General features: G+C 37.3%; 4 protein-coding genes and 2 long non-coding RNA genes across 11 annotated transcripts; 4 read left to right on the top strand and 2 right to left on the bottom strand.

Moving 5' to 3' along the window:
- Nucleotides 1-26,897: 26,897 nt before the first annotated feature.
- Nucleotides 26,898-35,450, bottom strand: LOC112187342 (probable LRR receptor-like serine/threonine-protein kinase At5g10290). 3 transcript variants are annotated; one of them, XM_040514555.1, is made up of 14 exons: nt 35,292-35,450; nt 35,001-35,150; nt 33,990-34,126; nt 33,458-33,590; nt 33,249-33,320; nt 31,687-31,830; nt 31,506-31,577; nt 31,258-31,323; nt 31,018-31,088; nt 30,782-30,922; nt 29,728-30,069; nt 28,968-29,362; nt 27,877-28,192; nt 26,898-27,432 (listed from the first exon to the last, which is right to left on the bottom strand). In XM_040514555.1, the coding sequence occupies exons 3-13, from the start codon at nt 34,072-34,074 to the stop codon at nt 27,878-27,880; spliced, it is 1,836 nt and encodes a 611-aa protein (XP_040370489.1). In that variant the 5' UTR covers nt 34,075-34,126; nt 35,001-35,150; nt 35,292-35,450; the 3' UTR covers nt 26,898-27,432; nt 27,877. The 3 variants fall into 3 exon arrangements, with proteins under 3 accessions (XP_040370489.1, XP_024181863.1, XP_024181864.1); XM_024326095.2 differs by having other exon boundaries at nt 26,907-27,423; XM_024326096.2 differs by lacking the exon at nt 35,292-35,450 and having other exon boundaries at nt 26,907-27,423; nt 35,001-35,251.
- A 14,183-nt stretch (nt 35,451-49,633) lies between these two features.
- On the top strand, nt 49,634-53,740 carry LOC112189916 (calmodulin-binding transcription activator 2). 3 transcript variants are annotated; one of them, XM_024329296.2, is made up of 5 exons: nt 49,635-49,958; nt 50,508-50,623; nt 51,648-51,736; nt 51,997-52,039; nt 53,469-53,740. In XM_024329296.2, the coding sequence occupies exons 1-5, from the start codon at nt 49,934-49,936 to the stop codon at nt 53,616-53,618; spliced, it is 423 nt and encodes a 140-aa protein (XP_024185064.1). In that variant the 5' UTR covers nt 49,635-49,933; the 3' UTR covers nt 53,619-53,740. The 3 variants fall into 3 exon arrangements, with proteins under 3 accessions (XP_024185065.2, XP_024185064.1, XP_040371161.1); XM_040515227.1 differs by lacking the exon at nt 53,469-53,740 and adding an exon at nt 53,048-53,385; XM_024329297.2 differs by lacking the exon at nt 53,469-53,740 and having other exon boundaries at nt 49,634-49,958; nt 51,997-53,039.
- Nucleotides 53,741-56,584: 2,844 nt separating this feature from the next.
- LOC112183980 lies at nt 56,585-58,243 on the bottom strand. Its single transcript, XM_024322297.2, has 2 exons — nt 57,899-58,243; nt 56,585-57,334 (listed from the first exon to the last, which is right to left on the bottom strand). The coding sequence occupies exon 2, from the start codon at nt 57,176-57,178 to the stop codon at nt 56,585-56,587; it is 594 nt and encodes a 197-aa protein (XP_024178065.1). The 5' UTR covers nt 57,179-57,334; nt 57,899-58,243.
- A 1,217-nt stretch (nt 58,244-59,460) lies between these two features.
- LOC112183390 lies at nt 59,461-62,229 on the top strand. Its single transcript, XR_002929873.2, has 3 exons — nt 59,461-60,023; nt 60,537-60,645; nt 61,675-62,229. It is a non-coding gene; the product is annotated as an uncharacterized LOC112183390 (long non-coding RNA).
- A 1,107-nt stretch (nt 62,230-63,336) lies between these two features.
- Nucleotides 63,337-68,476, top strand: LOC112183389 (pentatricopeptide repeat-containing protein At4g39952, mitochondrial). Of its 2 annotated transcripts, none has more exons than XM_040515223.1 (2): nt 63,337-65,892; nt 67,908-68,476. In XM_040515223.1, the coding sequence occupies exon 1, from the start codon at nt 63,394-63,396 to the stop codon at nt 65,725-65,727; it is 2,334 nt and encodes a 777-aa protein (XP_040371157.1). In that variant the 5' UTR covers nt 63,337-63,393; the 3' UTR covers nt 65,728-65,892; nt 67,908-68,476. The 2 variants fall into 2 exon arrangements, with proteins under 2 accessions (XP_040371157.1, XP_024177522.1); XM_024321754.2 differs by lacking the exon at nt 67,908-68,476 and adding an exon at nt 66,488-66,817.
- Nucleotides 68,477-68,935: 459 nt separating this feature from the next.
- On the top strand, nt 68,936-69,608 carry LOC121051818. The gene is made up of 3 exons (XR_005807101.1): nt 68,936-69,069; nt 69,158-69,302; nt 69,387-69,608. It is a non-coding gene; the product is annotated as an uncharacterized LOC121051818 (long non-coding RNA).
- Nucleotides 69,609-71,782: the final 2,174 nt, after the last annotated feature.

Raw genomic sequence — 71,782 nt, 5'->3', positions numbered from 1 at the left:
ATAAATCACAATGTGTGAAATCAGCCTCTATTATAAACAAAAGATGGCATGGTTTTAATGGTTGTCGAGTCAAGTCGAGTATCAATGTGCATGTCCAAATTTAAGCCGTTGAATACAATTTATCAAGTACGTACAAGGTCTGGTAAAGCTGGACGGGTGCTCATCAAGCTCAAGCTTGAGCTCATATTTGCTCTACTTGTTTGTGAAACGAACTCAACTTTAAGAGAGGATCGAGTATTTCAAAGCTTAAGTTTAGCTCGGCTTTCTTACAAATTTAATACTTTGTTTGAGGTCAGCTGGTTAATTTTACGTACTATCCAAGCTCAACTGAATACAAGTTGAACTGTCATATAGGTGGATTTATGGAGCTTGAAGAAAAATAACAATCCTTCTCTACTCCATCAATACACCCACCTGAATCTGCTACTAATTAAACCCTTTTACCAAAAAAAAAAAAAACTGCTACTAAACGCTAAATTTATCTTCTTTCCAACTATTAATTAGGAAGTAAAGGTGATTTATTCTAAACCCAAGCTAGTTCACGTGAAGGGGAAAGAAAGTTTTAATAATAGCTAAATACATTTTGAGAGTATTATAAGCATGCATGATGAGTCGCTCGTCACCGATTGATAGGTATAAATTTAGCGAGATTCTAAATGGTAAAAATAAATTTTAGTCCTTCTGTTTTTATCAAGTTTCAAATTTAAGTATGCGATTGTAGTTGATCATCATATCTCATTTCCTTCATGTTATTAATATTCTTCTTTAATTTTACTATATTTCATCAATTTCGCCATATATTCAAGATTTCATAAGATTGGGTTACTCATCTTTCTCTTGAAGCTTATCATTTTTACAAATGCTAAATTGCACGTAGGACTCATGTGCAATTTTTTTCCCTTTCTTTTCGCTTAATTTCATCTTCTTAAATTTTTGACATTTCCTTACTAAGATAAGAAAGAAGAAATTCAGAAAAATACAAAATACAAAATGAATTTGGTCGCAGTTTGATTTTCCTTGTCCAAACAAGGGTAGTAATGGCCAAAAGCTGGATCACTTTTGATTGATCAACTGAAGTACTTTTACCAATCCTTAACCAATTCTCAACGATAACATGTGAACACTGAGATTTCTTACATATAGCAGGACGTACTATGACATTTCTGGTCACGGGAATTTCAAGAACACTGAGAATGCATATGGATGGTTTATGACATATGCAGTGACAGAAGCATCATCTTTCTTCCCCATTGATTTTTGAGCATGAAGTACCCGTGCCTTTTCTAGTACTAATGCATATATAAATGTTGTGCATTAATATCTTCTTCAAATTAATCACTTGCAGAAAGAGAAAAAAAAAAAAAAAATCCTAGTAAGAATACTTGAGAAAAAAAATGTCGGTTGAAGCTTATGCAATGGCAGGGATGGATTATGCGAAGTCCGGGATTGATCTAGAAGAGTTGGAGAATGGTGCTTGGAAAGAGCCTCCATATCTTCTAAGCGAGCAAAGCTTAAGCTATGGAGTTCAGATTCAGAACAATACAGGTAGTAAAGCAGACACTACGATGGCGGACAAAGAAGAAGAGATGAAAGCAAGGATGCGGGCATGGGCAAAGGCTGTTGCTTCCATGAATGAGATTGTATGTCTTTCAAGGAATTGTTCATCAAAAAATGTAATCAGATAATGTTGTAGGCTAGCTTGTAGCATGAGAGTTTTATGGAGTAAAATACTCCAGTAAAGTTTGAATGGATCGTTTCGGTACGAATTGTACAGTAATTAAATATTCCAATGAGTCTTACCCAAGTAAATGCAGTACGCGCAAGAAGTATTACAAGAGCTGCATGTGAAATCATAGCAATCAATAGTTGGCTATTTCGGCACCGAGTTTATGATGTGTCTGTTACATAAAGATCGGAGCTCAAAAGCTTTAGTTGATCTGATGAGGCATGAAGATTGCAAACCGTGCTAAGATCTTAGGACGGAATAAGTTTTATACCATGCCATGGGTATACATTGCAGAATATATTACCTTCGATAAAAAAGACAAAATTCAATGCCATGAACCTCACAAACTAAATACTTTGAAGCTGAGCACGTGAAATTACATCATTGATAATTGGAATAACTTCGAAAAATTTAAAATCAACAAGCTGCATTGTTCAGCTCGATGAAGAAGCCAAAGAAGGAGATGTCCACTTCAAGTTTAGATGGCGCCTATGCTTGATTTTGGGAACATGAGTGTCTTGGTATTCACAAGACTAAACGGACGTTAAAGCAAAAGTTTCATCAGCTCCATCACAAGGCTATTGCATCATGATTCATGACTTTGCTAGTTTGCTCATTACATGCATGATCACCAAATCACAAAATTCTCTAGTGCTATCAAACGACTTTAAATAGAACAACGTTGGGAAGAAAAGTGAATACAAGTTATGCGTACTCACTAGAACTTTGCCTCTTAATTTCCAAGAAATTATTAAATAATCATATATTCTACTTCCCTATTTGAAAAATAACAGATATCGAATTCTGAATTTCAAATTTGAACGTTCTATTATGTGAACTTTAGGTCATCATCAAAAGCACAATTAACTTTGAACTTTGAGTCTACAAATTACGCTTTTTATTAAGTTAAATTAATTTAATAGCTTGATTCGACGTTTCACACATTCATTTTTCCGCCAGCTCGATTCTGACCTCAAATCCGATTGAATTGTCTTATGTAGTGCTATATTTCTATATGAAGATCATGGCTTTTAGCTCCAAAATAGAGGAATCCCTTGAGGGCCGGCCGGGTATATATCTATGTGATACCTGACCTCTCTTTTCTCTTTCTTATTTTTAAGTTTGTCATAACCTATTTACAAAGTTCATCTTTATATTTCCGAATCTAATCCAGGTTAAAATGTTACCCGCCAATCATTCATTTTGAAAGGATGGAAAAATTTCGATGCATGTGTGCATGTTGTTGTGCAACTGATAAACATGTCAATACACCTATATGAATGCATGTCCATAACTCCAACTCCCCAAATCATTCTGCCATCCTCAATTTCAACTTCCCAAATCTTCCTCCCAACAATTTCACCTCTCCCTTTCAACTACCATCAATTTTTGATAGGACAAGGAGTGAATTCTAATTATCGTAGGATGAAAATCATAATGTTTTCTTCACTAATTTGATGGAGAGATTGATGAAATGTAAGCAGAATTAATCAACACAACAGTTGAATTACTTGAGCTGATATTCCCAGAGTGCAACTGGAGAATAAGGAGGTTAGGAATCACTACATTAAAAAGGCGAAGCGAATTAAAAACCGGTTAGTATCTTCTACATGTTGTGATTAAAAACAAGGGAAAATGATCATTTACCCGATTTTAGGCTAAAAATTGCCCACTTGCTCCACCAACTGTTTTTAACCCCATTTACCCAAAACACTCTAAGGGATTATTTCCCCTTTACCCAATTAATTCTTTTTTCTTTTTTTTTGAGACTTTTTTGCCCTCTCCTTCTTTCTCACTTAGAGAGAGAAGTCACCTTCCACCTTGCTGTGCTCCGGTGACCAGTGGCCGGCGCGGTCTCCGGTGACCGGACTCCGGACTCCGGCGAACGGTGACCGGATTCCGGGAACCGGTAACCGAAATCCGGCGACCGATGACTGGATCCGGAATCCGGATATTATTGCCCCCCAGTAATCATATTACTGCCCCCCAGTAATCATATTATTGCCTCCCAAAAATCATATTATTGCCATCCAGTGAATTGTATGAACTCCCAAAACCAAAATGAATACACTACAGGAACAATTGATCAATTTATAATCATATTACTGCCCTCCAGTAATCATATTATTGCCCCCAAATACAAAGTCCAATGTTTCTACTGCCTCCCAATAGACCACCAAAAATGCACCTTTTTGTAGGATTCACAAATAATTTGACTTTAATACACAGAAAACAACAGGTAACTTATCAAAACACCACACTATAGTGATCCCTGTCCCTCATATCAAAGTCTACTGGGGGCCAATAATGTGTCTACTGCCCCCCAGTAGACCATCAAACAAACCCCACAGTTACATTGCAATTCCTTCCTCATTCCCAGGGTTCACAATGTACAAAAAAAAAAAAAAAAAGTGATATGGGCACCCAAAAATTGCTCTGGGCACCCAAGAGTGTGAAGCCGGCCCCTCCTCCTCCTCCGCCGGTTCCTTGTAATTGAAACTCAGAATCCGATCCAAACCCACATCGGTCAACCTTCACTTGGCCGAGCTTGCAGAGACAAATTCACCTTGTCCTTCCCCTACCTAGCATGCGGTTTCAGCAGAGCCATCCTCGACGATGGAGCCAAGGGAGAAGAGAGAAGACGATGACGGCAGTACTGCTCACCAATCTGATCTGAGAGAGAGAAGTGAAGGATCTGCTCCCTAATCTGACCGGAAACAACTTAACGACGACGACAGGGTTCATCGGCGGACACCGAGGATCTGGGCCTTCTGCGTGAGGGAGGCGGAGAAAGAGAGAGAGTTTCTCGTGATCGTGGAGGAGCTGGTTTCGAGTTCGATGAGTCGCCCAATAACCGTCAAGGCCTCATCGCCGACCCGGAAAACACCTGGTCTGTTTCGGTCTTCATCGACACCTCCTCCGGCAACCCAGAAGCACTCGGTCGGCGCCTCCTCCAGTTGCCTCTGCTTCTGGAAATATTACGCAGTGCTGGAGTCGAGAGAGAGAGAGAGAGAGAGAGAGAGAGAGAGAGAGAGAGAGAGAGAGAGAGAGAGAGAGAGAGTTTGGGAAGGAGAGAGAGACTGAGAGGAGAAGGATGGGTTTTAATTTAATTAATAGGGGCTAAAATGTCAATAGATGTTAGATTGGGTGAATGAGGTTAAAAAACTCTTGCTGGAGTAAGTGGACAATTTTTAGTCTAAAATTGGGTAAGTGGTCACGGCCCCTAAAAACAAAAGACTAAGTATGTCTTTATACATTTTTGAATATTTATTCTTATATAATTTTCACATATTGTTGTAAGATGGATATGAAGGTGCTCATTATGCATCCTTTAATGCATTCACGTGAGATGAGGATAAGTGTGATATGTGGTATTACACAGCTCTACCCGAATCATTATATTATCCTCAAACTCCAACTCCCCAAATCATCCTCCACACAATTTCACTACTCCGCTCCCCCCTTTCAACGTTTGATATATGAGGAGTGAGTTTGAATTATGGGAGGATGAACGTGTCGTCCTCCCACATCACTTGTACAATTATGGCGGCGAGAGATGTATTGTCTAATTTCTTATTTCGTTTTAAGAATTAATATTGTGACAGTATGCATCCGCCATAATGTTTTCTTCACTGATTTCATGGAGAGATTGATGGAATGTAACACTGAAGTAAAATCAATCGACAGAACAGTAGAGTTACTTCTAACAAGATTAGGAATCACTACATTTGATACCAGTTCAGCAGAATGAAATAAAACTGAAACCCCTTTCCAAGCCAACACCCTAGGATACAGAGAACTCACCACCTATAGTGTTTGCCAAAGGATTCTAGTAACAAACTCACCACTCGATGGACTTATCCAACGAGATACTGAGTAGGAGAAAAACTTCTCAAGGAAACTCTTTAACTGATTGATTCCCCCAAAAACTCCCTTCTACAGTACACAAGAGTCCTAAATATAAATGGACTCTTGGAACAACCTTCCAAGCATAGGTTACTCTTCTCAAACTATTAATTAAGGAGAACTGGTAAACGCTAGATGGAAAACTAAAAGACTCCTAGAAGCAAGCAAAAGAAACCAACAACAAAAGACAAGCTAATCAATTCTCCACTATCCAATTCCAGCTCAAACGGACTAGAAGACTATGGTTTAGGGCCTTCAACTTGAGTGATTAATTCAATATTTTGTTTAATTGTGATTTTATTTAATATAAGTTTTCTTAATTCTTAAAAACACATGAAATTTATTTTATATCCAACAAGGAAATCCATGTCAACAGAAATTCCAAAAAACTGATGATATGGCATGTGCCATGTCATTTGGTAAGTAATTTTGGTACAAAGTTTTGGAATCCCTAGCACTACTCTTTTTTTTTAGAATGGGAACTTTTATTGAACAACTCAAAGAAGAATTACAAACCGGAAATTAAAGTTGCAGAGCTATCTCCACACCAGCCATCCTTTCTACCACTACTAGTTACGGGACCATCATCGTCGATGACTTGCATGAACCAAGAAGGCCCAACCCCTAACCAACAAATCCGCCCTTCAACCCGGGCTACATGTTGAGCAACCATATGAGCTGCCCTATTCACCTCTCTAGGACTAAACACAATCCTTGCATGTTGGAATCTCACCAACAACCTTTGGACTTCCCAAGCAACAACCCCATCCGCTGACATACACTCTTCCTCCCTAGAAAGCATATTCACTACCTCCAGACAATCACACTCTACCACCAGAGCTAACCAGCCCTTCTCCAAAGCAAACTCCAGGCCTATTTTAATTGCAAATAACTCTGCTGTACGGGGAGGAATATTAAAACTCAAATGCCTCCCCACCGCACCAACAAAACAACCTCTATTATCTCTGAACACAACCCCAGCGCCCACCTGAGCCCCTCCAGGAAAAACCGACCCATCATAATTCATTTTAATTATACCTGGAGAGGGAGGGGACCAAGGACTGCCACATCGTTGAACTGCTCCAACACGTGTGACTCCACTTGTCACATTCATAGCTTCCACCGCAAGAATGCTTTGCCAAACCGCCACTGCCATTTCATATAATACATTACTGGGCTTTGCATGCTCCCCATGCAACAACGCATTACATTCTTTCCAGTTGATCCACAAAATTATAATAAATAGCCTTAACTCATCTGCCTCCAAGACGTTCACCACATGCTATAGTAAAGAGAAAAATGTAGGCGACTGACCAGGATGCAACTTAGCATAAAACCCCGCCCTCTCAAGCACTGCAACACAATCACCACAACTCCAGGTTGCGTGCGAGGGCGTTTCCTCACCTTGTTGACATTGCTGACAAACCGCGTCCTTCGTAATCCTACGTCTGAACAAGGACGCCTTACATGGCACAAAACCCAAAGAACAGCGCCAGAGGAAGTGCAGCCTCTTTGGAGGCAGTTTAAGCTTCCATTGATGTCTCCAGTACTCCACCACCTCAGGAGCAGCTTCCCCTAATCTCTCCCTTTCCCGATCAAGTTTTGAAGCCAACCAATACCCACTCTTCGCTGAATACTTCCCACTCCGATTAAAGTGCCATATCAACTTGTCCGGAGCTGTAGTAGAGACAATTGGAATTTGCACCACAGCATCTCTCTCTCGATCATCACACACAAGCTCCATCATTTCATCGTTCCATACACCCCCGTTAGTAACTAGATCAGCTACTCTTAATTCAGAGTCAACCCCATACTTCAAACCAATTCTAAAGCTCTCTAACGAAGGGACCCAAGGATCCTGAAAAACCTGAACTGTTTCACCATTACCAATCCTCCACCTCAGACCCTGCTACAATAGCTCTCGACCCCAAACAAAAGACCTCCATAGTAAAGAAGAATTAGCCCCAGTAGCAGCTTCAAGAAAAGAGCCTCTGGAAAAATAGCGTGCCTTGAGCATTCGAGCCACAAGAGAGTTTGGGGAAGTCAAGAGTCTCCACCCTTGTTTTGCAAGTAAGGCCTGATTGAATAACTGCAAGTCTCTAAAACCCAAACCCCCTTCCCTTTTAGGAATACAAAGCTCATTCCACTGTCTCCAGTGAATCCCTCTACCACCCGGTTTACCCCACCAAAATCTTGCTATACAACGGTTAATACTCTCACAAGTACCCACCGTCTCCAACTATTATATATCCTCCCCAAGGATGCCCATAATCCTATTAGATCTCTCACGTTGCTTGGCATACTGATGAAAGAATTTAGAGTTACGGTCACCGTGTTTGAACCAGTCCACTCTAGATCACTGCCTCCACATAATCTCATCCTTCTCTAAAATTTTGTCCAATATAATCTCCACCTCCCTAGCACTACTCTAATGTAAAGAACATGCAAAAAGGAAAAAAAAAAAATTAGGCGTTTTTGAGGTATGGAACTGAGAACAGCCGCAGCAAGACTAGGGTTAGGATTAGTGGCTGCACTTTCAAGGCAGAAATTGATGAGAAGGTCCAGTACTTTAGCAGCAGCAGATATATGTGAGAAGAAAAGCATGAAATCAGAATCAGAAATGGAATTGGAATTGAATAAAGAGAAGATTCTATACTTATGTTTCTTTGAGTCGAGTCGATGCGGTGCGGTTGTATACCTGAATCAAGTAATTCGCCCCATCAGATTGAGCCATGTTATTAGTAATGATGATGCTGATGATATTGCCGTGGAGTTGCGCGAGGCAGCTTATAAATGGTCCAAGGTTAATTTATGGTATTCTAATTACAGTCGCTTTGGCTCTAAAATTCTTGTCTCCGGCGGCTGTAGAAGGCCCCCGCCAGACGTTGTGGGTCCCGCTATTAACCGTACAGATATTTATTGGTTTGACACGACCCAGGGGAAATTCAAGGTTTCCTCCCCAACGAAAACCAAAATCAAGAGCTTCTCAACAGCTAATTAAACAATGCGTGCTGTTGGGGGAGCTGAACCGCAAACTCTATTGCATCGACAACGACCCTTTAGCATGACTCCTCCCTCTCAGCCTTTTCAGGTATTGGACCCCGAAAATGACCTCAAGTGGCGATCACTGGAAGCGCCTCCCTTTATCCTCGGCAGAGAGTCGGAGGACTTCACTGCGTGTTTTTTGGAGGGGAGCAACAAAATCTTAGGTTAGGTGCGGCATCAGCCCGAAGTGTTTTGCTTTGATGACACCAAGCCTGAAAATGGATGGATAGAGTCACCTTCTTGTCTGGGAAACAGCCTTCCCTTTCTTGACTATGGGCCTTTCTTCGTCCGCCACCATCATCCCAATCTTGGTGCTTTCAACCTAATGTTTAACTATGATCCTGATGATGCACCTCTCCTTGTATCCACCTTTTTCATGCCAAACAACTGTGATTCTTTCCATCCTAACAACAAACCTCTTCAGCTGCCAGAATTGTGCTATGAATTTCGAGGGGATGAGTATGATGACACCTTCTCTACCGATTTTTAATTTGTCCATCTCGGAGCTCAAAAAGTCTACCTTGTTTTGCACAAATTCTTCTCCCCATCAACTAGGAAGGCTCAATGTGGAAACATGGGGAGTCTTCTTCTCATAACATTTGAATATGACATTATTAGTAATACTACTGTCGATTCCAAATCCACCTTGGAGATCCAGACCCGATTGCTCGGGACCCACCGCCGTCGATACTTTACCAGGCAGCTGCGTAAACCAGATGATACATGGACCAACACAGCATACCTGACTGGTGCATTTATGATCTAACCATCTGTAAGTTTTGTTTATCAATTACTAGATTTTCTTTCATTTCCGGCTTTACTTCCATGCTCATCATTTATTTGCATAATATAAATAAATAGTCTAACATGCTGGCCAATACAAAGAATTTTGTTCCATGACTAGGAGATTGTCTATATGTCTATTGCTAAAGTAACAGTACACAACTTAAGTTATTGAATATTGGCTTTATTATATTGGTGGACAAAATCCAATTTGAATGGCCCATGGTGATCACATGAGCAAGGCACCCCTAGGTTAATTAGGAGAGGACATATATATAAATATATATATATATATGTATGTCTAGATTAATTAGGTTATATACATATATGCCGCCAGTATTGCAGTTAGAGAGAGAGTTAACTAGGTATTGGTGTATTGGGATTTTGGGTAGAGAGTTTATCATCAAACTCTAATTGTATTCTCTCCAATTGATTATAGTGGAATTTCTCGCCGGCTCCGAAAGTGGACGTAGCTCAAGCACATTGATTGAGTAAACCACTATAAATTCTATGTGTTCTTGTGTTTACTTTCTTTTTCGTTGATTGGTTGCTCATCTAGTTCCATATCAATATTGTGTTTGTTACGCTTCCGCACAACAAACTGGCATCAGAGCTCTGGTTCTGAATTGGGAGTTGATTCATTGATTGGAAATCATGGTTGACGAGAAAAAGAAAGGGACTGAGTCTTCAGGTTCTTTGCGTTGGTCGACTTCCAGGCCATCAATTGGTAATGCCAAATTTGAAGTTGAAAAGTTTAATGGCACCAACAATTTTGGCATGTGGCAGTGTGAGATGATGGATGTCTTGTGTCAACAAGAATTGGATATAGCTCTGGAAGATAAACCTGCAGATATAGATGATGTGGAGTGGGCGAGAATTAACAATTGGGCTTGTGGTTCTATCAGAATGTGCCTTGCTAAAGATCAGAAATTCTTTGTCATGAAAGAAACTTCTGCAAAAGAGTTGTGGAAGAAATTAGAAGACCAATATATGATCAAGAGTGCTGAAAATAGATTTCACCTGAAGAGGCGGCTTTTCCGATTTAATTATTGACAAGGTGTTTCTGTTTCTGAGCACATCAATGATTTCAATAAGATACTTGCAGATTTGGCTAATTTGGATGTGCAAATTAGTGATGAGGATAAAGCTTTGTGTTTGCTAAATTCTCTTCCTGACGAGTATGAGCATTTGATTACAACTTTGTTGCATGGAAAGAATGATGTGAAATTTGATGATGTGTGTAATTCATTGATAAATAATGAGTGCTGAAAGAAAGAGAAGCAGCTTCAAAATGTGTCAGGTGAAGCACTTGTAGCAAGGGGCAAATCTGATGAGAGAAAACCTACTAGAAAAAGAGGTAAATCTCGTTCCAAGTTAAGAAGTAAATTTCATGCAAAAGATGAGTGTGCTTTTTGTCGCACAAAGGTCATTGGAAGAAAGATTGTCCTAAGTTGAAGAACAAAGACAAGAAGGGTTCTGAAGTGAATGTTGTAAGAGATGATGATGATGACGACTTTGATTTTGCTTTGAGTTGTTCATCAGCTTTTGAAGATTTTGAAGAAGATGAGATTGAGTTTGCTTTGGCTAATTCATCTGCAGTTGGTTATTTTGACAAGTGGATTATGGATTCAGGTTGTTCACATCATATGTGTCCTAATAGGGAATGGTTCTCTACTTTCAAGGAGTTGAATGGTGGAGTAGTTTTGATGGGAGACAACAGTCCTTGCAGAACAAGAGGGATTGGTACAATTCGTCTCAAGATGCTTGATGGAGTAGTCAGAGAATTAACTAATGTCCGGTATCTTCCAAATTTGAAGAAAAATCTTATCTCTTTGGGAACTTTAGAATCAAAAGGGCACATAATTACATTGAAAAGTGGAGTTGCTAAAGTTGTCTCTGGTTCACTTGTGATGATGAGAGGTGAAAGATTTAGAAATTTGTATTTTCTACAAGGGAGCACAGTGACAGGTGAAACAGCGATATCTGAGACTACAGATGATGATGATGCAGACAATACAAAATTATGGCATATGCGTCTTGGACATGCATGAGAAAGCAATGCAGGGATTAGTGAAGCAAGGTCTATTGAAAGGTGCAAAGACAGGAAAATTAGAATTTTGTGAACATTGTGTCTTGGGTAAACAGACTAGAGTTAAATTTGGCACCGCAGTTCATCAGACTAAAAGTACTCTAGATTATGTTCACACTGATGTATGGGACCTACCAAAAATGCATCTTTGGGAGGTAAACATTATTATGTCTCTTTTGTTGATGACTTCTCTAGAAGAGTATGGGTGTACACCATGAAGCATAAGGATGAAGTCTTAGATATATTTGTGAAGTGGAAGAAGATGATTGAGACTCAGACCGGTCGAAAAATTAAGAGGCTCAGGTCAGATAATGGTGGTGAATACAAATCTGATCCGTTCTTGAAACTATGTCAAGATGAGGGAATTGTGAGACACTTCATAGTTAGAGAGACACCACAACAGAATGGGGTGGCAGAGCGCATGAATCGGACTTTATTGGAGAAAATTCGATGTATATTGTCTAATGCTGGATTAGGCAAAGAATTTTGGGCTGAGGCAGTTGTGTATGCAAGCCATCTCATTAATAAGTTCCCTACTACTGCACTTGAGGGAAAAACTCCCATGGAGGTATGGTCTGGTAAACCTGCTACTGATTATCATTATTTACATATTTTTGGTTGTCCTGCTTATTTTCATGTCAGGGAAAGCAAGCTTGATCCAAGGGCCAAGAAAGCTATATTCTTGGGATTTAATGAGGGTGTTAAGGGATTTAAGCTTTGGTGTTCAGATGTGAAAAAAGTTGTTGTAAGCAGAGATGTAACTTTTGATGAGGCTATTATGGTTGATTAGAACAAGCAGAAAAATTCTGAAGAGCAGAGAATGACCGTAGAGAGTTTGCAGCAGGTGGAGTTAAAGAAAAAAATTGTTGAAACTCCAATTGATCTAGTGAGTCCTAATGTTGATTCAGATGATTTAAATATTGAGGACATGAGTATTGAAGTAGAGGCTCCAACCCAAGAGCCTACACAGCAAGATGGACCAATTGCAACTACAAAGGGAAAAATGAATGCTCAAAAGCCAGCTTGGCTTAATGATATGGTGACTTATGCACTTCTAGTTACTGAAGAAGAAATTCCTACTACTTATGAAGAAGTTGTCATACATGCAGATTGTGTAGAGTGGGAAAAAGCTATGGGTGAGGAGATGAAGTCTTTTCACAAGAATAAAACATGGGAGTTGGTTCAGTTACCACATGGGAAGAGAGCAATTGGTTGCAAGTGGGTGTTTGCTAAAAAGGAAGGATCACAGTATAAGGCTAGATTGGTAGCTAAAGGCTACGCACAAAAAGAAGGAATTGACTACAATGAGGTATTTTCTCCTGTTGTTAAGCATTCTTCTATTCGTATTTTATTGGCCTTGGTTGCACAGTTTGATCTTAAGTTAGCACAGCTTGATGTAAAAACTGCTTTCTTACATGGTGAATTAAAAGAAGAGATATATATATGACTCAGCCAGAAGGGTTTAAAATTGCTGGCAAAGAAAATTGGGTCTGCAAACTGCATAAATCATTATATACACTACTACAAAAACATGATTTAAGGACATTGAAACCGTGTCCTTAAATACATACGAGGACTCTTAAAAAAAGAGTCCTCTATCCGGGAGTCATCATAAGTCCGAAACAAGGACACTGGAAATGTGTCCTCTTTTCTATATGAGGACACAGTTTGTGTGTCCTTAAAGCTCTAAACATGGTGTCCTTGAATCCATAAGAGGACACCTAAATTGCATCCTCATATCATCTAATGTGTCCTCTTTTCTATACTAGGACACACAAATTGTGTCCTAGAAGCTCTGAAAATAGTGTCTTTAAATCCATTAGAGGACATAGAAAATGCATCCTCATACTATAAAATTTGTGTCCTCTTTTTCCTACAAGGACACGAAACTTTTGTCCTAACAAATAAAAGTGTGTCCTTAAATCTAGAACACAAGGCATAAAACAAGCCTTTATATTATCATTCAGTGTCCTTGTTTTCCCTACAAGGACAATAAAATATGTCCCATCTCAATACAGTCATCTGATCTCAACTAGCACATAAACTGTATCAATCAGAATATAGAGAACATCCAATCAATATCCATGATGCAAAACAAGTGAAACACAGATACACAAGTCCATCTGATTTAAGGAGAAAGATCCAAAATGTATTAGAACTACTGCTCTGATCAATTTGATTCAAAGATGGTACACTTTCCCAGAGAGTAGGCTTACTACTTGATATATTACTTCAAAATACCAAAATAAAGAAATCTGCATGCTAATTTTTCTACTTCATCTTGGATCTATGCATCAACCAGCTCTGCCCACATTGTCGAACTACATCAATCACTTCTTGACTGTAAGTATCTTTTTCCTTGAACTGAAATAATGATCAATATATTAACATTATAGAACTAATTACACTAAATAGAGCAGCTACCTAGTGAGCATGCACAACTAATCAAAAGCATCACTATATATATGTATAAATGTTCCAGAAGTACGTACCATATACAAGTTCCAGTTGCAACATACATAGCAATAAACAAAACCAGTTAGCTAGATATATATATAACATAAACAAACCTGGAAAAGTAATCATGAAACAGTACATGGATCAACCAATTAGCAGCCAACAACCAACGATCCCTGCACAAAAACAAAATAAATAAACCCCTGTAAGAATGAAGAAATAGCTGGATATATGTTGCATGCAACTGCCAAGAAAAATAACCATGAAAAATAGCTGGATAAATTTATAGCATACATTCCATGCTCAAACAAAAAATAAAATTACAAACTGCAAAAGTAAAGAATCCAATGAAAACTACTCACAACTTCAACAATACAACAATTTCTCATATATTGTTGGTTCAAGCACAATGCTGATTAAGTTCAACAACGCAAACACATAACATCACTTACTACACCTAAAAGCCAATTGTTAGCCAGTCAATATTTAAAGAGAATCATGACTCAGCACCCACAAAAATGTTTAACTCTCTACATCTGCTCAAATTAGAAAGGGAAGGAAGTCAAGGAAGTCAAATGTCTAACAATCCAGGTACATATACTAGATGTAATAAGAATTTTGATTTCTGACTTAAGACAAGGTTTGCAAGTGTTGGCTCATTTGAAGTGTAGAGGTCAAGTACATAAACTTAACTATCATTAGAATACTACATACTTTAAATGAAATAGTAATATACTTGATACATTATCAGTTGTAGAGTAAAAGTTCACCTCTGGCCATATTTATTACTGAGAAAGAGTGGATGAAATAGTTGTATATATGCCATATTTTTGCTGACACAAGAGGCATTTTACTTACATATGAGTCGCTCTTTGGGATAGGATAGGAAGGATCACTCTTTCCAACCTATAACACGAAAAAGAGACATGATTCGTACAATTTATTAGTTAGAAAAATAGTAGCTAGAAGCTCATGATTCACAATAAATGAAGATCAGTGTTCTGTGTAAAAAAAGGGCTCCAAGTTACTCATTCTATCTCAGAAATTGGGGCCATTTTTTCAAAGACGCCTCATTCGTGAAATAATAAGAGTTGATTAATCAATATCTCTCTTAAATAATACTGGATCACTAGTTATTTTTTTGGACAGGGTAGGATTACTGATCTAGAGAGCAGAGAGTAGGATATACTAACACATTTTACAGGAACACATCCAGTATGCTAGTTAGCTGAAAAGAAAGAGCAGCACAAAAACTCGAAATACAAGTATTGACTTTAATGATAGAAAGAGTTGGTTGTTAAGTAGGCTACAAACAACTTTTTAAAACCCATTAATGTCAATAAGCCACCTCCCTTTACTTCCAATTTAGATTCAGTACAAGAAAAATTCCCTTGCTGAGAATCATTTTGCAACTAAAGGGAAAACACATTTGTTCCAGAAGGATTTCAATCTATTTCTCTCTACTCCTTGACATAGCAACTTTGAGACGATATTTATATCATATGGGTATCTAGAAGTGGGAGGAAGAACCCACATAATTGCATTATGTTGTCCAAACATTTATGCAGACACAAGAGGCATATTACTTACATATGAGTCGCATTGGGGGGTAAGACATGGAATTTCACCACTAATGACCTAATGTTATTAGAACTAATATCCCTTGAAGAAGAAAGATGAAGAGATGTAGCAACAGGCATGCTTACACAACTATAGTAAGTTGAAAAAAAAAAACAGTAGAACCACTTACAGTTGCTTCAAACTGTAGAGATAATAGATCTCAGCAGTAAAATACCCATAGAGATTTAGACCATTAAGTTTACTGCATAAGATCAAAGGGGAAGTTAGTTCAGGGTCTTGTAAAGATTTTGAAGAGCTACGATTGAAAAGGAGCAATAAATAAAATGAATGATCTGACTGATATTGTAGACAATGGTATATACTACAATACAACTGTTATAAATTAAACTTGCACTTCTTTTCAGTCACCTGGAACTTTCATCAAACAGGTGGTGTGCATGTAAGGCCAAACAGATCTATGATGTTCTCAAGCATTTTAAGTTCACCAAGGAGATCATTTGCCTCACATTTCAAATAATGCCTATCAATTCGAATCTCAGAAGTAACAAATGTTTGAAAGACAATGCGAGGTTAATGACTTCCTTGGCTTCATAATGAAAATGAATTTCTTTGAAAGAGGTCAAAATTGATAACCTGGATTGTTAGACAATAACCACTACATCTCTTTTAGTAGCTCAGACAAGGGAACCAAATGATTAAAGGCAAAAATTGATAACCGGGATTATTCAAAAGAAAAAATGAGAACTTGGTGTTGATAAAGGAATGTATTGGGTGAAGCTATATCGATAGGAATTCTATACCTTTGGCTTGAACATGACGTGCTCATTCGAGACCTAGATCTATCCTCCAGCTATAAGAGGATTCAAAGAAGCAGTTATTGTTAGAATAAGAGAACGTTATGAAATAGAGAAGGATTATTGGAACTGAATTGCATTATCATTGATTGAAAGAAGCTTTGTATAAATAGAGTGTACAAAACAAACTAAGCAAAAAATCTGGAACAACTACCCATGACTAACAACTCCTAAGTTCATGGGATTTCCCTAAAGACTTGGTAAACAAAACAAACTCCTAGTAGACTAGGACTTTTACTTATTCAAAACTAATTCAAAACAGAAAACACTTAACAATTGCCCCCTTAAACTGATAGTCATCAAGACATCAGTTTAACTAAGAAACTCCAGCAAGTCAATCCACATGCATCAGTAATATCATTAGCAACTTCTTTCAAGGAACACATACCAAGTAGTCCTCGCAGCCTCATAAATGTACAAACTTTGAGAGGCTTTGTTAGGATATCAGCAATCTGATCTTCACTTTTACAATGAACCAACTCAATGATGCCATCCTTTGTCAAATCACGAAGGAAATGGTACCTTACATCAATGTGTTTGCTCCTGCCATGTAACACAGGATTCTTTGACAACTTGATGGTAGAACTATTGTCACAAAAAACTGCAGTAGCTTCCACTTGAGGAAAATTTAATTCTCCAAGCATTCTCCTTAACCATACTGCTTGACAAGCACATGATGCTCCGGCAATGAACTCGGCTTCAGTTGTTGACAAAGAGACAACTTGCTGCTTCTTTGATGACCAAGAAACAGCCCCACTACCCATCATAAACACATAACCAGAAGTACTCCTTCTATCATTTACATCCCCAGCATAATCACTATCAGTAAACCCAACAAGTTCTGACATTTCTCCCTTCTTATAAAAGATACCAAAATCAATTGTACCTTTCAAGTAGCATAACACCTTTTTTGCAGCAAGGATGTGTTGCTCAGTTGGATACTCCATAAACCTGCTAATAAGGCTTACTGCAAACATTATATCAGGCCTTGTGGCTATGAGGTACATCAGACTACCAATAATTTGTTTGAAGAATGTGCTGTCAACCTTCTTGCTTTTAGGATCGTTAGCCAACTTCGATCCTAGTTCAGGATTTTTAACCAACTTCAATCCTGGTTCAGCTGGGATTGCAACAGAATTGCAGTTCTTCATCTCAAACTTCTCCAACACCTCCAGTGCGTACTTCTTTTGTGTAATGAAGATTCCAGCTGCTGATTGTACTACCTCGATGCCAAGGAAGTAATGCATCATTCCCAGGTCCGTCATATCAAACTCCTCCATCATAGACTTCTTGAAATCATGAAACATCAGCTCATCATTTCCGGTGTAGATTAGATCATCTACATACAAGCAAACAATCAAGTACTTCCCTGCAGCTCCACATTTGATGTACAAAGTATGCTCATAAGGACACTTTTTGAACCCAGCTCCAGCAAAATAGGCATCTATACGGCTATACCAAGCTCTAGGTGCTTGTTTAAGCCCGTAAAGAGCCTTTTTAAGCTTGTAGACTTTCTTCTCACTACCTTTTTGCACATAACCAGTGGGTTGATCAACATACACCTGCTCTTGCAACTCTCCATGCAAAAATGCAGATTTAACATCCAACTGAAAGATAGGCCAAGCATTTTGTGCTGCAACCGAGATCACCAACCTGATTGTGTCAAGCCTCATAACTGGAGCAAAAACTTCCCTATAATCAACACCATACTCTTGCTTGTATCCCTTTTCTACCAACCGAGCTTTGTGCTTCTCCACTTCTCCCTTTTCATTCAACTTGGTCTTGAAGACCCATTTCACTCCTATAGTCTTCTGCCCCTTTGGAAGATCAGTAAGCTCCCAAGTGTCATTCTTCTCTATTGCTCTTATCTCCGCATCCATAGCATTCTGCCATTTCTTTTCTTTGACCGCATCCTCAAAAGTTAAAGGATCACAGTCTGCAAATAAAATCAAATGAGCAAATTGATCATCATCAGAAAGTTCATCTCCACTTACATAGTCAATCATCCATGCAGGTCTTTTCCTGTTTGTTCTTTGAGATTCTGAGCTTGGAGCTGCTGCTTGAGCTTCATGTATTGGCTGCTCATTTGTCATGTCTTCGGTAGGAGAGATTTACAGCTGCACTTCTACTGTAGGAGGGATTTGTTGCTGCACTCCTACTGTAGGAAGGATTTGTTGCTGCACTCCTAATTGTTCTTCATCAAAGCTCACAGGTATTTGCTTTCGTTGGGTGCTCTTGTCTGCCCAATTCCATGTGCTCTCCTCATCAAAAACAACATCTCGGCTGATCACAATCTTCTTCATGATGGGATTATACAATTTGTAGGCTTTGGATTGCTCACTCACTCCAAGAAATATGCATTTTTCACCCTTGTCATCAAGCTTCTTTCTTTTTTGATCTGGAATGTGAGCATAAGCAATGCAGCCAAATATTTTGAAGTGATCAACAGCAGGTTTACCTCCATTCCCAGCCTCTTGTGGAGTCATATTTTGAACAGCAAGTGTAGGGCTTCTGTTCAATATATGAATGCTCCAATTTACTGCTTCCGGCCAAAAAGACTTCCCAATTCCTCCTCTTGCAAGCATGCTTCGTACCATATTTACAATAGTACGATTCTTCCTTTCACATACACCATTTTGTTGTGCTGTAGTAAGCTGCTTCCGAATTCCATGCAAAGCACAAAAACTCACAAACTCCTGTGAGTTGTACTCACCACCACGATCAGTCCTCAGGATTTTAATAGGTCTGCCAACCTCCTTCTCAACTAGAACTTTAAAGCTTCTAAATATAGCAAGAGCTTCTGATTTTTCTAACAAAAAATAAACCCATGTTTTCCGGCTATAATCATCAACAAAAGAAATAAAGTACTTCTTTTTACCATTAGATTCCGGAGAGATGGGTCCACATATGTCAGAGTGAACTAGCTCAAGTGGTGCACGAGCTCTCCAGGCTTTTCCTTTTGGGAATGACTCACGATGCTGCTTGCCAACACAACAATCTTCACATACTTTGTTGGAGGGAGGACAGATTTGAGGAAGACCAGTAACCATCTTCTTCTGATATAGTGTCTGCAATCCATTAAAATTCAAATGACCATAGCGAAAATGCCATAGCCATGTTGAATCTTTTATCTCGGTCAAATGACATGAATGAGCGCTCTTGATTCGCAGCGGAAATAGTCTGTTTGGCGTCATCTTTACATGAGCAATTAGACCTCTTTGAGGATCATAAACTTCACAAGCACCTTCCCTGATTGTAGACACATATCCCTTCTCTTGAAGCTGACCAATACTCAACAAGTTACTCTTCAAATCAGGAACATAGAACACATTGGAGATTGTTTCAATATGATCAGCTTTAGTTCTAATTCGAATATCACCCTTGCCCATAACATTTACAGTAGAATTATCACCAAACCTTACAACATTGCGAAATGCTTCATCCAAAACAGAGAAAGATGACTTACTACCGCACATGTGATTGCTACACCCGGAGTCTAAGTACCATGTGTTTGCTTCAGGCTCCTCCTTCACATGCAACGCCATCAGAAGTGTCTCTTCTTCCTCTTCCTTTTTCTCAGCAAAATTGGACTGCTCCCCATTCTTTTGCTTGTCTTTGTGAAGCTTCGCATAACACTCCGAACGAAAGTGACCAAGCCCATGACATCTGAAGCATTCAATCTTGGACTTATCAAAATGCCCCCTGCCTCTACCTTGGGAATTTGAGGACTGATGATCGTAGGAGTGAAGATCATGTTTGGTCCTATCGTAGGATTGAAGATCATTTTGGGTCCTACTGCCACTTCCATCTCGAAAGCCTCTGCCTCTACCTCTCCAAGTCCCACGACCTCTTCCTCTTGTTGGAAAACCACCATTTGTTGCTACTTTCAAGGCTGCTTGCTCCTCTCCATTATTTCGATTGAGTTTTTGCTCATGTACGAGCAACGAACTCTGCAGCTCATCCACTAATAACTGATCAATGTCTTTGGATTCTTCAATGGAGCAGACTATGTAGTTGAACTTGTCAGTCAAGGAGCGAAGTATCTTCTCCACCACAGTAACATCTTGCATCTGTTCGCATCCTATTTGCCACTGACATAACTCTTGAGAAATAATCTGAAACAGACTCACCAACCTTCATCTCAAGGGTCTCAAACTCTCGACGTAATGCTTGGAGCTGAGAGCGTTTCACTCTTGCATTGCCTTCATACTTCTTTTTCCGCGAGTCCCATATCTGCTTCGCTGTGTCCTTTTGGAGAATGGTCTCCAAAATTGCGCGGTAAATTGCCTGAAAGAGGTAATTCTTTACCTTGAGATCTTTTAGCTTCAACTCATCCAATGTCCTTCTCTGTGCAGCTGTCATCCCCTCTCCAGTGGCAGGCTCAGTAAAGCCTGTCTCAATGAGGCTCCAATACTCCTTAGATCTCAGGAAGTTCTCCATTAGCATGCTCCAACGGTCATAGTGACCATCAAAGCGTGGTATTGAAGGTTGCACGTAATTGTTCTCTGTTGCCATAACCCTTGCTGCTGCAAGACACACAAAGCTGCTTCTTTTCACCTCAGGCCTAGTGGGGGCTCTGATACCAGATTGTTAGAATAAGAGAACGTTATGAAATAGAGAAGGATTATTGGAACTGAATTGCATTATCATTGATTGAAAGAAGCTCTGTATAAATAGAGCGTACAAAACAAAATAAGCAAAAAATCTGGAACAACTACCCATGGCTAACAACTCCTAAGTTCATGGAATTTCCCTAAAGACTTGGTAAACAAAACAAACTCCTAGTAGACTAGGACTTTTACTTATTCAAAGCTAATTCAAAACAGAAAACACTTAACAGTTATCGCTTAAAGCCAAGAGTACCCCATGAAAATAAACAGTGTAATCCCCAACCATGAACATATAAATTTGAAATTTGAAATCTGAAATCTGAGTACCCACCAATAATTAGGGAGATAATAGTACCTGAAAGTCTGCATCTTCTATAGTCCTGATTTTGGAGTTATTGACAACCTTCTATCTGGGTTGATAGAACGAAATTAGGTCAGGAGAGCATAACACCGATAGAATATCAGGAAACCAATTTGTTTTTCTTTTGTTGCGAAGAGCAAAGCAAGGTATAGAACATATAAAATAGAAATAGAGGGAATGAAATCGGTGGGTTTGAATTGAAGAGGGAATCTGAAATTTAGGGAGGGAAAATGCGAAAAGAGGCAAACGCGGAAACTTTTTTCTTTTTGTTGAATAGGTCGACTGAAAAATTACTTTTGGGATTATGTCTTTGCATTGAAAACTTTCTTACGACACAGTTTTAAAATCCAGCTGTCCTTGAAAAAAAGTATTCTTCCGCTTAAAGCTTCATTTATAGTAATAGTGTCCTAAATAACCTTTAAGGACACTTCATGAAATATGTGTCCTCGTTTGGTGTCCTTGTAACCCATATTTGTAGTAGTGATATGGTTTGAAACAATCTCCAAGGCAGTGGTACAAGCGGTTTGATAAATTTATGTTCGGTCAGAAGTACACTCGGAGTCTTTATGATCCATGTGTTTATTTTCGCAAGCTACAAGATGGGACCTTCATTTATTTGCTCTTATATGTTGATGATATGTTAATTGCATCTAAGAGCAAGGTGGAGATAAATAAATTGAAATCACAATTGAGTGGTGAATTTGAGATGAAGGACTTGGGAGAAGCTAAAAAGATTTTGGGCATGGAAATTGAAAGAGATAAATCAAGAGGCAAAGTTTGTTTGTCACAGAAGCAATATTTGAAGAAGGTACTACATCGGTTTGGCATGAATGATAAATCTAAACCTGTAAGTACACCTCTTGCTTCTCACTTTAAGCATAAATCTACTATGTCTCCTAGCACAGATGATGGTATGAAATATATGGCCAAAGTTCCTTATGCTAATGTTGTTGGTAGCTTGATGTATTGTATGGTGTGTACTAGACCGGATATTTCATAGGCCTTAAGTGTGGTGAGCAGATATATGCATAACCCAGGTAAAGGTCATTGGCAAGCAGTGAAGTAGATTCTACGGTATATTCTTGGTACTGTGGATGTTGGATTGGTTTTTCAGCAGGATAAGACGAGTCAATGTGTTGTTGGATATGTGGACTCTGATTTCGCAGGTGATTTGGATAAGTGTCGATCTACTACAGCTTATGTGTTTACTCTTGCTAGTGGACCGGTGAGTTGGAAGTCGAATTTGCAATCTACAATTGCTTTGTCGACTACAGAAGCTGAATACATGGCGGTAACAGAGGGTGCAAAAGAAGCAATTTGGCTTCGTGGTTTGCTTGAGGACTTGGGAATTATTCAAGAATATGTGGATATTTTTTGTGACAGTCAAAGTGCTATTCATTTAGCAAAGAACCAAGTTACTCATGCTCGTACTAAACATATCAATGTCAAATTTCACAAGATTCGTCAGATGGTGGAGGATGGTGATGTTCAACTCCTCAAAATTGGAACTGCAGATAATCCTGCTGATATGTTGACAAAGTCGGTTCCATTAAGCAAGTTCAAGCAATTGCTTGAACTTGAACTTGATTGGTATTTGTAGAATTTGAAATTCCCTAAGGGGATGTCGGAGCGGTGATTGGTTTTGAAGTTTTACTTTGGAGAATTTACATCAAGTAAAGCCAAGGTGGAGATTATTGAATATTGGCTTTATTATATTCGTGGACAAAATCCAATTTGAATGGCCCATGGTGATCACGTGGGCAAGGCACCCCTAGGTTAATTAGGAGAGGACATATATATATATATATATATATATATATGTATGTATGTCTAGATTAATTAGGTCATATACATATATGCCGCCAGTATTGCAGTTAGAGAGAGAGTTAACTAGGTATTGGTGTATTGGGATTTTGGTAGAGAGTTTATCATCAAACTCTAATTGTATTCTCTCCAATTGATTATAGTGGAATTTCTCGCTGGTTCCGAAAGTGGATGTAGCTCAATCACATTGATTGAGTGAACCACTATAAATTCTATGTGTTCTTGTGTTTGCTTTCTTTTTCGTTGATTGGTTGCTCATCTAGTTCTATATCAATATTGTGTTTGTTACACTTCCGCACAACATAAGGATGTGATTCTTCTCATTCTGACCATCTATCTTGAACAACATATATATATAGTTTGATATCTACTACTAAAAATTTATTTGTTTCACTCATTTCTTTCCTGATTTCTTAATGCTTGTGTGCAGTGGTGTACTGGTGTTCTCAAGTATATCAGTTATAAGTTCGGATTCCAGATTTCTTTGCCTCAATTCCTGCTTGTCAGTGAGATGGTCTTAAGTAAAAGTAAATTAACCATAGAGAAAATTAAGGAAAGCAATTGAAAGCTAAAATTTAAGTCATTGGCTTGGTTGAATAGGGTCTATAAACATTGTGGGTCTTCAATATAAACTTTACCAGATAGGATCTATGACATTGCTTTCTTTGTGTGTCAACATCTACTGGAAGTTACAAATTGGATCGACTTGGTCAGTTCAACCGACTTAGGTGGTTTGAGGATGGCAATGTTTATATGAGTATGCATCTATGATGCACGGAAACGCGAAAATGCTCGCGTTTCCCGTTTCGGAAGCGGAAACGGGTCGGAAACGGGTTGGAAACGTCCGGAAACGCTCGGAAACGTGTATCCGAGTTTGGAAACGGTTTGGAAACGTCTGTATCCAATGTGGAAACGCCAGAATGTAAATAAATAGGAAATGTGGGGGTAAAACTGACTTTTTACTTGGAAAAATTGAAAAAAAAAAAAAAAAAAAAAATTGACTTTTCTTTCCCAACTCTTATTATTTTTTCTGGCAAGTAGTACTACTACTACTACTGATGCTCCCTCCTATAGGACCCTGCTACTTTCTTCTCTCTTTGTTATTACCATTTCTTTTTCTTCCTCCATTTTTTTATTTTATTTGTTTTCTCTATTTATTTTGCAAAAGCTTGAGCCTTTGGCTATGGGGGAGTAGTTTGTTTGTTTGTTTCTCCTCTCTTTAAACAAAGACAAAGAGATAGCTCAGAGGGCTTGGAGCTCAGCCAATGAGGGAGCTAAGAAAAGGAGGAGCAACTAAATAAAAGTTGAGGGCTTTACGATTGTTATTACCTTTCACTTGATGAACCACAATTAGAGGGGGTTTTGTTTGAAGATGAAGACCTTGAGGATGTTGTCCAAGTTGAATGAAGTTGATGGTTGTTGATTTGTTATTAGTTGTGTTAACCTTTTATTTGAACTTTTGGATTGATAATATTTGATTGTCATAAACTAGTACTTTGTTTATGTTTCATATTTTTTTCTTCTAATTATATATATATATATATATATATAATTGCCGTTTCCTTCACGTTTCCGTTTCCTATTACATTTAAGATTTGCCGTTTCCACGTTTCCGATCGTATCGTATCCGGAAACTCGTACCCGTTTCCGTGCTTCTTAGGTATGCATGCATATGTAAGGCAGTTCTTTGGTCTTAGCGAGTTCAGTCTTTTACCTGAATAACAAATCTCATTGTAAAGGAGATTGTCCAACATCTTAAACTTAAACGGATGCTACTAAACCTGGCCTCTCTCTTAATAGGCTAAGGTCGTTGGTTGGGGAGTGGTACCTCAAAAGCTTGTTTATAGAAGGGAAAATATTTGGCATAGTTTTTCTTTCTGTTATTTGCTGCTGAACCAGTGAACCTTGTGAGATGCAAAGTTTTTTTTTTTTTTGGGTACAGTTTGTAATGAAACAATAGCTATTGGACTACTTCATCTATGGGCTTTTCATGTTAATCTTTATGTTTTCTCATTTGCTGTCACAAAAAGTGCTAAATTACAATCTGAGCAACCTATAGCTTGTGTCGATTTTCACTTTGGTTTCCGTAGCTTTAATTTTGTCAATCTGGTACCTATAGTTAGTTAATAGTTGTACGGCTTCTTCAGTTTACGTAAAGGCCTCGAAACTTATCATAGTCGTTGCCTGCTCAAATGATTGAAGTAACCCAAAATGTGGTCTTCACTTTGCCTTGATTGCATTTGTTAATTGACTACATTAGATGGATAAGATTGACAAGATTGAAATTATGACTGATGGACAAATTGGCTTTAACTATGAAACCTCCATGTTCTTTCTAAAAAGAAATGTTTGAATTTTGCTAGAAGTAGTCCTGAAGATGGATGGATTCATGTTTACTAGGCCCTTTTTGTGAAAGTTGATGAAGATCATAATTGGTTAATGTGGATTGTGATTTATCTTGTTCTACATATCAGGAAAATAGCATCAAAGGAACTTCTGCTGAGGATGACGATCAGGAAGTATGAAGATCTTGTTTGGGATTTCCCAAGTTGTTTTTGGTGGCAGGCCGACTGGCAGGGGTTTATCTCTTGGGCCAAGTTATATTACCAATGTTTCTGGAAGATATGTTGTATGTTGGATTTTATTAGGAGGCTGAACTGGTTAATTTATCTTGTACCGTTTCGGTAGGAGTGACCATCTGGAGGGATAATAACATATGAACGGTGGTCAGTTGGATGCTATTAATATTGGTAGTACTATTAATGAGTGAAGATGAACTACTCTGCAGTTAAATCACTTCTGTGTTCAAATTTTCACTTATGCAGGGAGTAGTATACTTGCGAGACTCTGCTGCTCATATGTCTAATGCAGTAATGTGTGTGTGCTAATTGCTCAAAGTCTTCCTGTAGATGCTGACACAGTGCTAACTGCTTGCGTATTTGTAATGTCACTTTCTTTGGTTTGGTAGTAGTCTCGTATTTGTAATGTCACTTTCTTTGGTTTGGTAGTAGTCTCATTTCTATATCACAGCTATAGACTGAGAGTGACTTGTTATGCTTACGAAAGACTCTTCAGTCACTCTAAGACTCTTAGACAGAGCACGAGATCTGAGACTAATGTTCTTTCTAAGCCAATCGACATGTGCTGAAGGGCTAGTATACATTAAAGCAGTTCTTCGTGAGTTATTAAACCCATATAAAAAATAAAAAAGTGAAAATTATTGAAACAATTTATGAATTCTTCAACCTTGCTATAAAAAAAAAGAAAAAAAAATGGGACTTCGACCATCTCATCTTGTTGACAACTTCACATGTATATATGCCTTCGACATCTAAGTTGCACTATTGTTACCATCATCTTTGGACCTCTGAAAAAGAAAAAGACATCTCTGTTTCCTATTACATTACTTTTGTAAGGGTCCAATTTCAATTTGTAACATTTTCAGCTTTTGGTGATTAAATGATCCCATGCATGTAAATATAGGGTACTGATGGATTCAAACCTAGCTAATGAAACTAATTGAACTCTGTCACGTGTTCACATGTATGTACTGTATGCCTAAGCCTTTAGCATCTTCAAAAGCCAAAGCAAAGTGCCTTTCATGGAACCACCAAAATGTCATATGTCTACCAATTAGAGCAGCATCTATTGCAAAGAGCTATCATAGATATTTATGTTTCTTATTCAAAATGCAGTAATTGAAAAAGGTAGACCGAGAGTAGTTGAGATCACAGATATAACAAATGGAAGCTTTGTACATGAAACCTGTGAGCTGTTTTTACAGAAAAGGGTTGGTGTACCACACTACTACCACATATGAACAGCAGACCACAGACTTTGAAGAAGGATCGACTGTATATGTATATAAACTCATCCTGATTTTACTTTAGGATACTGACAATTTCTCTCGAATTCAAACAGAGCCCAAGGGTTCATTACAGAATCATACAGAGGTGAAGCCATGTCAGTTGAAGCTTTAGCAATGGCAGGCGTAGACTATAATAAGTGCCACATCAACCTTGAAGAGAAAGAAGGAAGAGACAAAGATCATACACCCCAGTATCTTCTGGCTGAGCAAAATTCCAATGACAGAAGTGAAAGGAATGAGAAGAACATGTTGGCGGTAGAAAATCAGCAAGAGAAGACAAATGTTGAAGCTTGGCCTGAGTTCCTCAATTGCATGCCACCTGAAATTTCTGTCGTTAAACAAGATTGCAGGGAAGTAATTTAATGAGCTTGAGCAACAGCATTAATATGCTACACATTTTCCTTAGTGTGTTTAATTGGAGATCAGTTTCAGATTAACATGTTATATTTACAGATGCTATCCGAGGGCCCAAGTGTTATGCTTCTACTTTTGCCATCTTAAGCCATAAGTATTAGTAGCTGCTTATATTACTGACTGGAACTCAAACTGGTTTAAAATTAGAGTTCTTAAACAATTAGAAATGGAGTCTTACACTGTAAAAATAACATAACAACTATGTGATTACACATATACATTATGGATATACCATTTATGTACCTAGCTTTGCACACTAATGAAATCATAAGTTGCAATCCGAGTTAATCAAGCTAGCCTACCAAAAGGTATTACATGCTTGTGGTGTAAGAGAAATGAGTTCAAGTAAATTCATTACCTCATCGTCCACCAGATAACTCAATAGCATCCTGGTTATAAACCGAGTCTTCTCCCCAATCAAATCTCCTTTGTAGTCTCTCGTACTCTTGCCTGCGAGTAACTTCCACATGCTGCCATTCTTCCCACCGCTCAGCCAGACCCTCTCCTTCCAGCATACGTACCACCTCTGACATTAGTGGACGATCTTCAGGGGATCCTTGGGTACAAAGCAGTGCAACTTGGATCATCATTTCTACCTCTTGGATGTTGTAACTACTATCCAGATTTCCATCTACTATAGCATCCAGTCTCTTTTCCCTTTCCAACTTCTTGACCTTCAGGATCCCAGAAGTATTAAAGTTAGGACAGTGAGTATAATAAACGCATGGGAACACTGTAATTGTAATTGAAAAAGTCACCACATGAAGGAGCAAAAGTTACATTTTGCCATACCAAACAATAGGAAATAATCATTCACCATACAGCTACATAAATCTTTCAAATAACTCTGAAACATAAATTCATGCCAACCATAAGTCATAACGTAATTAATCAAAAGCTTTTCTAAAATTGTATTATATTTTTACAACAGGATGGTCATGTCTTAGCATCAGGAGTCCATCAGCAGAAACTCCAGAAAGCATCATTTTCATTTCTCAATTCAAATGTGTAAGCCACAATTTTGGAAAACATAATTAAGGTAAGACATATCCAAAACTAGCAGCACAAATGGAGATGTCCCTCCCCTGTTTAAGTTTTCTTTCTAGTTGCTATAGTTGGAGATATGGAATGTAGTAGAAGGCGTTAGCATCAGGAGTCCATCAGCAGAAACTCCAGAAAGCATCATTTTCATTTCTCAATTCAAATGTGTAAGCCACAATTTTGGAAAACATAATTAAGGTAAGACATATCCAAAACTAGCAGCACAAATGGAGATGTCCCTCCCCTGTTTAAGTTTTCTTTCTAGTTGCTATAGTTGGAGATATGGAATGTAGTAGAAGGCGTGTTCAACTTATATCTTCAACCTAAACATATTAGTCATATAAGGTCACACTTTGGGGGCAGAGAAACAGAGAAACAGGGAGACAGATAGAAAGAGAAGTATCTTACATGGTCAAGCAACAAAACATCATCTTCTTCTTCCAATCGTGAGAAATCAATTGCCCGCTGTCCTGTTACAAGTTCCAAAAGCATAATCCCATAGCCAAAAACATCCGTCCTTTCTGATGACTTCCCAGTAGACAAGTATTCAGGTGCTATGTGGCCCATTGTCCCACGAACTTGAGTTGTCACATTAGTCTTTCTAACATCCACCAACTTTGCCAAGCCGAAATCACCAACAACTGCTTCAAAATCTTCGTCAAGTAATACATTAGCCGCCTTAACATCTCGATGAATGATCTTAGGATTACAATGTTCATGTAGGTACTCTAAGCCACGGGCTGTGCCTAAAGCCACCCTCTTTCTTGTAGGCCAATCCAAAACAGGCTCCCCCGGTTTAATCTCTGCAATTTGTAAGCCACATATATATCATTGCAAAGGCCAGTAGACATAATTAGTAAACTCCAACTTGTGCAAGAATTCTAACCAATGTGTCATCTAAAGATGACCTCAACTGCTAACTACAACAGTACGAATCAGCTTAAACTGTCTTAGTTAAATGCCTAATCATATTAACTAGAGGAACAAGACACTATCTCACAACCATGAAATCCCATCTATGGTTTAGTTAATCGTCTAATCATTTAACTAAAGGAAGAAGACAATATCTGAAAATCATATAATCCCATCTACGGTGACGGCGCCTAATTAAACCTAATTACAACACACATTAGAGCCGGAATACGCATATGATGTAAAAGGGTTATACCTCGTAAACGATAGGCAACACTTAAATTTTGCATGAAGGGATACACCAAAAGGCGTTCTGTTGGGGTTGTGCAAAATCCAATCAGTCGTAATAGGTTCCTGTGAACAGCTACACTTATCATTTCAACTTCACGCTGAAAAGCTGCATCTCCCCCAGGACTCTCATAATCAGTCAGCCGTTTAACAGCGATTTTTGTAGTATCAGATAACACTCCTTTATAGACTTTACCAAAACCCCCCTGTCCTAGAACATTGTTCTCATTGAAGTTGTCTGTAGCCAGCTGCAATTCCCTCCACGAAAATCTTTTCAACTGACCGAATGCAATCCTTCGGTCAACTTCACCTGTGCCAAGTGGAAAACTACTTATTAGAAAAAGTGCACCACTAGTTCATTAAAATCAGATTCAAAGCATTACCAAGCCGAACTTTTAATATAACTTCGGTTACAACTATGAGACGCTGATAATACCATAATTTGTTTGATAAAAAGTAATATTATTGAGTCAACTGAAATAAGATAGAACAATTTGAGTGTGCTGATGTTTATTAAAGTGCAAGTGACGGTCCCTTCTCCAAAAAATAAAAAAAAATGCATGAGATGATATATAAAAGCAAGAACTATGCAATCTTAGGTAAAACCATAACTTGTTTGACAAAAAGTAATATTATTGAGTCAACAGAAATATGATAGAACTATTTGAGTATGCTGATGTTTATTAAGTGCAACTGATGGTCCGTTATTTAAAAAAAAAAAATGCATGAGATGACATATAAAATCTAAAACTATGCAATATTAGGTTTCCAAGATAAAAATAAATAAAAATAGCTAACATTAACATTGCACAAAGAAAACTTATGACAACTTATATCCGGGAGATATAGCTAAAAAAACTGCACATTTTTGAGTCTGAAAGAGAAATGAAAAAGAAGGATACCAAATGACAGCCAATGGTACTTCTTTCACCTACCAGGTAATAAAGGTTTTACCAGCAATGGAAAGATCAAGCATAACCCTCCATTTTTAATAAGTTCTATAACTAGAAAGAAACACAAACCTGCAACATCTACATAAACTTCACGCTTGGAGCCTTTGTGTCTATGCTTACAAAAAAAGTAAACCAAGCCTCCAAAAAGTAAAATGATCAACCCTCCAACAACTCCAACTATAATTCCAAGCTTTGGCTTATTTGAAGATCCTGTCACAAGTGGGAAAACCTAAGCAGTTAGCTCGTTACAAAAAAGAGAAAACTGAAGAATTCAATTTCATATATGATCAATGTGACCCCTTTACCAGACACATCAGTATCGGATGCACAACGGTGGGGAAGATTTACGTCACAGTTTAGGTTGTTTCCTGTAAAACTGCAACCAGCAACAAGCAACACAAATTAAATCAAGAATCTCCCTGAGAAACGTCTGCAGAACATATGTGGATCTATCTGAGTAGACACGCACAGAGAGAGAGAGAGAGAGAGAGAGAGAGAGAGAGGTGTCAGGAATTGAAATGATATCATTAACATGTTATTCATACTTGTATTTTTGAATCTGAAATAACTGCTCAGGTATTTGACCACTGAGAGCATTGAAGGCAAGCTGACTGCAAAGACAGTTACCAGTACACCATCAAATACAATAGACATGATGCTAAGTATACAACTTCAGTCAAAGAAACCTTTCAGAATTCCAAATGCCGGAAAAAAAAAAACTTAGTCTCTTCTCATATCTTGAATGAATAACTCCAAATTCTCCTATCATATGTGACAAGATATGATAACATACAGATTAATCAAAGTTGAAACATTTGAAAGTGAATCTGGGATGCTCCCGCTCAAATTGTTTTGACTCAAAGTCCTGTATGCATAATAATGAAAAGCACTGTCAAATACAAATCAAGGAAGATGTAGAGAGCAGATATTACTGAAAACTTTAGGAAAAAAAAAATGTGAGTGCAACAACTTACAAGAATTGAAGCTTTTTCAGATTACCAAGGGAAGATGGTATTGCACCAGTTAAATTATTATTTTCCAAATTCAAGGTGGCCAAACTTGTCAGATCTCCAAACTCTTTTGGTATCTCACCAGTTATGCCATTTCCTTGCAATGCACTGCAAGATTAAGAGAGCTTATAAGAATGTACACATATACTATAAGTGTATTGCATTCACAGCTTATGGAATTCAGTTAACCTAACAGACGAAAAAAATAAAGTTTTTAACAATATCAACAATTGTCTTGGTGAATAAAAAGTCAACTCCAAATCAATTCATTTTAAGCTGATGCAGAATGCGGAGCTTTATCAATATGTACAAAACACAAGTGAAGATCTTTAACATGCTCCGAGTCATCTACAGTCTATATGCTTACATCCTAATGGATTTTGCTTCCACTGTTAATGAAAATGGTAATACATAGTAGATATTTCATAAAAACTAATGGAACTATTATGTGGTTTTGCAATTTGTGTCGTCTCTTTTTGTTGGCCCCGTTATGTCCTGTACACCAAAGTAATCCAAAAGCTACTTTTTCTTCATTCTCTGAGCACCTCATGCACAGGTTTAGAATTCAGTACAACCTATTTTAGTCAAATTTTTTATCAGTTTCTAAGTAATTAGAGAGAAATATGCAAACAGCTTTGTGCTTTGATACTCTTTTGGTTTGGCTGGATAATATCTAATTAGAAGGAAAAGAGAGTGAAAGTAAGAAGACCTGATTCAAAAGAAGTTGCGGAATTGAAAGGACAAGTGGGAAGGTGACACGTGTTAGACCCGATAGTAAATTTAAATTTAGTTGCTCTTGTGTATGGGTTTCCCAAGTCAACTATACTTACTGCAATCCCTTCCAGCCTACGAATATTCTGGTGTAAATTCCTGTTAAAAAGGTAGACTCACAAACCCATTTCAACTCACAAGTTCAATAGCCAACTTTAAATGATGCAAAATAGTGACTTAATTCAAGCGGAATAAGTGAGGCTGAAACCAACATGTATAGACAGAGACATACGGATTGCGATCTTTCTTATTCTTTGGACCCTATAAACAAATTATATGATCATCAATGATGGCAAAGGAAATATGCCTTATGTAACCAAATTAGCTTGAACAAGGATTTTTTAACTATTAATGTGTAAGAAGATTGGTTGTATTATAAAGGTTTAAAATTTAGAAAGTTAATGAAGGAACTAATTCCACCCGAACTCAGTTGAAAATTACCTTACTTACGTACAACATTTGATTTTGAAAGGACTACTGAGACAAAATAAAAATTTTCATAACTCAACTAGAGAACCCAGGTCATTGATATATTATGTTTCCAATGAGGCACTAACATTATTCTACACCTGCCCCTAAGTTGCATTAAACATATTGGTAAAAGCAACAAAAAAAAGAAGATTAAATTTCTTAACAAAAATCGTCAAACTATAAATATCTACTTTTCACCGTCTCCGGTAAGTGGTAAACACTGAGAATGGCTAGAATGTGGAAATTAAGATGACAGAAGCAGCACCCATTGTCTCCTTACTTACAGTGCTTGAAGGGTTTTCAGGTTTCCTACTTTAGGGGATAAGGTTCCATTAAATCCAATATTTGACAATGTTCTGCAGAAAATGACAAAAGTAAGCATAGACCAATAATAAGGCATTTATTTGAGCAAGAATAATTTTGCATTAGCATAAACTACGTACACAGTGATTTGTTCGCTACAATGCATTATCACATACAACAAATTACTTACACAGAAATGACATTGTTGTTAGTGTCGCAATTCACATTGGACCAAGTGCATGGATTGACTTGGTTGGGATTCCAGTCCTTGAGCTGATTGGGTGAAGTAATCAATGAAGTCCTCAATGAATACAGTGCATCTCCTGAAACAGAAAACAACAATAATCAACATCCAACCAAGGAAATGCGATAACGGAACTGTATCACTAGTTTACATAAACACTGAAAAACAGAGATACAAAATAAAGTTAAAGAGATATTGAAACATAGTCCACCATACCAAACCCACAAGAGAGTCCACTACCTCTCCGATTCATGTCTGACAATGGAGAAAGCAACAGAGAGAAGCAGTGCAGGACCAAGATATTATAATTGCATGCGATATCACACTATTGTAGAATAAAAAAATGTACAATACCAAACTCAATAACCTCAGTCTAGTGTATGATCTTGAGTACATAAATAACAAAGAACCAGATAATAATTGAGCAGAGCACAGCCCAAATGCCTATATATAATGCCACATAATCACCCAATTGTACCTTGTGGATCTGGCAATACGAAAGAATGCAAGCTAGCAAGTGCCAGAACTGCAAATAGTAGCTCCATCTTCAACAACATTACCATTGATCCGCGCAAAGAAATGCATGATCAGTAAAAGCATGAATCTATGTCATATCTGCATATTAAATCCATCATTTAAATGTTCAGATAAATAGTAGAAGCCAAGCTAGAATCACACCCGAGGCAAACTGACATTAAAGGCCTTTTGTGGTTTGCCAGTTGGCATCCTGCCTAAATAGTCAATCAGGAAAAGAAAATATGGGAAGGAACAATTTTAAAGGGAAATCACTATGTGTACAACTTTTTTGGGAAGCATAATAAGGAAGTCTTTTTTTTTACCCGATCTTATACCCCATGCTCTGCTATAACAAATGGAGGGAACAAAGCTCCAGCCTAGTTTAATCTTGGGTCCTCACTGCAATGTTTTCAGGGTATAGGGCAAACATTTTTCTTAAGGGTTGAATAAAAATGACAACGAGTTTCATTCTCGATAAAAAGAAATTGGTGACCATCTTCCTTTGGCAGGCTCAAGTGCACACCCTGAGGAGGTAAATTTCTTATATGTTGAGTCTTACTTGGTATATAACTGTTTCATTTACCATATCAAGCTATAATTTTCCTTCCCTATTTGTTCTTTAACATAACATTAGATGCCCAGTAGCTTCTATCCCTATTCTTTCTGTAACAGAGACCAATCAAACCTGAAGGAAACACAAAATCCCTTCAACCCACAAAACAAATCAAATCAACACATCAAAAAGATTGAAAATTCAATAAAAAGCAATGAAGCCCATTACTACCAACAACAACAACAACAAAAAAGCCTCTCCATTCTTCAATTTTCAATTCCAGAAAGACTTTCTAATTCTACACCCATGTCCCGTGATTGCATCTTTCCTCGTAAACCCATCAGTTTGTCCCAGAAACCAAACCAAACTGGAGCATCCAATCACACAGTTGTTAACAAGAAGAAAGAAGAAAGCAAGTACCTTTGGAGAGAAACCAGGATGAAACTTCGTATCAGTTTTGGAAAAACTGAATAAAGCTAGAAGCTTCAGAGCTGTTTTGCACGAGTCCCGAGCTGACTGGAAGAGCGACACTGCAGTTCCAAAATTTACAGACTCTGCTGAACAGCAAATCTACAAAAACACTCACAAGAGTCAAACAGGCTTTTTTCTGTCTTTTTGCTCCTCATTTATTCATTCTAATTCACATTTTTCAAAGTTTTATTATTAATTTTAATTTTTTTGGTTAGTGCAGCTAAGAAAAAAGAAACTCACAATTATTACTCTTGAGGCTTCTTGTTGGGTTCTGTAACGACTAGTTTGGCCAGGGAGGAAGACAAGCGCTATCACCGAGTCTTTTCTTGGACAAATCGTCCTTTTGCTCAATGGAGAAACTGATGAGTCTAGTTGGCAACAGACGATGAAGAAGCCCCATCATTTTTATGGGGTTGAAGTTGACACTCGTGATTATTGTGTCTTTACTGTTTTGTAATTTTTCGGTGAACATGCATCTTACCATTTTCCAGTTCCGAAGAGTTCCTCTGAGATTTTCACCAGTCAATAATAATAATAATAATAATCATGAAGCAGATCTTATATCTTTACATTGTAGATCTTTTCTGTTCCAAATTTTTTTTTGGCTCAGTACGATTTAATCTAGTGAGTCTTTATTTTCTAAGTGGTTTGGGTTTGATTTACAAATGAGTAATTGTTGTATATTTTCGATTGTTATATGATCAGAAGAAAAAAAAAATGTAATAGGCTAGGGGGACTTAAGAAAACGCTCTGTTAGGGTTTTCTCCCTAGACGCGTTTTAGCAGCACCGTCGTTGGAGGTGAGCAGCGGTGTTCACATCGAGAATGGTTGTGCACGGTGGTGAGATTACGACCTCAAGCCCAAGGCGAGATCGGTGGTTTTTTGTCTAGAGACAGACGAGATCTAGACGCGAGTTGCGATTGTTTCAAGGCGGGCCTCCAATTGACGCACAGAAGCAGATCGGAGGTGGTGTTTTCTATCGGTTTGGACGAGGCTCGCTTAGCGGATCTAGGGGGCAGATTTCTGGTTGGCTGTGGTGGGAGTTGAAGCAAGGGGTGCGCGGCTTGGGTTGTCAGCGATCTCTGCTCGAAGTTTTCTGCCGGATCTGATGGTGCAGTGAACCGGGCGACCACCGGAAAGGTGGAACGCGGCAGCAGCAGCAGCCTGGCCAATACGGGCTAGGGCTGTTGTCCTTTTTGCTCAGGTTTGGGCTTGGGCTTTTGGGCTTGGGCCTACACTTGGGTTGATGGGCTCTTCTCCATCTGCTCAGATGTGGGCTTGGTTTCTTGAGCCTGGTTTCGAGCTCAAGCTTGGGATGGTTGACTTTGTTGTAATTACTTCAGTTATTAAGAGCAAGACCAACCTGTTGCCGAGGTTGTTGGCTTCGGAAGAGGAGGTGTTGGCTCCAACCCTAAGGGGAATGAGCTAGCATTTTTCTAGGTCTCTGCTATTAGACATTTGGTTACAAGCCTTCTAAAGTTAGGTCTCTGCTATTTTTCTAAGATGTTTCTAGTTGTATTTGTACCACAATTGCGTGCTGGCAGATTAGACTAGATGAATGATTTTTCCTTAGAATAGCGAGGTTGTTCTTGCTTGCTTAGGCTTGCTATCCAGCGAGCATCCCTTTAGACTTTAATGAGTTTAGTATTGGCTTTGATAGGTTCTCCGGATTCTTATGTAAGTACATGTTAGACTCTGGCTTGTATTCATGGCTTTGATATCTAATAAAATCAAATCCTTTTTTAAAAAAAGTATAAATATCTTTGGGAGAATTTCACAAATTGTCACTTAACTATGACTCATTTGACATTTTGGTCACTCAAGTTTCAAATATATCACTTTGGTCACTCAACTATTACACTGTCAATCATTTTAGTCACTTTATTGACATTTATCTCACTTTGATAACTTCTCTCAATCATTCTAATACATATTTATCTCACATTAATATTGTGGTAAATAATTTTTTTTTAATGAAAAAATTTAACGAAGTGACTAAAGTGAATAACATAGTTAAAGTTGAGTGACCAAAGTGATATATCGAAAAGGTGAGTGACCAAAGTGTCGAATAGGTAAAAGTTGAGTGACCATTTGTGATATTTTCCCTATATCTTTTGGTTCTATTTAAAATTAAATTTGATATTTTGAACCGTCTCCTCCATGTTGAAATGTTTTCAGGAACATACTTGCTGTTTAAAAGTTACAATTTGTAGGGACTGCGAGATTTGTAACGTTAGGTGGATGACGTCACTGGACAGACAGACATCAAAAGAAGGTGTCATTTTTGTAACTTATCGAATTAGCATAATATTGTAGTGCTTAGCTACCACATCCTACATTTGATAAGAATTCATCAATATTTTTATCATTTTTAGTTATTTTTGATTGAAAATTTATTAATAAATCCTGAAATTATGCAATACTTTGGAACCTCAAATCAAAATGTCAATTCATCAGAAATAGTTAGTATGGAGGTCAGCTGCACTAACCCTTTTAAAAAAATAAAAAATAAAAATGGTTCAGACGTGGTTGGAGGTTGGTAGTGGAGAAGTGGCGGTGGGACTTACAATACTATGGCATTCAGCAAATTGTAATCTTCTTTGCCATAAAAAAAATGGCTCAAATTATGTCTTGTTTAGTTGTTTATGCGCTAAAACTAAAAACATCGTGTAGATAGTTAGTGTCTATTTGCCAAATGCATATAGTTAATATTTACTAATTGAAATTAAGATGCCTAACTAATCTATATGGACCATCACTCCAACATAACTAATCTATGCCTAAAACGTGAAAGAGGATTTTCAAGTGGAAAACCTTACAAGTCATTAACACATGACAGCGAGGGAAAAGATGATACCACATGATCATAGATTTTAAGAATGTGACAAAGATCTCGGTGGCAGTTTGATTCCTCATTTCTTAATATAGAGTAGCAGAAGAGGCAGAAATGCTCAATAAACTATTGGCTCAATTTCTTTTACAGTTATATCGTTTTCAAAGTAAGAAAGAGAACTCTGTGGATTCAATGATTTGTATCTGTGTCTATGACTCTTATATATAGCTTTTTCTTTAGGGAAAATGTTAATTTTATTCTAAAGTTACATATAATGATAGATCGTTTTTGTTAGAGTAAATGAGTTATCATCTAAGTAATTTCATAGATTTTCTATATTTAAACCTTAAATGTACGAGAAGTCATTAACGAGGGGCGTCTAAAATCTTAAGTCCAAGATATTATTCTAAAAGCAGTGTTTGGCAAGATTCTCGTCCACCCATTTCAGATTGTCTCCAAAATCCCTTCTGGCTCATAGAGCCATATCCATCGCCCACCAATCACTACCCAGAGACATCGACCTCTAATTTCAGTGCAAAAACCATAAGTCGCCATCACCATCTTCACTAGTTCAAGGAGCCTTTGCCGCCCATTTCATGGAGAAACTCGACATCCCCCTTCTTCAACAAATTTGAAGGTCCCCAACCTTTCAATTGAGAAGCTCTGATTGGAACAAAGCCTTTTGGCTAACTTGTTGCATATACAACAGCAAACACAAGGATAAACAATCTCTATAAGTCTAGCTAATTATATTAAATATTAAATTCGTGTTTAATATTAACTACTTAGGATCATTTGATCTAATATAAGTTTTTCACTAATGATAGGTGGTTCTCAATTTAACTATCTTAGTTGTTTATTAGTTGTCAATGGTTGAATCTACAAAAGAAGAAAAAATTTCCCAACAACTTGATCATTTTTACTATACAAGGTCAAGTCATGTTACAGCTAAATTTGGTAGATATGGACATTATTTTGCATATAATAAATATCCCCTTTACAAACTTAAATGGTCAAAAGTTAACATCCCTCACTATTATTGGTCAACTAATTAGTTAGATTATTTAAGAGTGAAGCAAGTGGTTGAGATATTGCTGAAACCAAAAGCAGCCTTCACTCTTCCGCATGCGAGCTTCGCACTGAATCTTTCCCTCTCCCTTGGCCAACCGACATGGATGGTCATTCTTTTATGGATGTATATGCAACCTCTATAGAGTGTACCTACCCACTCATTTGCAAATCCAAAAGAGAAAATATTTAAAACAGTACTCGAACTAAGGCCGACTCCTAACTTCAGTACCCGATTATTTAAAACTATCACTTTGGTACCCCAAGTTTGAAGGTCGACCCAAGAATGGTACACGCCGTCAATCACAGCGTTAAGTCTTTGCTACGTGGCAAACCATGAGGACTCTCAAAATATGCCACGTGGTTAGCTAGTTAACGCCGTGATGGACGGCGTGTACCATTCTTGGGTCGGACTTCAAACTTGAGGTACCAAAGTGATAGTTTTGCATAGTCGGGTACTGAAGTTAAGAATAAGTCATAATTCGGGTACTGTTTGTAACATTTTCTCAATCCAAAAACTAAAAATTCTATTGAGATCATGTAACTCGATGCAAATTAAGAATATTTTGACAAATTAGCGGAATATGGAGCCACCAATCCAGGTTCTATTTGGTGGATTACACTTTCTAATTTCATTGTTGGGCTCTATGGTCGTGACTTGTCCTCAGGTATTACGCATCATTTTAGATAATGAGTTTTTGTTGAGTTATTGTAGTTATTTTATTTTCTCATTTGTATTTGCTTCTTTTAGTAGCGCTTTTGATAGGTTTGTACTTTCCATGTTGATTTATGTCATGTGGAAATGGTTTTGGCCTAGTCCGCCCTTCCTCCTGTACTTTTCTCTTCTATTAATATAATTTCACATAAAAGTGAAGAGTTAGCCCTTATGTTGCTTCCCTTAAAAAAATTTTAAAAAAATTGTGACATTTTTTTTTTAACATTTAATTTTTTTTTATCGAGAAAATTAACATTCAAAATCAAAACATAATAACTATGAAATATGTGATTAGTGGACAAGTGGTCTTCCTTCTATACCTCCAACTCTCTTAGTAAGAAAACCTGTCACATGTCTTTTCTCTTTATTAAAATATTAGTATTATGTGATGTCAATAATAATAGGCAACTTAAACTTCAAGTTTCTATCATTATGCCAAAATTCCAAAAGAAGATTCAAACTTAGAGATTTATCTATTGTTAAAAAAATTCATGTATGTATGTGTGTTTATTGTGAGGATTAACCAATTATTAGCTCTTGCTAGATCCGTATCACCAAGCAAATTGATTAAGATTAGTTCCCAAGACGGTGCATTTTACACCACTTTCCACCAAGCTTTGCTCTGAGTCAAGGCGACAACATCAAATGCACTCTCCATCTCACAATCAATTATTTTGAATCATAACAAATTGTAATGCATGCAATTTTCCATTTCCTAATTGTAGTAGGACCTTCAATGTCTGGTTTTTCACTCGGTCAAAATGTAAGACAATAAATCAATTCAAATCAATTGTATAGGATAGGCATGCTGTGCTTTGTTAGCTACAAGTTCCTTTCTTCCTTCTTTGACAGCAACTACTACATTGTTTTATTCCTCTACATCCGAATATCATTGTCATGAATCATTTTAGCATGCAAAGAAATCCTTCTCGTTGGGACCAAATGAAAATGCCCCTTTCTAATTTAGAGACTTTGCCTTTACCAAACTTGCATTTCCTTATGTGCATAGACTCCTATTGTAATTGGAAGAGAAGAGTCTCATACCAGAAATGATATTGCTAGCTGTGAAAGAAATGATATATATTGACTTGTATTATACAACAAGGCAGTTGCGCTTTCGTATATATGCTAAATAAATGGTACTAAATACATTCAACATTGGACTAATGAACTTATGAATTTTCGAGAGGGTACGATGCTTACTGATTGTAATATTCTATGATGAATAATATGACAAGATCTAAATCATGTGCAGAGAGAGACACTTTTTTTCACTTACCAAAGACACAAGTTTGTTATGAATCAGTTATATAAAGACTACACATAGTCTCCAACGCACTATAACATATCATAACGAAATGTATGTTAAATTTGAAAATTACAAAAATATTGTGATATAAATTAAGATTTTGGAGGAAACTTAATGGTATGACATGGTTATAAGATATTGATCTTTGTGCTTTATTTTGCTGGACTGCCTATCAACAGTAACCTGATACTGCAGTAGATGACAAGCATGTATCTACATATAAACAGTAACGGTCTACTGTTATGGTTTATTTCTGATTAATCTTTAGAAAATTCTTCTTTGTTCACGCTTATATTCTTTTATGATAAGAAATTTTCTCTGACCTAGCACTCTGCTAGGGTTATCGTTGGCCTCCTCCATCGACAAAATTCTCAAACCTTCCAGACCTCTTTGGTCATGGCCATTGCTAGCCTTGTGGCTAACTCTCTATTTCTTCTTGCTGTCTTCGATCTGGCACTAGGTGTTCCGCCTTGGATGGGGATGTCTGGGGGTGCTAGTTGAGCCATGGCTGATCTGAAGCCGAGCTCCAAGGGAGTGGAGCTATATTGGTTTAAGGCGGATCGACAAGTATGGATCTTGGATCGCGGTCGACCGATTAGCTTCGGTCTGGATCTTGGATCGTGGTCGCCTTGGTGTGGGTTCCTTGGATTTGCTGTTTGGGATGGTAGGTTTGATGTTTGGATGGCTGATCTGAGGCCGAGCTCTAACTGTGTAGATCTGGTAGAGTCTGAATTGGATCGGCGCGACTGGGTTGTGGATCGGGGTCATCAGACTTCCGACGGTGGTAGGGAGCCTGGAGTGATGGGGTGAAGGCACTAGTCACTGCACTGGAGTCCCCTTCTTGTTACCGTGTTGGGCGACAACGAGGTTAGCTGCACTAGTGGCTATGGTGTTCAGGTTTCCCGATCTGAGTGGTGGAGTCGTGATAACGATGGGGAGCATGGAGGCAAGGTCAGCAATGGTTTGTGGTGGACTAGTGGTGCGGCTCTTGATGTCGGCGTTGCCATAGGGGGTGCGTGCCTTGGTTTGGGTTCGACGTCTGGTGGTGATGACTGGGGCGATGTGGCTATTGATGATGGAGTTGGAAATGGCAGCATGGAAGAGGGAGATGGATGTGGAGGTGGTGGTTGGTGCGGCGGCAACGCCGTTGTCTCCACTTCTCCACTCAAACTGTGGACGGACTGGGCCACTTGGGCCTTGGACTGCTTTGTGGGCTTTTTTCTTGGGCTTATTGGATTAGGGAGTGGGAATCCACCTTTGTTGTGGGTTAGAACGGAATGGGTCTCTATGACCCACAGTATTGTTTAATATTTTTGGGTCGCAAAAACTAGTGCCTTAGTTGGAACCATTTTATGTAAGCTTCGAGGTTACTAGGTTTTTTTAGAATAAAAGTGCGTGAATTTACCAAAAGGTGGGTGTACTCGGGATTTTTTGGGATTTTATTTGTCTAGAATAGGGTCTCATGAGATTCTAAGGAACGATTCTTTCTGTCGACCCCATAGGAGTGTTTCGTTTTTGTACTGCTTACTGAATTATAATGAAAGGGCTGACCTATTATCATAAAAAAAAAAATAATAAAAAAATTCTTTTATGATAGTAGTAACCTACCTGAATTAGATGTAAATAATAAAAAAAAAATTTCGGTTGTAATCAAGAAAGTAATCTAGTTGATTTCACCACAGTTCTCAAGATATTGACTCATATTGTACAACATGGCAGTTGCTTCGTATGCTTACTTGGTAGAGAATACATTCAACAATGGACTCATGGACAAGAATTTTGACAGTGTGATGCTTACTAAGTGTAATTTATATGATGAATAATACAACATGATCTAAATCATCTGCAGAGAGACACTTTTTTTCACTAACCAAAGGCATGTGTATGTCATGAGTCTGTCATATTAAAGTGTACACATTAGTCTTCGACACACTGATTCATATATGAGGAAAAATGTATGTTAAATTTAATAAATTAAAACAACGTTGTGATTTAAATTGAGATTTTGGAGAAAACTTAATGGCAAGACATAGGTTATAAGAGCTAGATTGATCCTTTTGCTCTCTATGTGGGTTAACTAGTCAGCAATGTTGCTTCATTTGTAGCCGATGTCCAATTTGTATCCGTGTATAAAGTTTATGGTGCTTCTCTTTAGAAAATTCTTAGTCTATTTTGATAATGTGATAAACCTTTCACGTTAACTATTTCCTGGCTTAGTTGGTTATTTTGATATGTGACAGACAACCTCTCTTTTTTTCAATTCCCTTGCTTAGTTGGTTATCAACTTAACAATTCCCAAGTTTTTTTTAGGAAAGCGGAGTCGAGCTCCATTAAACTTATCAATAACGTCACTGTGTCAAGTTAGAGGGATTCAAAAATCCCTTATAATACAAATTGAAGAATAGATCAAGTCTACACAAAGCAGATGTGCCTAAACTAAAAAGTCCAAGCAGAGTACAACCTCCCAAGTTGGATGTAAAGGAAGTAAAAGAAAAAAAAAAGTAATATATATATATATATATATATTTCTTTATATATATATATATATTAATCTTATTAAAATCAAGACCTGACGTTTCCTAGCAAATCAATCTTACAATCTAATTGATAAAGGTGAATTGTAAAAATATTGCACAATTTTTGGTACTAAATATGATTGTGAAATTTAATTTGTTATTAAGGGCTCGTTTCTCAATTGTTCGTTTGATCGTATATGTGTATATATACACTGACAAGAATGCATTGAGTTGCATCTACCCATTTTGTACATAAATCGTTGCGGCGGATTGTGTCAGTGTAGGCAATCGTACATGACTAAAATTTTTGAGGTGATCTTTTGTGGTTATAAACGTAGCCACACAGGGCCCTCATAAGGTATTAGATCGTTACACAAAGAAACCTAAGCCCTTACATGGACTTCAAAAAAAAAATTTGGCCTGCTAACGTTTTAAAGGCTAAATGATGGGTTCCATTTGTTTTTTATGTTTTGTTTCTTTATGTATTATCTTTTGTACATTTATGAAATAATAGTTTTCTTATATATAACATATTTAATGTTTTTGAATATAAAAAGAGTGGTTCTATTTATACCTCCTTATTTGGTATACGAACCTCTGTTCCAAATTATCAAACTTCCAATTTTGTCCACTTTCTTTTTTTTATGTGTGATACTCTTCCACCTCTACGACACCCAACTCCACCATGACACCACCTCTCAAGCCACGCCTCCAGCAACAACTGAAACTATAAATGATTCAAAAAAAAAAAATGTAGTGGCATAGAAAACTATAGGGGCCGTGACCACTTACCCAATTTCAACAACAAAATTGCCCATTTACTTCACTAAGAGTTTTTTAACCCCATTTACCCAATCTAACATCTATTGGCAATTTTGCCTTATCAATTCACCTAAAACTCATCGATCTCTCTCTCCTCCCAAACTCTCTCTTCTCCCAGAGTTTTTTTTTTCTCTCTCTCTCTGTCAAAACTGCCTCCTCACCCAAACTACCGTTGTCGATCTGGCAACAGGATCCTTGGCGCCTTCTCAGCCATCACCGCCGGCTACTCCATCATAGGAAACGACGTGCTACTCAGATTCAAGTTCTCCCTCAAACCCTCTCACTTCAGATACCTCTCGATCAAATCGACGCCGACTCGAACACATGGATCACACTCGTAACCAACGTCTCTCTCTCCTTCAGGTCCTAATTCAAACCCTAATTCTCCGCAACCCCTGTTTAATTTCTGATCAAAACCAAAGAAACTTTCCCAGCGACAGAAATCTGATCAATTCCAGATTCGTTTTCAGGCAGAGAAAGAATTGCAGGCGAACAAGTGTCAGGAGATGGCAAGCATGGGGGCGATGGAGCAGAAGATCGCGACCCAAAGATTCAAGATCTGGGCGCTCCAGTCCGATATTGAGTTTCTTCGTCCCCAATCGATCTGATCTCATGCCCAGAGCACTTTTTTTTTTTGGTATGCTGTGAGCTCTGAGAATGGGGAAGGAAAAAAAAAAGAAAAAAAAGTGAACGTGTACAATTGAACATATAAATTGATCAATTGTGTCTTTAGTGTATTCATTTTGGTTTTGGCAGTTTATGCAATTCACTTGAGGGCAAAAAATATGATTATTGGAGGGTAATAATATGATTATTGGGGGCAATAATATGATTATTATTGGGAGGCAATAAAAAGAGTATTGGGATTCAATAATATGATTATTGGGGGGCAATAATATGGTTACTGGGGGGCAATAATATAGTTACTGGGTAATATTAGGGGGCAATAAATTAAGACGCTGGAATCCTGTCACCAGTTCGGCAGTCGAATTCGGGATTCCGGTGACTGGTTGTCGGATTCCGGTCACTGGAAGCCGGACACCGGTCACCGGTCGCCGGAGACCGCAGCCAGCCACTGGTCACCAGAGCACATCAAGGTGGAGGATGACTTCTCTCTCTAAGTGAGAAAGAAGGAGAGGGCAAAAAAGTCCTAAAAATAAATAAAAAGAATAAAAAAGAATTAATTGGGTATTAGGGAAATAATCTCTTAGAGTGTTTTGGGTAAATTAGGTTAAAAAACTGTTAGTGGAGCAAATGAACAACTTTTAAGCTGAAATTGGGTAAATAATCATTTCCCCAAAACTATAAAATCACAGTATAAGACTCAAGCTTTCATGTGTTTGACTAAGCTGAGAACTATAATGAAGAACCCACATTTAATTATGGCTTTAATGAAAACCTTTTGAAAGAAGGATACCAACTCAATAGAAAGGAAACACACGCAAGAGAAAATATTTCTTTCCTTTCCAAACTCTTTTTGTCCTCCAATTTATCTCCTTTGTTTTATCATTGTATCTATAATCTGATAACAACAGTTGTCAAGTGGGTTAGCCTGGAGTAACACCACACATGTTGTTATGAAATCCATGATCAAGTTCAATAATACCTACTGATCAAAGTTTGGATAGGGATTCTCTAGGATTTCAACTTGGAATTTGAATCAACGATGCTAGAATTAGGTCAATTCCAATTTGGTGGGATATGACGACAAGTACTTCCATATCAATGGAAGTTCACATTCCAATTATAGAGGTATGAATAAAATCTCCTATATAAAAATTACACCATTGTTAAGATCTTGTTGAGATCTTCAATATAAGTCTAATATCTGATATGTTCAGAATTTTTTTGCTTAAAAGTAATGTCATTTTCAAGTTTTATGATATATTATATATAAAGAGCTCTTCTAGTGAGAGATCTTTTTTTTTTTGTCTTTTATTGGGATAGGACATTAGACCAACTTTTCGACTATATTTTAGCAAACTACATATACCCCATTGATAGGATTTCAAAACACAAAAAACTCCACAACATTTGGTTTTGAACATTTAAGGACAAAAGTTTACACTTAATGACAATATGCCCTCCACTTGCCACATGTCATGAGTTAATTTACTTTTTTACCCTTAACTACTTATTTTGACTTGTAATCCCTTTATAAAGATTAAATCTTACAAATAAGGACAATTTGCTCTCCATTTGCCACATGTCATGAGTTAATTTTTTTTTTATCCTTAACTACTCATTTTGACTTCTAATCCTTTTATATTACTTTTTTTTTTTTCTGAGAATAATTCCTTTATGTTACTTTTTCCCCCCTTAACTACTCATTTTGACTTCTAATCCCTTTATATTACTTTTTTTCCTTTTTCTGAGAATAATCCCTTTATGTTATTTTTTTTTTCTGAGAATAATCTGTTTATATTACCCTTTTTTTCCTTCTGAGAATAATCCATTTATGTTACTTCTCAAAAGCAAAAAAATAAAAAAATAAAAATAATATCTTTCTTCTACACGTTGCTAAGAGAAAGAATCTCAGACCTCACTCTCCTACTACTCTCATCTCATCGCCTAATCTTACTACTGCACTCGTCCAATCCTGCTACTGCACTCATACTCGTCAAGTTCTGCTACTGCACTGGTACTCGTGTCCAGTTCTACTACTCATGTTCTGCTACTACACTCATTATCGCCTAATCTTGCTACTGTACTAATCCAATCCGGCTACTGCACTCGCTGCACTTATACTCGTCCAGTTTTGCTACTGCACTTGTACTCGTGTCCTGCTACTGCACTCGTCATCGCATAATCCTACTACTGCACTCGTCCAATCCTGCTACTGCACTCGCTACACTCATACTCGTCTAGTTCTGCTACTGCACTTTTTTCTACTTGCCGGAGCTTTTCTTCTCAATGGTTTTGTTCAATTATTTTTTGTGTCATCACCCTTTTGCACCTCCACTCAGTAGCCAATTTGAACCATAAACAATGAATATCATATCATAGCATTAACATAAATCATAAACTATAAAGTAGCAGATCAATTCAATTTGAACATTAGCAGATCATATCATTGACAGTAGCCGATCATATCAAAGTAAACCACAGAACCTTAATGATACTAGATTCATGAATCTGCTCCTCATATATATCAAAGTAAACTACAGAACCTTTGTTACTCCCCGAATCAAATTTTTCATGTTTAGTTGTTATTAAACGAGGAATGACAATTTTCTATACAATTTATTTAAGTTTCGATATTTTAGGGGCCCCTAAAAGTTTATTTTTTAACCGGGTCAAAATTTGAAAAATTTTTCTTCATGAAAGTTGTAGAGGACGTTAAACCGAGCGAGTACATATTTAGTTCGTAAAAATCGGACTTCGTATGCAAAAGTTATAAGCGAAATAAGAAAGTTACTATTCATGATAATTACGAAAGTTACTGTGGGTAGGTCAGAAACCTACCCAGCCACTTTTCTCTCTCTTCTTCCCCGATCTCTCTCTCTTCCTCTGCGTCGGCCCTCTCCCATTTTTCCTTGATTTCTCCGGCATCTGGCAACCAAACGGCGCGCTACCACCCATAAAAGGACCATCTCTTTCTCCTCTACACGTTGGTACCAGTGGGTCATGACGATTTGGCTAGAAAACCATCAATTTTGGCCAAAACCGTCACTGTAGCAGTTGTGTTCTTTGGCGAAATTCTCCATTTTCCGGCCACTTTCGAAAGTGAAACTGGTCTTATTAGGAGCGCCTCGAGTCACTGATCATCTTCCCTTAAAGCTTCTAGTTGAAATTCTCACTAAGGAAGGAGAATTTGAAGGATTTCCAAATCGGTGAGTTTGGAAATTGATGAAACTTGGGTTTGGGTATTGGACAGTGGCAGTGCCGTAAATTATGATGAAACTCGAGTACTTTAGTCATTTGCTATTAAAATTGGGAATCAGGCTTGATTTATTTGTCTTTTGGGCCTGGGCTCATGTCCTTATTTGTATAAATATTTTTGCAAGTAGGTTTTCTGTATTTACATCTTTGGTCATGTGCTACCATGTAATTTTCTATATTTTATTTTGGCATCTCAACCATTCAGTTTTTAGGTCTTAATGTGTAAATCACCTTTGCAAATTTTCAGTCAAATTAATTATCTTTTAAGGCATTCAAAACTGCGATTTACAATTATATATGTATGAACGATTTAGGTTAGACAGATTTGGTTCGTCAATTGATATAATCTAGTTCGATACTTTAACGATCACCGATTTAATTGAAAATTTATAGTAGTGATTTATACATTAGAATATAAAAATTGAACGGTTGAGATTGCAAATATAGAGAGAGGGAGACAAGAGTTTTTATTCAAGTGAATTTGGTCTGTGATAGAAGATGGCAGTAGGGCTGCACACGGATTGGGTTGGATCGGTTTTGACTCTAAACCGTCTCTATACTAAAGTGAGCGGTTTAAGCATTTTGGATAACCGGTCATTAAAAAAAAAAAGCTTAACCCGATCCAATCCAATCCAATTAAAGATGGTTTGGTTCGGTCGGTTAGGCGGTTTTAACCTATATTATATTAACATGCTATTTATGAAAAAAAAAATTCTAGTAAAATTCAATCTAAAGAATAAAAATTATATTAAATAAGCATAATCTAAATTTAAAATACAATAATCAAATCCAAAACTAATATTCAAAAACCAAAATCTAGAATAGATCCAAAATGATTGAATTATTTGATGGCTTAGGTATAAATACTGGCTTAATATGGTAGTATTAAAGGTTAGAGAATGAGAGATTGAGATATGTGATATGAGAGGATCAAATAAATCATTGCGATATGGTAGTATATATGGTAGTATATCATTTGAGAATAAAATTATAATTGAATATTTAGAACTTACTTACAACGACTGGACAAATATATATATATAGAACATTTTTTCTTATTATATTTCAAACATACCGGTCGGTTCGGGTTCCGCGGTTTAAGGAAAAGAGAAACCAAACCAACCCAATTCATAAATGGTTTGGTTTGGTATTGAACCGCCTTTCAATTTTTAAAGTTAAAAAACCTTAACCAAACCATATTTACCGGTCGGTTTTGATCGGTTTGGCCGGTTTGTACCGTGTTTTGCACAAACCCTAGATGGCAGCACTGCTTTTAGAAACCGTACACCATGTGGGTACAACGGCGGTGGTTGAAACACGCAGCCCCTTTTTTTTTTTTTGGGAGTGGGGGTTTTTGTCTCTTATATACTGGCGTGTTTGAAATTCCACACAGAGTTTCTACTCTGAACTCCCTCCCTCCAGATCTCATTCCCCACCCCCCCCTCTCTCTTTTTTCGATAACAAAAACCCCCAACTCAAAGTCTCTACTCTGCTCAGGGTGGGTATCGTTACTCAGGGTGGGTATCGTTACTCCCTACCTCCCCTCTCCCTCTTATATCTCTCTCTCCCCCCCCTCTCTCTCTATTTATTGGTTGACCACTATGGGATTCAGTCGGAAAATCAATATTCCGACTCGTGGAGGAGGAGGAAATGCCAGTGTCTCTGAAAAGCTTAAAGAGCTGCACCGCATAATCTGGATTACACTTTGTTGGCTGAATCACAGTTGGTTTCATATTCATGGCCGAATCACAGCGGCTATTAGGTGAGTTTGATGTTTTCATTCAACTGTTTACTTACTAATTTGGTAAATTCAGTCCCGTTTGGATAGGGTGATTTAGATTTCAATCCCCTCCGAGTCAGGTTTCCGATTGCTCTGGAGCTTTTGATGGTTGACTTGGATGCTGTTCTAATGTTGCAAAATCTAAATCTTTACATATCTTTTTTCAATCCAAACAGTGAATTCAAATTACACATATTTCAATTCTGCAGATTTTAAATACATAAGGTTTGTTGAAATTCAAATCCAAATCAAAATTCACGGCAACTTGTCCTCCTCTGATTATATCTAGTAATTCTATAATCAAGAGGAGGGAAGCTTTTGGGTCATGGGAGTTGTGGTGTCTTGTATGGTTTATCTTTAAAACATATTGTACGGCATAGATTCTAAATACCTAAGACTCAATTATATGCATTTTTTCAAGTCATGAAGTTGTATGTGCATTACTTTGCACTGAATGTGTGTGCAGCTTGGTTTGAGTATATTGTTATAATGTTGTTTATGCCTTGGTTTGACACATATTATTTGTTTTAGGTGGATCACTTTTTCTTGTCGACCGGAAGAAGGTGAAACATTATAAGAGGGATGGTCATAACTGGAGGAAGAAAAAAGATGGAAAGACAGTGATGGAGGGGAATGAGAAGCTCAAGGTAAGCACACCAATTGTGACGTTATAGCCTTATAGGTTCTACACTTTTTTTAAATATATTATAACAAACTTGATTGTAGCTTGTTTTACCAGCCAGCTATGTTCTGGTTGCTTTATAGTATTCCATGACCTAAGGAATTGCGCAAAAGTTTAAAAACACAGGGACGAAGAGCTATGTAATAAAGTGAGGTACAAAATGACATGATAGATGTCAGTACCTACAATTTGATGAGGTGGGGTCAGATTTAGACAAACTAGATTGTGGTTTTAAAGTATGACATAGTGAATGGGGATAGTATCTCTTGGAATTTCGTGTAAATGGAACAGTTCGATGTTAGGATTGCCAAAAAAGGGATAATCTTGGGTGAACTTGATAATTTATAGACTTATCAAAGTGAATGAGTCGAGTTCAAAATCCTATTTCATAGGAAACCAAGCTTGAAGTGAACACTGAGGCTGTTGTTAGGTTTGAGCTCAGTAAAAACATAGCCATCCAAGTCACCAGCTTAATGCTCAGTATGTTGTGGCTATTTTGCATCTCTATTTGATGCCAAACTAGTTTAGTAAAAAGTAGCACTGATTGCAACTGAGGGAGGATGATGCTGATAGAAGTTTCTACTTAGAAAAACAGAGTGAAACTTAAAAGGAAGCTGGATTAGAAGCTCATTAGGTAGGAGAGATGATTGTTTGTCGAAGATTTATTTATTTATTTTTTTTAAGGAGTTTGTTGAAATTGATTATGTGAGGAAAAAGCTCAGGTTTCTAGTGGCTCGTGGAATCTGTAAATCAACTTGCATAGGTTGAAAAGTAGCTAAAAGGAGTGTATATATAAGGTTGTTCTTAGAGCAGTTCTTGGTGGTCTTTCTTTACTTCTCCTTTTCATCTTCTTCTTTTTCTTTCTTTCATTTTTTTTCCCATTTCCAATGATTGCTCTTCCTTTTTTAGCTTACATTAAGAGTTACTTTGTCAGAGATTCCTTTGTTTTCAAATTAAAGTTACTGACTGAAAATTGTACATCCTTTCAGGTTGGACATGTTCATAAGTTGCGCTGCTACTATGCCCCTGGAGAAGAAAATAAAAATTTCAAGAGACGCATTTATTCGATGCTTGAAGAGTGAGTATTTTAGTGCAAAATGAGTTTTTTGTGTTATGTAAAGTGTTATTTGCATCTATCTATCAAATAGTTTTGTTTTCGAGGCTTAGCTGTTTGAACTATATATGTTTTCAATTGCAAGCATTGAATTTCTAAGACTGTCTTCCTTTTCAGGCATGTGCATTTATAAGATTTGAAAAAGAAAATTTAAATCAACCATGCTAACAAATGAGATTGTGAAAATTTGTTCCAATGTCTTACCTACTTAACCTCTGCTGCAGGGATCTCAAACACATTGTTCTCGTCCACTACCGGGAAGAAGAGGTAATGCTTTATTCTATCATTTCATTCAACCAAGATCTCTGTTTGGGTTCAAAATTTATAGGTTTATATGCATTTATCATACACATTTCCAGAAATGTTGTTTTAGTTATGGTCATTTGGCTTCAATATGCCATCTATGTTGGTAAAAAATAATATAATTAAGCAGTCTGTGTTTGAAGGATCACCAAAAAATTGAAAATAGATGTTCCCAGTTAAGGGCCTCAGAAAAAGTTGGTCCACTTGCTTAGATAGATTCAATTTCTCAATAAATGAAAGGAAACTCCTAGTTTTGCAATCCTAATTCTACAACTTGTAATTTTTTTGTTGTTGTTTTGTTGAGCTCCTGTTTTAGTAGAAAGAAGCAAATAGATTAAGGAAAGAGAAAGTGTGATGATTCCTTAATGAAAAGGATCACCTAATAAAATCTTTCTTTCCTTCTTTCCTTATTTTTTTTGGTATATTAGTGCCTCACTTCTTCCCTGCCCTTTGGCCTACAATGGATTAATTTCTTTTCTAGTAATGAAGTATTTACTTATCTATTGGTGCTTCTGTCCTTGTCATATATGCACTCAGGTTGCCATTTAAAGTCTAGGTTGAGCACTAACCAAAGAATATATAATTAAAATCTTTTGATGAATTACATATAATATGTAATCAAATCTTATCAGAAGATTTTAAAATTGTCTTAATACTGCACTCAATCTTTTAGGTCATGCTTCTCTCCATTTCCCTTTTCTCTTCAAAATTTTGATGAAAGTTGTTTAGGGATTTACGGTGTGCTGGGTTAGTAAAATAACACTGCTACTACAAGCACTGCTGTTACTACACACTTCACACAAATGTAGTCTGTATCAGGGAATGATGATGCTAAACATAAAATACGTAAATGAGAACCACTTAGATTTTTAAGTCTGATACACAAATGTTAATGATACTTGTGCTACCAAGAAGCCATATTCTAATTCACTGGATGCAAGAATTCTCATAATTGTGCAACTAAATATGCAGTCGACTTCAGGGGTGCTACTCTTCAATGGTACCTTTTTATGGCACGTTTACTTACTTGGAATGGAAAATAATCATGAATCGGAGACAAATGGAATGGGAGAAGAAAGGAATCGGTATTGATTTCGGAGGATTGATTCCTAAACCCATCTCCCCCCTTTGTAATCAAATTCTTGAGTATTCAGGAATCGATTCCTGATAAAGAGGTGAGACCTACACCTATTCCGATTCATTCATGTATTAGTAAACGCATGAATTCTTTTACCTGGAATCATTCTGATTCCTTTATATGTTAGTAAACGTAGAAATATTTTTACCCCGTAATCATTCCCTCCCATTCCAAGTAAGTAAACGTACCCTTAATGTTTTATGTTATAGGCATCTGAGGGGACTCTTGTTTAATGAAGTCTCATGGATGTTGCAGCTGCTGAATAGTTCAGAAGGGACATCAGCTTGTAAGAACGATGACCTCAGAGCAGTGTGGAACTTGCTGGATAATTCAGAATGTACATCAGCTGATATGAATGAAGAACAGTTGTTAGACACTGTAGCGTCGTTCTCTGCCCTACTGTAGCTTCATAGTGACAAAACCCCCTTGTAAAATATGATTTGTGTTTTAGGAAAATATGATTCGAGAGATTGATGAGAGAAATTGTGTGTTTTATTATTGATAATAGGAGCCCTTTATAATTTATATATCCATCTTTCTATATGCTTGTGGTTTGTCTTACACTCTTATTGCTGTTGTATGTGCAAAAGAGTAACTTGTGTGTTTTTATTTTATTTTAATAATTTTGTTTTTAACTCTAAAGAATCATGAGTCTTCAGGCATCAAAATTGAGAATGTAACGAACTGAAGCTTTGTTGAGGTAAAATTGTATCTTGGATTTGCACTGGGTTAGAGCAAAATTTGAGATATGCACCAGTACCATTTTCTTTGCCTTGTCAGAGTAGATGATTTTCAATTTTCTTTTTCTCAACCGTTCTTTCTTTTATACATATTTTCTGTATTTTAGTTGTGGGGAAATGACGTTAGTTCAAAATTTATAAATTAGAACCCATGTTATAATTTTTTTTTGAATAGAAGTTGAATATCAATAGATCAACAGTCAAAAAGTTATAGTCTACAAAGCTTACATAAGAAAGCCAAAAAACAAAATGACTACCCTATCCAAGCGATAGCAAACTACTAAAGTCTCTAATGCGCTCGCAAATTTGCAAGCCAATACAAAAGTGATCAAACCTCGCCTTCTACGGAAGAAATATTCAACTAACCTTTGCTTGTCAGACATGCATTTGTGGCACAAATACTGATTAGAAACGTCATAGAAGACATATAGAAACTTCACCACCTTCATATAGACTTGAAGGAAAGAAAATTGCAATTAGAACAGAGCTAGCTCCTTCCCTTTCGGATTGGAGCCTGAGCTGCCACCTGCCTTGTCAAGCTTGGGGAGAAGCTTTTTCTTTACCCTAGTCTCATCCCCCTGCTTTGCTTTCTTCTTTTCCCCATGGGATAATTTGTTCTTACTACCAACAGGTCTCCCCCTCTTTCTCTTCACCTGGAGGGGTTGTTCCTCAGTTTGCAACACTGTTACGAAACCTAGATGTTCCGGTTCCAGATTCAAATTTCTTTTGCCAACGGCGAGGCTCAGTTTGAGCTTCTTAGGAGAGATTGTGAATGTATCTTCCTCCCTCTGTCTCCTCTTTCCTATGATGCTGTCAGGTACATCCATCATCTTAGGCAGTGCTCATATCTGAGCTTGACGCCAAGGGCGGTGCATCAGCATTGCCGGATTGTGGAGCAGTCGCTCCGGCATTGAATTGGAAAGCATAGTACTGAAAACAATGTCCTTGCCTCCCAAAGAAACCCTATCCTGAACTCCTGCATTCACTGTGCTAGTCAAAACCGAACCCGAGGTCGAGATATGGTTCCCATCAAGCGGCATCTCCGGTGCAGGAGAGTTAGCCGCCTGTGACACACCCAGGACCGTGCGTTCTGTCTCATCATTCTCCTCCAAAGGAGGCCCCGAGCATGGGAGGCCTATGTGAGTAACCAAGACATAGATCGAGCATCGACCAAAAAGTTCATTAAACTTAAACTTGCAGAGAAACTCTACTTCATCCTCCACCCAATACCATCGTTGAAAGGACAGTGGCGGCTAAACGGAATCTCCACCCTGATTTGAAGCTTTCCAACCTTCTTGGCCTGTTTGTCAATTTCCTTAAAATCACCAAGAGTAAATCCAATCATGGTCATCGCCCTCTCAGAACAGAACGTAGGGGGGATGCCTTGTAAAGTGATCCAATACGAAGACGTGGTGAAGGAGACCAATTCAATGGTAGCCATGCCATCATAGTAAGCTAGGGCAATGGGAGCGTGATTATAACCCCATAGACCTCCCTTCCAGATCTGATCCCGATCTGTAGCGTCAGACAAAGTGAAGAGAACCATCTGCTCCTCCGCTCCCTCCACATGTAATGATCCATGTACCCTCCATGCATTCCGAAACATCCCCAGAAAAGATCGAGCCTTGTATTCTGGAGTGGTGAGCAGCTTTCCCACCAAAAACAAGTCTGCCTACCGCAAACCCTTCCCCTGTGTAGGTCGCAGATCGACCTGCTTCCTCCCCTCAGCAATTGCCAGAGAAGAAGCTAGTCGAGCAGCCATGGCATCAACAATAGTCATTGTTGATGATTGCACAGAAACACCACAGAAACCCTAACCCTAGAAGAGAATGAGGCGGCTCTATTTTTTTCTTTTTGTTGTTCTATTAACTTACTTATGCAAGGTTGTTGACGTTTATGTTTTAGCTTCCAAACTTTATAAACGTAATCGTGAGATTCACATATCTAGTAGTTGAGAGTATATATTTCCACAATCAATATCATGACTTTGAGATCCTCCCCCTATAAGAACAAGAAGGAGTTTCACGAGAGAAATCCCAGTCTACGTCCTCATCGAATACAAACCCTAACAAGAACCCAGGTTATAATGTATAAAGAGACTTACTTTTATTGAGTGAGACTTATATTTTGGACTCATTTATTTGGTTGTTTGATTTTACCAAGCAATAAATTTTGGCCATACAATTCAAAACAAAATTTATGTTGGTATGAATATCACTCTGTAAAGTATGAACTGATATAAGCAATAACAAATTTTTCGCCACATAGTGGGGCAGCGAAATTTTGGGTCCATAGGTCCTTCTTTAAATCAAACCTGATCCAACAAATCAGTCTAAGTCCAAAGCAGATTTGAGTCCATTTTGGGTCCATAGGAGTTGTTATTCTACGAAAAACCAAACATTATATATGCAGTTATAATGCAGACGGCTAGAAATTTATCTTTAGCTATGGTGATTTGGCTCCAATCGTTATTAATGTTTGGACCAATGTTGAAAAGTATTACTAATTTAAGCGGTGTGCATTTAAAAAAAAAAGAAGAAGAGGTCATCCGTTATGCAGTGCGCATTCAATGGATTATAAAAATAGAAAAGAAAAATAGATGTTTTTTTTTTTTTGAGGAGGGAAAGAAAATTACAACTTAAAGCCCCTACTACAACCATAACTAAACTGATCAAAATTAAAAGAAGACAAAGCAGAGAATGGCAACTCTTTGGACCAAGTGATAGGAGTAGATGATCTATGACCCATATTTGTAACAGCATCAGCAACGAAGTTGGCTTCCCTGGGAACATAAAAGAAGGAAATAGCTTCGAAATTGCTAGCCAGAGTCAGGATGTCTTTCACAAGAGTACGAAGACGCCAAGGAGGAGCACATTTTTTGTTGATAGAGTCTATAATTAACTTGGAGTCATCTTCGACATAAAGCTTTCGACAGTTAAGGAGGAGGGCATGATAAAGACCATCACGAACAACACTTCCTTTAGCAATGGGGACAGAAGCATGACCAATAGCTCTCGCACCAGCAAAAAGGGGAGAACCATCATGATCCTTGATAACAAAACTAGCAGCTGCTTTCTTATTGTTGACAACAGAACCATCGAAATTGAGCTTGGTGAAGCCAGCAGGATGAGGAAGGCCAGTGAATAACTTGAGAGGTAGAGGCAGGACCCTTGAAACAGCAAGGGTTATTCCTTCTGTAATTCTCACCAATGGATGCCGCAGCATGAACCACCATGTTAGGAAGAGAGGGAGAATGTCTGAAGATGAGGTTATTCCTCGCCTCCCAAATTTTCCAGCAAAGAAGGAGAAGATTTTCAGTAGTAGACTTTTGGTAATCCTTCCTGAACCAGGAAAGAAACCAATCTCCAAAGTTTTGGAAATCTATATTGGTGATGCCAGCATAGCGCCAAACATTTGCAGCAAAGGGGCAGGAGAAGAAAAGGTGGTTTAAGTCCTCATCCCCTGAGCTGCAAAGGGCGCACAAAGAATCATATTTAGTAGAATAACGAGCAAGTCTTGCCCTAGTTTTCAATCTTCCCCTAGCTAAAAGCCAAGAGAAAATCTTGATCTTAGGAGAAATGTTAAGTCTCCAGATTTCATTCAAAATTTTAACCCTTGAATGGGGAGCAACCGAATCACATTGAAGCCAAGTGGCTGATTTAACAAAAAAAATATCTCTGGAGGTCGGCCCCCAAACAAATTCATCCCTAGAGTCCAAAGCAGGAAGAGGAATACTTAAAATAGAGTTAACTGTATCATGATCGAGGAAAACATAAAGTTTATTAACATTCCAATAGCCATTAACAATATAATCACTAACATTCTCATCAATATCAATAGAAATTCTATTAGTAGTCGAAATAAGATTGATCAAAGGAAAAGAAAAGGCCCAGTTGAAAGTCCAGAATTTGATGTTAGTACCATTACCAACAATCCAGCGCATACCTTGAATTAAAAGATCTCTATTATCAAGAAAAATCGTTGTTCCCTCCTAAGGGTCCGCCTTGGTAAAAGTTGGTCCCTTTGCTTGGATAGAATTAATCTCAAATAAATGAAAGAAACCTCATATTCTTGCAATCCCATGTCCAGAACTTGTAATTTTTTTACAAAGTCCCTATTTCTATTCATTAGAAATAGTAAATGGATGAAGGAAAGAGAAAGTGTGAGGATTCATTAATAAACCAGATCATCTAATTGTATATTTCATTTCTTATAAATTTTAAACGAGTGGGTTGTCCCTGATGTATATAATGATCCAAATGAGGGATTACTAGGAACTGTCAGGCGGCTCAGGCGTATGTGGCTTTGGTTACGTAACCCCTCAAGTCATGATACCTACCTAGACTCAAAGGTTGTAGGGACACCCACCTTACTTCTTATGAAAGAAAAATTATAATTAAGAGAAAAGTTTTAAATACACACTCCTAGTTACTAAATGGGTGCGGCTATTGCCACCCTACTATTTTCTTTGTTCACCATACTTGATCATTTCACCCTACATTTTAATTTCAATTATTAAATTTACTTATTTAACCCATTTCCCTTTCCAACAATATCCTTATATGACATATCCAATTAAAAAATAAATGTTTTTAACTAAAATATCTCATTTAATTTATACTCATAGAAAGATTAAAATTTATTAAAATTTCCTAATAAAATCATAATCTGATTTACTCTTATTTTTAAAATTTTTTCTTTCAATTTCAACATTCTCTATTTCAATCCATGTAAAAAGATTAGTAAATTTACAACTATGATCAATGAAGAAGAGATTGATTTTTTTTTCTTTGTGTTTTAAATTTTTACTTTTGGTGTTCACAAAGAATATTGCAAAGATTTTGATGAAATTAAGAATAATAGTTTTGTGTATTGAATAACGAATTAACAATGAATAAGCAACAAAAAGACAAAAAGATAGTAATAAATTCAAATTTGGGTGGAGAAGATAAAGATTAATGTTATCCAATGAGAAATTAAGTAGTCTTTGTATTTAATTAATTACTTATATATTTATTTATTGTCTTACATATTTAGATTTTAGAAAATTAGTGTACTTATCAGTCATTTTGCACTTGGGTAATATAGTATTTCAATAATTCAAATGTTTGTAGGGTGAACTAAGAAAATGGTAGGGTGACAATAGCCGTACCCTGACTAAATATACACTCCATACTTAATACACCACTCATTTAATTTCTCATTTTAATAATTTACTAAATATACAACCTAAAATACCTAAAATACCCTTAATCTCAAAGATCATGAAATATCATAATTTTTGACTATATTAAGGTTAGTATTTAATATGATTAGTATATTTAGAAAATTACTTTGAAACTTTAATTAGCCAAAAGGCCACCTAATTTTTCTTGTACAAATAAGGCCACTTGCATCATCAAATTTCTTCATTCATGACGATTTTGCCCCTCCACTTAACAAAACTTACTCACATCAGATTAATATATATATATATATATATATATATATATATATATATATCTCTCTCTCTCTCTCTCTCTCTCTCTCTCCCTCCCTCCCTCCCCAACTTTCCCTTAGAAGCCCGCTTTCTTCCTCTTCATCCTCCGATGAACCACTCGTCAATTTTGTTTCTCTAGCTTCCGGCGACGACTACGGCTATGGACGAAACTATTAGATCCGGTGACGATGCTCGAGCTCTAACTAACCAGATAGCTTCTCGGTCTCACCGACCTCACCTACTGCTAGTCGCTCGATCTCCAAATCTTCGCCATTCTCGACCCCAAGCTCAATCTAGCTCTAATTGACGACTCGTTCGTATTGTCAATCTGATATCCTTTTAGTTTCTACACTTTTTCGATTTCAATTTATTTATTTTCTTCATAGCGATATGTCATTACTCGATTCCGGAGCTTTTCATTTTGCTTGTACTCAGTTATGGAAATTGTTAGGATTTTGGTTAAGCATTTGCGAAATTGAACACATTGATTTACTGGAACTGCTTGATTTTGATGTTTTGATGGTCTTATCTCAACGAAGCTCCGCTCAGTATCTCCGGCAACGATCCGATTGGCTTCTCTCTGCCGAATAGGTACGGAGATGTGGATCTTGTGTTCAGTTTTGATTAGTATTTTTTGATAATAAAGATCAAAATTAGGTTATCAAAATCAATGATCTCCAAATAGATGGTTTGGTTAGAATAGGTGATTTTTGGTTATTTGAGTAGAAATTGTGCTTCTGCAGTGCCATTTTCTATTCTTTTTAAAGAATCCATGGATTTTATTTGTTCATTGGTTTTGAAATGTAGAGAGCTTTTGCTTGTAGTAATCGTATGCCATGGGTTTGAAGCATGTTGTTCATGTGTTTGCAATAACTGAGAATGTAAAGGTAGTTCTAAAGGTTTATTTAATTTTTTTTGAATGACTAAAATTGCTAAATATCTCTACAAAGTACAATACAGAGAAACGTCCAACTCTTCATAATTTGAACCACGAGAGCAGCATCTATTAACTACAGATGCCCTTCCCATCTTCTGATCTACATAGATACTTTTCTTTAGTTTACTCTATGATGATTCTAACAACCTTTTTGGTTCTCCCATCAGAGGTAGTCCCAGTTACATTGGCTGGTCTAATTCCTCTAGAGCTTTGTGGTTGCTCTAAAGATGGAAGGAGGTCAGCACTCCAAGATGCATTGCTCTTCCATTCACCAAGGTTATCAACTAAAGGCTAGGCTTATTTAATTAGTTTGTGAACTTTATAAGAGAATGCACTTTATGTATTATATTGCTGTTTGTTTATAATATTAATGATCCTCAGCCATATTTTATTCTTGTTTTGTTGGCATTCTATTTCGTAGTGTTTTATTCAAATTTGTAACATTTTGTTCTTATTAAAGGAAATAAGATGATGAATAGTTCAAATTTTAGATGTCGTATTCAAGGTTTGTTGTTTTGTACGTCTTCTGGTTTTATTACGTTTCAGTAAGTATATAATCTTTTCCCGATAAAAAATGCACAAGGAGAATTAAGAATTAGTACATGGAAACTAATAAGATTCTTCATAGGGCTTTCAATGGTGTTTATCTAGTTTTAGATTCATGTGTTTTCATTCACGCCTGTCTACTGATCTTTGTCATATCTTTGTTCTTTCAAAAATTCTTTTATTTTTTGTTGCAATAAGTAGCTCTCTATAACTGTTGTAGTGGCTTTTCAACACAGTGATAGTAGCTTTATATCATTAAATTGGTATCTTTTCAAGCTGATGTCAGTAGCTTTTTCGTTTTCATTTTGATTAATTTCAAGTCAGTAGCTCTTTGTAACTATTATAGTGATTTTTCAACACAATGATATATATAGTAGCTGTCTATGCTTATGCTAGTATCTTTTTAAGCTGATGCCAGTTGGTTTTTTGTTTTCATTTTGATTGATTTCAAGTTATTTTCTTTTAATAGCTTATCATATTGAAAAATTAGGATTCTATATGAAATTTAGTTTTATTTTTGTTGTGATTTCGTATATGTAGCATTTCTTGTTTGAGATTTGTGTTACACTATCAACATGGATAATCAATTGGTTGTGTTGCAATTAGTATCTATGTTAGTAGCTTTTTATTACTGGGATAGTATCTTTCTACATATGTCATAGTAACTTTCTGTATCTATGTTAGTATATTTTAGATTGCTTATGCCTAAATATCTAGTTGATAAAGATTGCTTGTTTTGTTGTATCTTTGTTTTTGCAGAATTCTTCCCCTTTGTAGTAGTAAAATCCAAAAATCATGTGAATTTGGGTAGTGAAGCCTCCATTGACCAAGATATCATCTGGCCAACCAAATAAAGTTGAAATGAAGTCTAGTTCTGAGGTGGCAAAATAATGCCTCTATGCTTAGTGTAGTGTGGTAGAGCTTGACAATAAGGAACATCGACGGTGATCATCTGAAAAATGACAGTAGCATTACAACATTGACAATAGCTTTATGTAACTATTGTACTAGATTTTCACAGCTATAGTAGTGGCTTTTTACAACTATGGAAGTAGCTTTTTACATAGTTATATCATTGTTGAACCCTGCATATTTTGTGTATCATTAAATATGTTTTATGTTCTCTATTACAATAGCATTTTTATTTTGGTTGTATCCTTTAAATTTCCATACTTTTGTAGTTTTTTAGAATTGCTTTTTCAATCTCTGGGAGTAGCTTTTGTTCTGCTTGGTAGTAGTTTTTGTTATGTTTGGTTATTGTTTTTGTTACTGGTGACTGCTTTCTAGTGTTAGTGACAGTAGTGTTTGTTGCTGGTGACAGTAGCTTTTGGTGTTGGTGACAGTAGTTTTTGTTGGTGAAGATAATAGCTTTTGGTTTTGGGAAGCATAGGTTTTGTTGCTGGTGACAGTGGCTTTTGTGATATCACCGGAGATTGCCGGAAATCTCACCAGAGTAGCTTTTGTTGCTGGGGACAATAGCTTTTGTGGACGCGCTGGAAGTTGGCCGGAGACCCGCCGGAGTTGACCGAAGACCTCGCCGGAGAGGAGAGAGAGAATGAATGTTGATTTTGTACTCTAGTGGCATTTATGTAAATATATTGATTTTTAATATCCAAAATATAACATCTTTTTTAATCTAGTGACCTTATGAAGGAAAAAATTAGTTGGTGGCCTTATGGCTAAAAAAGCATTCTAAGATACACTTATATGTAATTAACCCAACTGTACCAGTAGTTTCTCCGTAGTGGCGGAACTAAATAGTTGTCATTAGAGGGGCCAAACAAATTAAGAATTACAAAGTTTTTTCACCTGTGATGTTTTATATTAGAAAATAAATTGATTAATCATAACTCTTAGAACAAAAAAGGAAATTAACTAAAAAATGGAAGTAAAGCGATATGTTTTAAAAATATTTAATGCCATTGATTTTGAAATTCTAAATATTATGGTCTCTAACCTCATCTAATTACAATTTATTTAAGGAAAAATTAAATTAGAAAGTTTCTAACTTTATTCTTGTATTAAATTGGGAGGCCATGTATAGAAATTTGTTGTGTTTATCTAACTATTTATACATAAATAGAATAATATAAGGAATATATGACTATTTTTTTCTTTTTCTAATGCATAGATGTGTTTTGGTCATTTAACATACTTACAAAATCTAATTTGAAATATAAAATAATAGGGATGTGTATTAAGTGATTAGGGGTGTGTATTTAAAATTTCTCTAATTAACATGAAACTGAAAATAAAAGAGCACAAAACAAAGTGCGAATACAACTTAGAAAAATGCTCTGGACACCCAAGTAAAAATCCAAAATGGAAGGAAGCAGATGAAACTGGGAAAAATAAGTAACAACCATAAGCACCTTAAATAACTAAACCAACAGAGGACAAATATTTATACAAAGACAATTAAGAGAAACAACGCAAACTCTTTACATTAGTGAGAGAACTAGAGAATTCAGAATTCCCATGTTCAGTAAGAAACCCATCCACCTCTTCAAACGCTTTCCCTCCTCTTTTCCATTCTCTTCACTTTCACCTTCCAACTACCTTAACTGTCATCTCCAATCTCTCCTCTCCAACCAAACTTCAACTCTCCCACACCTCTCTCAATCCCACGCTCTCATTATCACTTCTGGAAACTCAAACAACGTTTTCATAGCCTCAAAGCTCATCTCTTTCTATGCCTCTCTCACCAAACCCGAATCTTCCACCAAAGTATTTGATTCAGTTTCTCCCAAAGACACGTTCCTCTGGAACTCCATAATCAAAACCCACTTCTCCAATGGCAGTTACTCCAATGCCCTCCAGTTCTTTACCCAAATGCGAGGCTCCGAGTTGGGTCCCAACCATTTCACTCTTCCAATGGTTGTTGCTTCCTGCGCCGAGTTGAAGTTGCTAGACCATGGCAAGACTGTTCATGGGCTGGCTTCAAAACTCGGCCTTTTCGCAGGGAATCCAGCAGTTGGGTCATCTTTTGTTTACATGTACGCGAAATGTGGTCGAATGGGGGATGCGTGCGTCATGTTCGATGAAATTACTGAGAGAGATGTGGTGTGTTGGACTGCGGTTATAATTGGGTATGTGCAGAATGGTGAGAGTGAGAAGGGTCTGGAATGTCTTTGTGAGATGCATAGGATTGGTGGAGATGGTGAGAGGCCAAATTTTAGGACACTGGAAGTTGGGTTTCAAGCTTGTGTGGATATGGGAGCTATAGGAGAAGGTAGATGTTTACATGGTTTTGTTGTGAAAAGTGGAATTGGATGTTCAGAAGCTGTTAAGTCTTTGATTTTGTCTATGTATTCCAGATGTGGGACACCTGGTGAATCCTTAGTTTTGTTTCGTGAATTAAGAAATAGAGATCTTCTATCATGGACGTCGGTTATTGGTGCTTATGCTAGATCTGGGTTGGTGGCAGAATGCTCGTGTTTATTTTGGGAAATGCAGGATGGTGATATTGTTGCGGATGAAATCCTTGTCAGTTGCATGCTTTCAGGGTTTAGAAATTTGACAAATGTCAGGGAAGGAAAGGCATTCCTTGGAATAGTGACAAGGCAAAACTATGGATCAACTCAGATGGTTTATAGTGAACTGGTATCCATGTACTGCAAGTTTGGGTTATTGACTCTTGCAGAGAAGCTTCTTAGTGAAATGCAGCATTGGGACAAAGAGTGTTGTAATAATATGATTTGTGGCTATGCTAAGGTGGGACTGCCTGCAAAATGTATAGAAATTTTTGGGAAGATGCAATGTTTAGGCATTGAAGCTGATTCTAGTAGCTTGGTGTCTGTGATTTCTTCATGCTTCCAGTTGGGGGCGATCCATCTTGGCCAATCAGTTCATGGCTACATGATTAAGATTTCGATGGATGACAATGTCTCGGTAGCCAATTCACTCATAGATATGTATGGAAAAAGTGGTTATTTGAACATTGCATTGAGAATTTTTCGTGGGACACATAGAGACATTGTAACATGGAGCACATTGATGTCATCTTACACTCACAATGGAAATTTTGCTGAGGCCATAGTCCTATTTCATAAAATGATCGCAGAGAAGGTTAAGCCCAACTCGGCAACATTTGTAACGGTGCTTTCTGCTTGCTCTCATCTCGCATCTCTTAAAGAAGGAGAGAAAGTTCACTGTCACATTAAGGAAAGAGGAATAGAGATCAATTTGTCCGTTGCCGCTGCATTGGTTGATATGTATGCAAAATGTGGGCAGCTCGAGAAATCTAGAGAACTGTTCAACTCAATGAATGAGAGGGATGCTATTTCCTGGAATGTCATGATCTCAGGTTATGCTATGCACGGACATGCAGAATCTGCAATAGAAATTTTCCACAACATGGAAACTTCAAATGTTAAACCAAATGAAATAACATTCCTCTCTCTTCTTTCAGCCTGTAATCATTCAGGGCTTGTTGAACAAGGGAAGTATCTGTTTGGTAGAATGCAGGAATTTTCTGTAAAGCCCAATTTGAAGCACTATGCTTGTATGGTAGATATTCTTGGAAGGTCTGGAAAACTGCAAGAAGCTAAAGATTTGGTTCTGTCAATGCTCATTACTCCTGATGGTGGTGTATGGGGATCTCTGTTAGCTGCCTGTAAGATTCACAATGAAATTGAAATGGGTGCAAGGGTTGCTAAGCATGCTATAGAATCTGATCCAGAAAATGACGGCTATTATATAATGCTGTCCAACCTGTATAGTTCCATTGGAAGGTGGGATGATGCTATAAGTGTGAGAAAAATGATGCAGGAGAAGGGTGTGGGAAAGACAAATGCATGGAGTGTGGTGTAACTGAGTATAACCCAACTCATGGACGTGATAAGTTTACTAGGGGATAACAAGGATCTACCTCATATGCGCTGATAGAAGCTGAAGAAGTTGATCCTTCTTTGTCCTGCAATTTGCCCCACCAGCGAAAATGAGGCTATAACGGCTAGTCAACTAATTGCACTGGAGGTACATATTTGTTTATCGGTGTATATGGAATGTTGGACTGCACAAGCTAGCCATGCTTTTATCTTTTCATCTTCTTTGGTCTCTGATTTCTATGCTTTCCTTAGGATACAGCTACGGCACTTTTGACATGTTAGGAAACTTTCATTACTATGATCAAACTCTATTGTACATGGTAAATTTGTCTCTTGAACTGCAATGCTGGTATAGTGAGGTTCCTGTGTCTGAACACATGCATTTTTTGCTAGTTATGTTAGCTTCTTGCATTGCCCCCAACAGCCAGTAACCACCTTGAACTCTCCACAGGGCAGTAACTAACTAATTAGATTTTCTCTGAATTCTATCCAAGTGTATCTTCTTATTTTGGTTGGAAATGAAACAGGTGATGGCAAAGTAGAAAAAAAACTAGAGAAAATTGTGTGCATTGCTGCATTCCTACAACATTTAAGTTAGACCTTTCTGTGCTTTTATTTCTCAATACTATCAGACTTTGCTGCAAAAGTGACCAACTTCATCACATTTTGCTAGTTAAATTTATTTTATTTTGGCTGTTACTTTATTGATGGGGAGGGTTTGGTGGCTTGGTGCTGATATGCAGATAGTTGTCTTGGCTACTCTCTTCAACGAAAGGTCGAAAGCTATATTGGAATTCCACATATTGCACAAGTGACATAATTAATATCACCCAGTCTTAGGATTTAGCATGCCAATCGATTCTGTCACAGGAGTTTGTGACCCAAACGTGTTCGGGGAAATAAGGTGCAGGGAGATCTGAGAGCTTTATAGTGATGTTTAAAGTCCAGATAGTGCTCATTCTTCTCTTCAACCTAAATGGGGATCCCACATCGGAAAATTCTGCATAAGTGAACTACTTAGTATTACCAAGTCTTAGCATGCTGACTCCGTCACTGCAGCTTGTGAACCAAATGTGATAGGGGCAACAAGGTTCGAGGAGGTCTGCCTCTTTGGTTTATTATAGCAGCGAAGGTTGCTAGTGATGTTAAGGTCCAGAAAGTGCAATAAAAGCACTCTTGAACCAACCTTCACTTTTGAAAATTCTTTGTTCTTTGCCATTTTCGAATCATTTTCGAAAACAAGATAGATTCGGCCTTTGGTTAATATAAGCATATATATTGTGTGTGCGTGTGTGTGTGTGTTAATTCAACCAGTATCACAGGATTGTAATCTTGTTCGGATATATATATATATATATATATAATAATAATAATAATAATATAGCATAGTTGAAACTCCGAAAGTTTGTCATGTCAGTTTTCTGCTGCTGCTTACTGTCATGATGTGTTAGGAACTCTATACAGCTCATGCATCTCGAAAAGCTCATTGTTGTGTACAGAATGTTGGACATACTGCAGAAACATTAATCCATATAGAATGATTTAATTATCTGTCAGCAGAACCACATTATGGCATACTGAAATTGATTTCCGAGAAGCTGGCCTCTTTTATCTTTTCATCTTCTTTGACCTCTGAGTTTTATGCTTTCCTTATAATACAGCTATGACACTTTTGACATGTTAGGAAACATCCAAACTTCCATCAGTACGATCAAAGTATTTTGTACATGGTAAATTTGTCTCCTGAACTGCAATTCTGGTACGATCCTTCTGAACACATGCATCTTTTGCAACTTTCTGTCATATTAGCTTCTTGCATTACCCCCAACAGCCAGTGACCACCTTAAATCTTCCGCAGGGAAGTAACTAGCTAATTAATTAGATTTCCTCTGAATTCTATATAAATGTGACTTCTATTCTTGCTTTGTAAATGAAACTGGTGATGGCAAAGTAGAAAAACCTAGAGTAAATTGTGTGAAATGCCGCATTCGGCATTCCCACAAAATTTTATGTTGGACGTTTCTGTGCTTTTATTTCTCTGTTCTATCGGGTTTTTGCTGCAAACCTGACCATCTTCATCACATTTTGCTAGTTAAATTTATATTATTTTGGCTGTTACTGTACAGTTATATATTGATGAGGAGGGTTTGTGCTGCTGTGCAGATAGCTGTCTTGGCCACTCTCTTCAACCTTCAGTTTTTTCTTCAAGCTAAATTGTAATCCCACCGGAGAACCCTGCATAACTGCATTAAGTGACATAGTTAATACTAATAAGTCTTAGTGTTTAGCATGCTAAGTATTGTAACGGTAGTTTGTGACCCAAACGTGTTGGGGCAAATAGGGTTCAGGGATATCTGGTGGTTGTTGAGAGCTTTATACTGATGTCCGGAACGTGCTCAGTCCTCAACCAACCTTCACTTTTTTCTTTGAGCTATTCTGGAATCCCACATCGGGAAATTCTGCATTGGTGACTAACCTAATGTTACCGAGTCCTATGGTTTGGTATGCTGAGCTCTGCCACGGGAGCTTCTGATGGGGCAACGTGATGGGTGCAATAACGTGCAGGGAGGTCTGGGGGTATCTGCAACGTGAGCCTTGCTGAGCAGCGATGGTGGTATTGATCTATGTATAGGTCATGGGACAACATGCAGTACCCTTCAACCCACCTTCACTCTTTCCTTCTTACTAGTGATATTGGATATCAATATCGTAGTTGAAATTTTCTGGTGCTTCTTACTGTCATGGATCTGTGGCTTTCATGTTGAAATCTATTGCCTAGCTTTCCCCTGTACATATTGAAATCCAACACTGATTAGGATATTATGTATCTTATCACAACTACTGTTTATTCGGACTATTGGTACTCTCGTCACTTCATCATAGATTAGCCTCTTCAACTACGTAACGTCGCAGGTTCTTCTGTAATATCCCGTTTTATCTACCAAAAGCTTAGGAGTACATGATAGCCAGATAACAAACCAAATAACTCACCCAAAACTAGAGGGGAAAGGCAGAACAAAAGCGAAGTTTAAATTAGTTTGTTCAGTACAACTATCTGTAATAACAGAAAGCAGTGAAAATTCACAAGACTCCAACTTGTTTATGCTGAGAGAGAGTATATTCCTCAAAGATTAGGACACTTGTACTTTCAGCATAGGATCAGACCCACTTGTATTTCTTCAGAGTAATTGAAAAAAAAAAAAAAACCATGCATCTCACCTGCATATTATTAAGTGTTGAGAATATAAGCCCTAAACCTAACTTGAAAAATCCAGAAGATGACAACCCTAGCCAGAAGAGCCTTCTGTTACAGGAACAAACTCAGGTTAGGTGACATAACAATCACAAAGTGAAAGTGATGGAGTTTTAATAATCTTAGTTTGGTTAACAAACTAATTATATATCATCAACAGGTGACTAACCTTCAGTCAAAACAAGTAGTCTATGGAAAAAATGTGCATCTTTGATTTGGATGGGGACACACCCACAGGCCACAACCTTACCTGGCAAGTTGAGCTGATTAATTCTGACCACTTTTTGGTCGTTGGCGTGGTCTTGGTAAGTGATTAGGTCTTCTTCTTGTGTAATGTGTTATTTCTTATTACTAATAATCATGTCTCCAACTTAATATTATATCTGCAGATCAAGCTAATAACGGAGCTGACAACGAAGTTGTCCAGGAGAAAACTAATAAAAAGTTGATAATTGAAGCAATCCGGCGGCTTGAATTGAAGCGCTTTTGTACTTACTAGGCGTTTTTCCGATTATATTTGTTAGAATCAGATAAATTAAAAATCGATTACGTTTGTACGTTGTTGTACATTCACTTTGAACTGAGTACCTATAAATGTTTTTTCAAGAAGCGTCTTTGACTGGGAACTAGAAGCACGATTAGAAGTTTCATTGAAATCTCAAATGATTTTTGCAAATAGGGTTGTGTTTGAGAATGCTTTGCGTCAAATAATTTTTGCTCATTACTACTTTTGCTAGAAATTTCTTTAGCGGTTCGTATTAGGGACTCTAATCTCCACAAAACTCTTGACTACTAGTATTCGTAATCCAAAATCACCGTTCTCTACCAACCAAAACTAAAATGGTTGTTTTAGTGATTTAAAAGGGTCTTTGGTAACTTCTATTTCAACGTTTATTTTAGTTAGTTAAAAACTAGAAAAACGTTTTGGTTCATGAAGAGCATCTTTGACAAACCACAGCTTGAAATCTTGGCCTGCCATTGATAAACAAAGTGGGTTTGGTACAAAAAAATGTGAATATATGACGATACGACCGGCCAAAAACTCAGACTAGAGAATTGAAGAACAAATACAATAGTGACCATATGAGACCGTTGCTTCAGTTATACCATTTGAGATTAAAATTGAATCTTTGAGGCTACGGTTTTGTGCCCATTTTCTCCAACGGTCAATCACATCTAACGAGCTTGATCATATAATATTGAAGTTTCCTCATGATTTTTGTTTTATTATCAACGGCGTGCAAAAACTTTTAGATGCAATTTGACAAAATAATGAAAATATATGAGCAAATTGGGCGTTTTTTTTCTTTCTACGAACACTTATCATGAAGCAGTAATTAGAGCCAATGGTCAAGTCAATATATAGTTGGATGGAAGCTTCAGTTTGGCAACCAGATTCAAAAGCATGCAGAAAAAAAAATTGTTTTGTTCTAGTTCTATTTGTTTTACCCATTAATGAATAAAAAACTATTTATAAAAGAAAAAATAGAGAGAAAACATCACGAGCCTATGCATACTCTAGATCTTGCGACCATTCATGGGTTTCTTTTGGGGTTTGGTGGACTAATTTTAATAGGTTATGAACCACATTTGATCTTCTTTGATTGAGATTCCATTATAAGTAATTTTTCTTTTAAAAAAAGAAGAAGAAAATGTATCACCTAATGACCACGTTGTAAGTTGGAACAACCCATGTATTTGAAAATCCTCTTTTATAGTTTTATATCAAAGTGGATCATATTCCATTTTGCCAATATATATTTAGAAACTTGTTTGGCTGCAATACTTTTTTAGTATAATTGTAATTTTCTACTATAATAGTTGTTGAGGTTTGAGCTTTTTTTTTTTTTGGTTTAGATTCAGAATGTCATTGATATAGTGATCCTTTTCACTATAATATTCGATTATTCTGTAAAGATTTTTCTAACCTTACTAACATACATGAGATATATACCATTACCACAATGAGGAGTTGAGGACTTAGGTAAATAATTTTTATTTTTGACGAAAATAGGTTAGCGCTTTCATTAAATTCAGCAAGCAGTACAAGAACGAAACACTTCTATGGGGTCGACATAAAGCAATCGTCCCTTAGAACCATAAGAAACCCTATTCTAGACAAATAGTGCCCCATATAATCCCTAGCTAGTATACCCACATTTTAGGAAGTCCACGCACCATTATTCTAACAAAAACCAGAAACCTCGAAGCAGACATAAAAGGTAACAACTAAGACACTGATTTTTGCGACCTAAATAGAAATTAAATTAAACTAGCAGTAAAAGGTGGCAGACCACCTTCCACATTATCCTCTGCATCATGAGATGACCAAAATGGACCCATAGCCCTATCAAAATTAACCATCTCCAAGGCCCAATCTGGGTAAACCCTAGAGCCCAGCAAGCCACTTTAGGAGAAACCCTAGCCTCCCCAACAATTTTGCCATCGCCGTCACCCTCTTGGAAACCGCCGCCGTCTCTATAGAAACTGGCACTCTCATAGAGACCACCACTGCCACTGTAAAGACCACAGCCACCCAAGTTCCCATGGGAACACTGACCACTACCATCATAATCACCATCAAGGGCATATTGCATAATCAGACTTGATACCCAGAGACTCAAGTCCCCCAACGAGCAAGACAGATCCACCATCACCACCATCAAATCGATGCAATCCCAGGCAAACCAACCTGACCAAACATCGCTGCAAGTTGCATGTCGAACACCGATACCCGCCTTCTCATCCATCCTCCCTAGAGAACCCACGTAATTAACAAACCGAT

Source organism: Rosa chinensis, chromosome 2 (genome assembly GCF_002994745.2).
Source record: "Rosa chinensis cultivar Old Blush chromosome 2, RchiOBHm-V2, whole genome shotgun sequence".
In the NCBI taxonomy this organism is placed as follows: domain Eukaryota; kingdom Viridiplantae; phylum Streptophyta; class Magnoliopsida; order Rosales; family Rosaceae; genus Rosa; species Rosa chinensis.
This window is presented reverse-complemented; position numbering and strand designations above follow the sequence as displayed.

Bases quoted from the DNA above. Each gene is read 5' to 3' on its own strand.
- LOC112187342 (XM_040514555.1), bottom strand. From the start codon at position 34,074: ATGGTAATGTTGTTGAAGATGGAGCTACTATTTGCAGTTCTGGCACTT. The intron at 31,831-33,248 runs GTAAGTAAGGAG...TTAATCTTGCAG, and splicing joins CTGAAAACCCTTCAAGCACT to TGCATTGCAAGGAAATGGCA. The intron at 28,193-28,967 runs GTAAGATACTTC...GGGATCCTGAAG, and splicing joins ATGTTTTGTTGCTTGACCAT to GTCAAGAAGTTGGAAAGGGA.
- LOC112189916 (XM_024329297.2), top strand. From the start codon at position 49,934: ATGGCCGAATCACAGCGGCTATTAG. The intron at 49,959-50,507 runs GTGAGTTTGATG...TATTTGTTTTAG, and splicing joins CGAATCACAGCGGCTATTAG to GTGGATCACTTTTTCTTGTC. The intron at 51,737-51,996 runs GTGAGTATTTTA...CCTCTGCTGCAG, and splicing joins ATTTATTCGATGCTTGAAGA to GGATCTCAAACACATTGTTC.
- LOC112183980 (XM_024322297.2), bottom strand. From the start codon at position 57,178: ATGCTGCGGCATCCATTGGTGAGAATTACAGAAGGAATAACCCTTGCT.
- LOC112183389 (XM_040515223.1), top strand. From the start codon at position 63,394: ATGTTCAGTAAGAAACCCATCCACCTCTTCAAACGCTTTCCCTCCTCT.